General features: G+C 35.3%; 2 protein-coding genes, 1 long non-coding RNA gene and 1 pseudogene across 3 annotated transcripts; all 4 read left to right on the top strand.

Annotated features, from left to right (window-relative positions):
- Nucleotides 1-40,661: 40,661 nt before the first annotated feature.
- Nucleotides 40,662-44,691, top strand: LOC141695173 (uncharacterized). Its single transcript, XR_012564327.1, has 3 exons — nucleotides 40,662-40,810; nucleotides 41,154-41,238; nucleotides 44,628-44,691. It is a non-coding gene; the product is annotated as an uncharacterized LOC141695173 (long non-coding RNA).
- A 1-nt stretch (nucleotide 44,692) lies between these two features.
- On the top strand, nucleotides 44,693-45,126 carry LOC141696094 (SNF1-related protein kinase regulatory subunit beta-3-like). The gene is made up of 2 exons (XM_074500282.1): nucleotides 44,693-44,734; nucleotides 44,809-45,126. The coding sequence occupies exons 1-2, from the start codon at nucleotides 44,693-44,695 to the stop codon at nucleotides 45,124-45,126; spliced, it is 360 nt and encodes a 119-aa protein (XP_074356383.1).
- Nucleotides 45,127-47,024: 1,898 nt separating this feature from the next.
- Nucleotides 47,025-49,027, top strand: LOC141695172 (high affinity nitrate transporter 2.4-like; annotated as a pseudogene).
- Nucleotides 49,028-55,679: 6,652 nt separating this feature from the next.
- LOC141696095 (mRNA export factor GLE1-like) lies at nucleotides 55,680-56,580 on the top strand. The gene is made up of 4 exons (XM_074500283.1): nucleotides 55,680-55,883; nucleotides 56,015-56,137; nucleotides 56,215-56,347; nucleotides 56,549-56,580. The coding sequence occupies exons 1-4, from the start codon at nucleotides 55,680-55,682 to the stop codon at nucleotides 56,578-56,580; spliced, it is 492 nt and encodes a 163-aa protein (XP_074356384.1).
- Nucleotides 56,581-72,089: the final 15,509 nt, after the last annotated feature.

Below are 72,089 nucleotides of genomic sequence, written 5' to 3' on the forward strand. Positions count from 1 at the left end.
ACTGCTCTCAGAACTTGATTTATCAGCATTTGCCATCAATGCATAGTTCTCCTCACTTTCAGAGTCTGAGGTGTCTGTCCAGCTTTTCTGCTTTGTGACAAGAGCTTTGCCTTTGTCACTCTTGGTCTTCTTGCAATCAGGAGATATGTGGCCTTTTTCACCACAATTATAACATTTAACATTAGCGTAATCTCCTCTGTCAGACTTTCCTCCTCTTCCTTCAGATCTTCTGAAATTCTTCTTATCAGAACTTATGCCTTTCCTGGAAAACTTCTTTCCCTTCCTGAACTTCCTGTATGCAATCTTTGTGATTCCTTTCACCATAAGAGCACACAGCTTCATCATCTCCTCATCAGCATCAGTTTCAGGCAAGCTTTCAGAATCTGAGTCATCATCACTCTCAGAACCTGATGACTCAGTATCAGACTTTATGATAAGAGCTTTACCCTTGTCTTTCTTTGAGGAAGGTGGTTTGGGGGATTCCTCTTCAGCCTTGAGAGCAACTGTCCTTGACTTTCCTCCTTTCCTCTTGCTTCTTTGTTCCATCTCAAGTTCATGAGTCTTGAGCATTCCATAGATTTCATCAAGAGTTGTTTCATCAAGATTGTAGTTGTCTCTTATTGTTGTTGCCTTCAAATCCCAACATTCAGGAAGAGCTAACAGGAATTTAAGGTTTGTATCTTCAAGATCATACTCCTTATTTACTAATGACAAGTCATTCAAGAGTTTGACAAATCTATCATATACATCAGTCAATGGCTCATTAGTCCTAGAGTCAAAGTGTTCATACTCTTGAGTGAGTATTGTCTTCCTGTTCTTCTTAACTGTTTCAGTTCCTTGACACCTTGTCTCCAGTGCATCCCATATCTCCTTAGCAGTCTTGCAGTTGATTACCCTGTTTGACATTACATTATCAATGGCACTATGCAATAAGTGTCGTACCTTGGCATCCTTAGCAATAGATGCTATATCTTCAGCAGTGTAATCACTCTTTTCCTTTGGTACGGTCTTTGCTGCTTCACCTGCAACTACAACAGCGAGCTTGGTAGGTTTGTGAGGCCCTTCCTTGATTCTATCAAGGTATTCTGGATCTGTTGCTTCCAGAAACATGGTCATCCTTACCTTCCATATGGGATATTCAGATGGTCTCAATATGGGAACTCTGATAGTCTCATATCGACTCTGAGTTGATGTCTTTGATGATTCCTCAGTTTTGGTAGGCTTAGTTGGAGTTTCTGTGTCAGACATGATTGTGTTTGGATCTTTAACTGTATGTGTGTTAACAGAAGGCTCTGATACCACTTGTTAGGTCACACTTTCACTGTAGAGGGGGTGAATACAGTGTTTATTACAATCAAATCAAACTTCAAGAACTTATGTAACAGAAAACAAACTTTATTGAAACAATAAACTCTGTTACAATCTGGAACTGTTATCTCTCAGTGATGAACAAAATATCACGAGAGCTGCTAGGGTTATAGTAAATAATATTCTCGATAATGATAACACTTATAGTGTAAACCCTATGTCTGTGTTTATATACTACACAGTTACAAGATAATCGCTAATTGATATGGAATATAATTCTGCTTCCTAAAATATATCAATCAGATATCTTCTATTCCAAGTATTCCATTCTTTATGGAATTCCTTCTTCATGCATATCTCTTCTTATATTTATCTTGATCTTCTTAACTTTAATCAGCTACTGTCCTTATCTGATCATCCTTCAACACTTAAGTTCTGATATCTATCTCCTGATGCTTATCTCCTGATAACATAAGTACTGATATCCTTAAGTTCTGACGTCCAGTATAAGTACTGATCAGTTAAGTACTGATTTGTTCTGTTCAAATAAGATCTGAAATCTAAACATAAAACATATTAGCCATGACATTATCAAATATATCTAAAAAAATATATAAAATTAACCTTTGATTCTGCAGTAAAATAGGTTCTGGAATCTGATAGTACTCCTTGAGACCTTTGATTTGGTTACTTCAACTTTTCCAACTGATTTCAATAACACCTTGAAATGGTAGTTTGATTCTCAGAAGGTTTTATGAATTTAGGGGTTTTCTCTGGAAAATTATATAATTAACTGTCTGCAAATGATTTTGATACGAAATAAAATATGGTAAAAGGCTATTTATAATTACGGAAAATTAGTATCTCGTTGGATCATCCCGGATATAGGACGGTACGTTTATTTATAAAAACTGATCCAAACGGTATCGATTTTCGGGATAATTATCCAAATTAGTACAATTTGTACCGCGGTCTTGGTCTCAGCGCCTGGTTACACGTATTACGAGGTGATAATTGTGATAGTTTAATAAAAACTCCTGTTTCTCGAAAATACGAGTTTTATTGATTTACCGAAATAAATATTGTATCGAAAATATTGCGTCGGGACCCGCGCAGGACAAACCGTACGCCGGATCGAAAAAGTCAAAACATAGAAAATGCTCGGAATATTGCAATTAGGTTATGAAGGAGTTCTCGGAAGAGTTTCGGATTCTAAAAATGTAACAGCGGATGACGTCAGTTGGTTCCCGTTTGTATAAAATAGTTTTTAAATACTCAGAATTTTTTTTATAAAATTCATATGATTCCTATAAATTCATAAATCATCATAAAAATAGATAGGAAGATATGACAATTATCTATATTTTATTTTGGACTTATAAAAATTAAAATACTCAATTAATAATATTTTTAAACATCCAAACACATTTAACACCTAACAAATAATTCACAGAATAGATACTGAACACATATAATAATTATTTAATAGCAAAAATAATTACACGATATATCCCGGATATTACAGTAACCCTCTAGCTAAAGTTAGGCCATTTTACATGCAAGGTCAATGAGGTAATTTGGCTAACAAAATGTGAGTTAGTGGGGTTGGAAATGTCTTCTTTGCCCTTTGGTTGAATGGAAGAGTATTTGCATGCAAGGGTAACTATGTAATTTGCTAATTACTAAACAACTAATTTTCAAAGATTTACTTTAATAAAATAAAATAAAAGTTCAAAAATTATAAAATTTATCCCATAAAATAACTTGGATTTTTAGAAATTTTATGAGATCACTTTTGAAATTTGTGAATGAAATAATTTTTAAAAGATAATTTTCCAAGGCATAGAATATTCTTTATAAATAAAAAATAAGGGCAATTAATAAAACTCTTGCTTTGAAAAATTATAATCTACATAAAGCAATTTATAACGCAACAAATTCCATTCACACAAACGTACAATCATTAAGTATATTTATAATCGGCTCTAATATTATACAGAGTTTACAAATAATAGTACACAAAATGTCGGTCGTAACATCCTCTCCCCCTTAAAGGATTCTGTCCCCAAAATCTAAGAGAACAGATGAGGATACCGGGAACGCATATCAGATTCTAACTCCCAGGTTGATACTTCGACCTTGGGGTTCCTCCAAAGTACTTTTACTAACTTTATTGACTTATTTCTAAGACTCTTTACTTGCCAATCGAGTAATTTGACAGGTTTCTCCATAAATGACTGGTCTGCCTAAATTTCTATAGGTTCATATTCTATCACATGGTTGGCATCAGGATTGTACTTCTTAAGCAATGACACATGGAACACATTATGCACATGTTGATACTGAAGTGGTAAGGCTAACTCATAAGCCACCTTCCCCACTTGACTCAAAATTTCAAAAGGACCTATATATCTAGGCGCTAACTTCCCTTTCTTGCCAATTCTAGACAACCCTTTCCTTGGTGACACTTTCAGCAAAATGGCTTCGCCTACTTGGAATCTAACATCCTTACGCGCGGGATCCGCATACTTTCTCTGTCTATCTTGAGCAGCAAGTAACCTTTTCTGAATTAATTTGACTATCTCATGCAACTGTTGTACCAATTCTGGGCCTAGAATATTTCCCTCTCCCACTTCATCCCAACTTTTCGGTGATCTACATTTTCATCCGTATAAAGCTTCGTATGGTGGCATGCCAATACTGGAATGATAACTATTATTATAGGAGAACTCTACCAATGGCAAGTGGTCGTCCCAACTTCCTACAAAATCGATTGCACAACTGCGCAACATGTCTTCGATTGTTTGAATTGTCCTTTCGCTCTGGCCATCAGTCTGCGGATGATACACCGTACTCATGTTCAACTTCGTGCCAAGACTCTCTTGAAATTGCCTCTAGAATCTCGAGTTAAATCGGGGATCTCTGTCTGAAACTATCGATACGGGCACGCCGTGTCTTAGTACGATTTCACGCACATACAGATTAATCAATCTATCCAATGACGACTTCTCATTAATTGGAAGAAAATGCGCCGACTTCGTAAGGCGATCAACTATAACCCATATAGTGTCATGTCCAAATTTCGTTCGCGGTAGTCCCACTATAAAGTCCATAATAATGTTTTCCCATTTCCATTCTGGGATCTTTAGGGGATGAATTAATCCGCTTGGTCTTTGATGTTCTGCCTTTACCTTCTGACAAGTATAAGACTTCGCAACCCATTCTGCCACTTCTCGCTTCATATTTGGCCACCAAAAGTTCTGCTTCAAGTCTCGATACATCTTGGTGCTTCCCGAATGGATTGAAAATCTTGAACTGTGGGCTTCTTGCAAAATCTCATTCTTCAATTCAGGTACATGAGGAATGCAAATTCTTGAGGAGAACCTTAGTATACCTTGCTCATCCCTTTGAGTACCAATCTCTTCTCCAGTTAGCAGATTTTTCTCTTGCTTCATTACTTCTTCCTGACATTTCTTTATCTTTTCTAATAATGTTGGCTGAAAAGTCATTGTATGACAAACCTCTTCAACTGTTCCACAATCACAAAATTCCAATTCAAACCTCTTAATCTCATCAGACAATTCTTTTGGTATTGCTATCATATTCAATCTTTCCTTCCTACTCAAAGCATCGGCTACAACGTTTGCCTTTCCCGGATGATAATTTATCAAGCAATCATAGTCCTTAATCGATTCCAACCATCTCCTTTGCCTCATATTGAGCTCCTTCTGAGTGAAAATATACTTTAAACTCTTGTGATCCGTGTAGATCTCACACTTTTCTCCGTAGAGGTAATGTCTCCAAATCTTAAGTGCGAATATTATGGCTGCTAGTTCCAAGTCATGCGTAGGGTACTTTAATTCATGCGGTTTTAACTATCTTGACGTATACACGATCACTTTATTGTGTTGTATTAGCACACAGCCCAATCCTTTATGTGAAGCATCACTGAAAATCACAAAGTTTCCTTGATCGTCTGGTAGTACTAACACCAGAGCTATAACCAACCTCTGCTTTAACTCTTGAAAGCTATCCTCACATTCTGCATTCCATTCGAACTTTTGATTCTTCCTAGTTAACTTAGTCAATGGCGTGGCGATTTTAAAAAATCCTTGACAAATCTTCTTTAATATCCCGCCAATCCTAGAAAACATCGCACTTCCGTAGGTGTCTTAGGCCTCTCCCAACTCATAATCGCCTCAATATTTTCCGGATCTACTTTAACTCCTTCATCTCCAATAACGTCTCCCAAAAATTGAACATCCTTTAACCAAAACTCACATTTAGAAAACTTGACATACAACTTCTCTTGTCGGAGTATCTCCAATGCTATCCATAGATGCTGCTTATGTTCTTCTTCCGACTTTGAATAAATAAGGATGTCATCAATGAATACCACTACGAACTTGTCCAAATACTTTTTAAATACCCGGTTCATCAGATCCATGAATGCTGCCGGGGCATTAAACAATGCAAAAGGCATTACTAAGAATTCATAATGTCCGTATCTTGTCCTGAATGCTGTCTTTGGGATGTCTTCTTCTTTGATCTTTAATTGATGGTATCCTGATCTTAAGTCAATCTTTGAAAAGCACTTTGCTCCTTTCAGCTGATCAAATAGGTCATCTATCCTTGGTAGCGGGTAACGGTTCTTAATCGTCACCTTATTCAACTCCCGATAATCTATACATAACCGCATACTTCCATCTTTCTTCTTTACGAACAAAACAGGTGTTCCCCATGGCAACGTACTTGGCCGTATCACTCCTTTGTCCAACAATTCTTGTAGCTGGCTTGCCAGCTCTTTCATTTCTGCTGGTGACATCCTATATGGGGCCTTCGAAACTGGTTCCGTGCCCGGAGCAAGGTTGATCTCGAACTCAATTTGTCGATCTGGCGGTAAGCCTGGTAGTTCGTCTGGAAACACATCTGGGAATTCGTTGAATACGGGAATATCTTCTATGCTGAGGTTGTCCCTTTCTGAATCCACTACATAGGCTAGGAATGACTCACAACCTTTCCTAAGCAACTTCTTAGCCTGGATGATTGTAAGAAACAGTTGCTTTTGCCTCTGTCCCTTAAATACTACTTTCTCTCCACTCTCCGTTTTTAAATACACCTTCTTGGAGTTACAATTAATCTGAGCGTTATTCTTCCCTAACCAATCCATGCCTAAAATTATATCGAACTCTCCCAACTTGAAGAGTATCAAGTCGGCTGAAAATTTATACGCCGAAATATCAATCTCACACTTTGGACAGAGTTGACTCACAGGAATCTTCTCTTGATTCGCAATTACCACATTTACTACCTCGTTCATAACCATTTTATCATATTGAAGTTTATCAACAAAAGTTTCTGATATGAAAGATCTCGTCGCTCCAGAATCAATCAATACTTTAGCTTCGACATTATTTAGTAAAAGTGTACCTGCTATCACCTCAGAATTCTGAACAGCGTCCTTCATTTTTAAATCGAATGTCCTTGCTGTTGCTTGCGGAGTTGTTGTAGGTGGTGGAGGTAAGGCCAATACCTCAGCTGGCATGCTTGCACTAGTACTTGCCACGTTCATTAGAGCTTTGACTAGTTCGGTTGACTTGCACTCCCTAGCTATGTGTCCAGTCTTTCCACACTAGTAGCATGTAACTCCCGGCTTTGGTATCTTACACTCATTGGCCAAATGTCCCTTCTGGTTGCACCTATAGCATGTCATGCTCAGCTTGTTACACACTCCGGGGTGCCTTCTTCCACAATACTTGCATTCTGGTCTCTGAAATCTGTTTCCTCCAACTTGTCCTTGGCTTTCCTGGTTGTTCTCCTTTGATTCTTGTCTTTTGCTCAAATTTTCCTTCTTCTGAAAATTTCCGCCTTTGTGGAATCCAATCCTCTTCACATTCCTGTCTTGTGAGTTTTCAGCTTCAAACTTTTCTCCATAGAATGGAACCTTCCTCTTCTTGTTATCCCTTTTCTTCTTGACTGCATCCCATTACTCTCAATCAGAGCAGCTTTCTGCACTACGCCTGCATAAGTATCAAGCTCAAACATAGCCACTCTATCTCTGATCCAAGACTCTAATCCTTGTTGGAATCTCTTTGATTTTTCCTCCTCACTGTTGGTATACTTTGTCACAAACCTTGACAGCTCTGTGAACTTCTTCTCATACTCCAGTACAGACATACTCCATTGCTTCAATTCAATAAATTTAAGCTCCATCTGATTATGCATGTACTTAAGGTAATATATTTCCATAAATAACTTCTTAAATCTTTCCCAAGAAACTTGCTGATTTGCTTCCATAGCTTTCACTGAATCCCACCAATAGATGACTTCGCCCTTCAGGAAGTAAGTAGCATATGGTGTCTTCTGATCGTCCCCTAACTGTACCAATTCAAAAGCCCTTTCCATTTCCTTAATCCATGTGTTAGCTATTACTGGATCAGTGGTATCATAAAATGCAGGTGGATTCACATTCTGAAAAGCTTTGAAAGTAACAACTTGTCGAGGTGGTACTGGTGGATCAGGTGGTTGGTGTGGTTCACGGTTATCTTGGTTTTCAAATTGTTGTTGAAGAGTTAGTTGTTGTTGAGCTATAACATTTATTTGATGTTGTAAGGTTTCCAGTAATCTAAGAATATTAGGATATGTGGTAGATATGGTTGTTGGGTTCTTTTTTTTGGGTGGCATGATCCTGAAATAAAAGTTACGTCAAAACAGGTATGAACAATGAGATAATTCAAGGGTGTCACATGGCATTCTTGTTCACGTATGAGGTCAAGTTTCAATTTAAACGAATAGGGTGATGCATATAAAGGCGTAAAATAAACAATTGAAAGCAAACGGAACGATAGTGCATAATAATTGAAATTTAAAGGTCAAGATACATCAAGATTAGAATAAAGTCTGAATCTAGGAATAACATGCTTATTTAAAAGAAATAACAGGGAATTCTAAAAAGTCCAACAATACAACATCATGAAAGGTAGATAATGGAAAGAACTAAGGCTCCACTCCTTCAGAACGGGGTTTGGTAGTCTTATCTTCTCGAAGCATCTTCACAATACTCTGGAGCTCGTCTGCAACCATCTGGATGATATACTGGCTGGTACGGTCTCGGTGTGATGGCATCTCCTCAAACTTAGTGTTGACGTACTGAACCAAAGTCTCAAGTCTTGCAGTCATCTGCTCCCTCGGCTTTCCTTCATAGTTTCAGATGTCCGGATACACATTCTTCAATCGGTCTAACAGTCTGTCATACTTGCCCTGAAGCATGTCGAACTCACGCCTCAACTCAGCATACACGGAGAAAGCAATAGTGTCATCCGACCCAGAGGATGACGGGGAATGTGCCCTTTGCTGACAAACCATACATAGATATATATAAGAGGAGTATTAATAATAAATTTACTAAACCTACTCTCTCGCATAATATCTATAACTTATACATATATCCTATAACCTATTTGGGCTGTCCAGGGACTCTAAACCGTAGCTCTGATATCAAAACCTGACACGCCCCCAACTTGAAAATACATATTATGCAAATCATTACAATAGTTAACAAAAGAAAGTAAATACAACCGAATCCAAGATCTTACAGTTTAGGGTTTGGAACAGCCCAACACTATTAACTATTATAACCTGATTTTTAATATCGAGTCCTCACACAAAACTATCTCTTATTCTATCTGAGCTCAAATATACGCATCGGCATAACAAGTCTTACGTGCTGTCTACTTGAATCTAACCATAGCTGCTAGCTGTAATATCAGGGTGAAAGCAAGTAGTGAGCCAAATGCTCAACAAGTGCTATACAATATAATACAAGACATAAATCGAGATATAAGAATAACTATGTGAAGGTAGAGTTATTAATAACAAGAGATGAACTTTTGAGTGATGGCATCATTTGTTTAAATCAAAATATTTCCAAAACCATTCCTTAATCAAAAACCATTTTATGACGCTACGGATTACAGCCGGTGATCAGCCGCGAAGTAATCCCGAACCTCGCTGGGTTCTAAAACATTAATGGGATCCCTAGGCAACTTTTAAGCCTATATTTTAAGTGCGGAAATGACTTACATCTCAGTCCATATCCACTATTTAAAGAAAACATTTGTCCCCCTTTGGGACTGAAAATCCAAATTTTTAATCATTTTAAAAACTGATGCCGATTGACAATTAATTTCTTAAATAGTAAACATCTTTATGAAGGGTTATAGATCCAATTTGAAACACTGGGAATATATCCACTAGGGCCATGATCTACTAGACTTTACTTTATCAGGGTAATTGAAAGGTTTCTATTTACAAGGACTTTGACAAGGAGATTTAGTAATGCTATCGGATAATATGAAAGAGTAATGCCAGACTAGGCTTAAAGCAATGGTTTTAGATAAGGTATAGGTATTAAAATTCAAAGAAGGTGAGCATTAATGGTTCCAGGTATGATATTGGTATTAAATACGAAGAAAGTGATCATCAGCTCAAGGTATAATAGGGTATTATGTTTTAGGGTAAGGATAAGGTTATCAAACAATCATTAACAATCTTTAAGGAATGACTGGATTTTAGGCTTCAAGCTGAGGATACTGGGTGTGACTTACACATGGTTCAACATCACAATTACTTGGGCATACTAGCATAATATGACATTTTGATCTACTTGCATAAAAATCTTCAAATAAGGTTAAATTACTTGCAATAGACACTTGAGGGTTCATGGCATTTCTATATAATACGAAGATAGATTTGAAAACCACTTGGTTCATGTATATCAAGGTAAATCAGAATACTCGCATCATATATAGGAACTAGTTATCACACACTTGCAGTGTAAACGAGAAGAAAAGCAGGTTGAATCACTTGCCTTGAAAAAGGCTGGACTGGACTGGCAGGTAGGAGCAACTGGAAGCTTTACTCGACCTTTATGGCAAGTTTACCCTCGTCTCGAGATCCTACACGAATAATAATAACCTCATTATAATTTATTCTCACCAACTCAACCTATTTGCAAACCGAATTTAAACACAATGGCACTTAGGCCTATATACATGCAATTTATAATCACCTTATAAGCATAATAGTACACATAGCCACATATGCTCACATACCATATTTAATTACCAAATAATATCACACACGCCATATTGCGACACTAGGCTTGGATGATCTCGCTCCACATACTTAAGTCACTTGGTCGCTAAACTAGACAAAATCTCCAAATTTTGGCTTCCTAACTCGAAGTGCCTTTACTAAACCGTCCAATTCCTATTGACCCTAACTTGGGCCTTTCACTCTAATGACTTTATGCTATCTTGAAACTATGGTGGTTAACCTAGGCCTCACTCATAAGTGCTCTAAAACTATGTGGTAAGTGAAGGTGCTTATTATGGTAAATTTCAGAATGACATCTAAGGTTTCTTGGGTGCATTTGACACTCTTACACTTCAAGTTTACCTCCAAAACTTCTACACTAGACTCTTCTGATCATAAGGCAACTCCCAAACTTGATGTGGCTCAAGGGCCTAGCTTGGGCCTCCCTAGGCCTAAGCTTAAAGTCCATGATTCCCCTGTTTTTCTGGGCAGAAAAGGTCCTGACTTGAACTAACTTGTGACACAATATTCTAACTCAAATCCTATGAACTATGGCTGGAAAACTCCTCTGACATTCCCTCTAACTAAGGCCCAACAGGGCCTAATGAGGGCCTACCTATGACATGGTCAAAACTTCCCATTTATAAGTTGCAACAAAACTGTCCTCTGGTGGACATATTTGGTGTTTCCACTCGTGCACTTAACCAAACGTCTTACAAACCCCCAACAAACACCTAAAATTTATTTTATACTCCTAGTGATAGCTTCTGGTGGCTTGGGCCTCAAAGTGCACAACAATGACAAGGTCAAATCTCACTCCAAAACTCAGGGTACCAAACTGATTTTCTGCAGAAACTAATATTCTCCTTTCACCAAGGTTCTTAACAAAACCAACCAACAACAACCAAAAACCCAAACCAAAAATTAACTAAGGTGTCCTACTAAACTAACTCCCTTACACTCAATATAAGCTTAGTGGAGATCATCCTTACCTAAGGTGCAACATAGCAAAATAAAAGTTAACACATTACACAAATTACAAATCATCAAGTTTTTGAAAACAACAATTTATACTTTGTTTATAAATATAAATGATTTAACATCACATATTAAGGAGCAAAAATCTTAGTCAATATCTTAAATCAACTGAAATTAAATCTTACTAACAAAAATCAATCCAAATGTTCAAGAACTTCCGAAAATCAAGAGTGGTTTACATGCATGCATGCCTTCGAATCTTACAAGCCAAAACAACATGAATTCCAAATAAATTTGTCATCATAAATCAACATGCAATCCTAACATGGATTATAACTAAATGATCATCTAGCATGCAAAAGGGTTTTATCAAGTTTCTACTACAAAATTCATGTTATCATCACAAAAACACACACAAATAAAACAAGGCAACAAAACACCATCCATTCGGCTCCTATCAAGTCATGGCCGAATGGATTAGGGTGAAAATAACATTTGCATAAGTGTAACACACTCATGTCTAGCCATTTTCAACCCTATGATATTATAACTCATGGTGAAAGCCTTAGATTCACAAGAATCAAGGATGTTCACTTTGAGTTTAACAAAAACACCACCATGCAAGGTCAAAACATAGGTTCTTCACTCTAAACTTCTTGGATTATGAAGGATCAAGATATAGGAAGTAACATTTACTTGAATGGAAGTTAGGTGCTTGAATGAAGAATGAAGAAAAGGGATGGGGGTAGTGCTTCGGCCAAGAGGCCGAGAGGGAGGGAGGAGGAGAAAGGGGAGGGTGAAGTGGTGGAGTGGAAATGGAGTGATCATCACACTTGGGTTTGTTTTTATGTCTTTGATTTGACTAAATGTGAGTGGATTTAGGAAATAACAAGAGTAATCCTCTAGCTGAAGTTATGCCATTTTGCATGCAAGGTCAAGGAGGTAATTTGGCTAACAAAATGTGAGTTAGTGGGGTTGGAAATGTCTTCTTTGCCCTCCGGTTGAATGGAAGAGTATTTGCATGCAAGGGTAACTATGTAATTTCCTACTTACTAAACAACTAATTTTCAAAGATTTACTTTTATAAAATAAAATAAAAGTTCAAAAATTATAAAATTTATACCATAAAATAACTTAGATTCTTAGAAATTTTATGAGATCACTTTTAAAATTTGTGAATGAAATAATTTTTAAAAGATAATTTTCCAAGGCATAGAATATTCTTTATAAATAAAAAATAAGGGCAATTAATAAAACTCTTGCTTTGAAAAATTTATAATCTACATAAAGCAATTTATGACGCAGCAAATTCCATTCACACAAACGTACAATCATTAAGTATATTTATAATCGGCTTTAATATTATACAGAGTTTACAAATAATATTACACAAAATGCCGGTCGTAATAAGAACACTGTGAAGTTGTAAGCAATTCTACAGGCAAAGTGGTTCTGAAAGGTTATAGGCATGGTAACCTTAAGTTCTGAGGACTTAAACTCTGATGACTTAAACTCTGATCCTATAAGTTCTGACGGGTTAAGTTCTGATGTCATTGAAACTGTGGTAACAACTCCAAAGGAAAATGCACTTGTCTAGGGGGAGCAAGCTGAAGATCCTACCACAACTCAAGACTCTCAAGAAGCATTAGAACCTGTCACTAGCTCTTCAAGTTCTGATGAGCCAAATTCTGATAATTCTGGAAACTCTGATTCTTCAAATCCTGAAGGATCTAACTCAAATTCTGAAGTCTCAGAGAGCATAACTACAGGGGGAGCATCAGAAAATACTGATGGAGATAGCATGGATCATGGGGGAGGATCCAGTTCTAGAAATCAACTTCCATCTACAAGGAAGTGGACCAAATCACATACACCTGACTTGATAATTGGAGATGCTGAAGCAGGTGTCAGAACTTGAACTGCAACATCAAATGAATGTCTCCATCATTCTTTTCTATCTCAGACTGAACCAAAGAAAGTGGAAGAAGCTCTTCAAGATGCTGATTGGGCGCAAGCAATGCAGGAAGAGTTAAATGAATTTGAAAGAAATAAAGTCTGGACCCTAGTGCCAAGACCAAAGAACAGATCAGTTGTTGGCACAAAGTGGGTGTTCAAAAACAAAATTGACAGTGATGGCATAATTACAAGGAACAAAAAAGGCTACTCTCAACACGAGGGTATTGATTATGATGAAACATTTGCACCAGTTGCTAAATTGGAAGCCATAAGAATCTTTCTGGCTTATGCAGCTCCCAAAAACTTTAAAGTCTTTCAAATGGATGTGAAAAGTGCTTTTCTCAATGGAGAATTAGAAGAAGAGGTATATGTTGAACAACCTCCAGGCTTTGTAGATTCAAAATTTCTAAATCATGTCTACAGGCTTGACAAAGTACTTTTTGGCCTTAAGCAAGCTCCAAGAGCATGGTATGAGACTTTAGCTCAATTCCTTCTGGAAAGTGGATTTCACAGAGGAACAATTGATAAAACACTATTCTACCTCAATCATGGAAAAGACTTACTTTTGGTACAGATATATGTTGATGATATCATATTTGGTTCTACAAATGCCAAACTCTGTGAAAGGTTTGCAAAGCTAATATAGTCAAGATATCAAATGAGTATGATGGGAGAACTTAGTTATTTTCTGGGACTTCAAGTCAAGCAAAATGAAGAAGGTACTTTTATCTGACAATGCAAGTACACCAGAAATTTACTGAAGAAATTTGGAATGCAAGACTGTTCAACTGCATCCACTCCCATGGCCACTGCAACCAAGTTAGATAAAGATACTGGTTCATCAGTAGATATTACTAACTACAGAGGTATGATTGGCTCTTTACTCTATTTAACTGCAAGTAGACCTGATATCATGTATGCTACTTATCTTTATGCAAGATTTCGGGCTGATCCAAGAGAACCTCATTTAATAGATGTGAAAAGAATTTTCAAGTACCTCAAGGGTACAGCTGATCTAGGATTGTGGTATCCTAGAGAATCAGATTTTAATCTAATAGGTTACTCAGATGCAGATTTTGCAGGATGTAAAATAGACAGGAAAAGCACTAGTGGAAGCTGCCAATTTCTTGGAGGCAGATTAGTTTCCTGGTTTAGCAATAAACAGAAGTCAATTTCCACATCAACTGGAGAAGCATAATATATTGTTGTAGGAAGATGTTGTGCACATATTCTTTGGATGAAGAATCAGTTACTGGATTATGGGTTAGAATTTTCTAAAATACCTATTTACTGTGATAATCAAAGTGTTATTGCTATGATAGGTAATCCAGTTCAACACTCAATGACAAAGCACATCAACATTAGGTACCATTTCATAAGGAAACATGTGATGGAAGGTACAGTGGAATTGCATTTTGTTCCAACAGATCAACAACTAGCAGATATCTTCATAAAACCATTATGTGAAGCTACTTTTACAAGACTGGTAAATGAACTTGGAATGGTTTCGGGTTCTTTCTCTAAATCTGCTTAGTTTTTGTTCTCATGCATCAGACTTTATGATCAGTGTTTACAGATTGAATTATCTTCATGTAATCTGTGCTTAAATTGAAATACATTAAATGTTGATTGTTATCTGATGTGGATCTATATACTCTGATAGTGATTTGAATGTTCTGTGACTATTCAATCCAATGAGGATTACTGTGCTAGATGCTGACCTAGTAGTCTTTAACATACTAGAAATCCCATGTTTGAATTAGTTGTTTATGTGGAAATTCATTAACACAAGCAAATTCTGATTTTGAGCTTAGTCAAATTTACTTTGTGTATCTTATTACTAAGTCACAAACTAGATTCTTGCTTCTTATCTGTCAAATTCTGATGTCAGTAAATCTTAAGGATGAACTAAATACTGATAAGCCTCACTTATCTGAAAAAAATAAAAGAAAAGAAAATTAAAGTCAGGTACTCCTTTGAGATCTAGAGTAAATATGTGGAAGGGAAGACCCAAGTGCATTGCTAGTATTAAGTAATATGTATTAGAAAAGCAAATAAATTTTTCTTGGTGACTTTTCACATTCTCTGATTACTGGAGAAATACTCTGATAATAGCATAAATTCTGATAAGCAGTTGTGACTCATTTACACTGAGGAGACGCTGTGAAAAAGAATTATAAAAGATGCATAAAATGAGCACAAACAGTTGAGGTGGATTCATGCACAAATTTATCCTATAGTAGACTTCATTATTAATGAAAGATTTTAAGCACTTTTCTTAGTTATGCCTTATTTCTAAGATGTACTGAAGTATATCAGACTTTAATCTTTATCTGATATTTTGCTAATGCACACACTCTCACTCCATATGAATAATGAAAATTACTGTGGTGATTAAGTTGTTTTGACAAACAGTTAAGTGTCATTTGCATAAATTCTGAGGACAAGTTCTGATGGAAGTTCTGATGATTAAACTCTGAAGAAACAAGTCAGTATTTGTATGAAGAATCACAGAAACAAGACATTCACCTTTAGAGTACAGAAGCCATGTTCTGATGACTGTTAAAATCTAATAATAGTCAAGTTCTGATATTAAATCCTGATGGAAACTCTGATGCTTACGTGGCATTATTCTTTACTTGACTTATTTTTTGTAAATACTGAAAAGTCATATTTAATCAGAATATAATTAGGTGAGATAAAAACAATCATAATCATTTGGGTTAGTGGTAAACGTGTTTGTCTTGAAAAACTGCATGTGCACGTTAATTATTGCTTATTTCTCGTGCCCACTAACTCTGCTGTAACTATTTACTGGCTGACAGGTGTACAAGTGTCAGTTTTACTTCTAAAAAGGACTGTTGAGTGGAGAGAGTATATATATGGGAGTTAAAAGATTTTCTAATCTTTTACCTACTTTTCTATTCTTAATCTCTCTTATTCTCTCTCTCTCTCTCTAATATTCTCTGAAGATTTTTCATACAGGTGTTTTATCAAACACCTTGTGCATAATATATTTTCTCACTTATTTCTTACTGAAATGGCACCAAAAGATATTATTTTCAATGGAGCGAAGCTTGTCCCCAATATTTACTTGGTTATTCTTAGCAAGAGTGAAGCTCCATCAGATCTTCATTTTGTTCAAGCCTTTCTCGCTAACTTTGAGATAGGTTATGCACTGGCCCAACCAGACACATTCTCTGGAACTCAAGTGCTGGAGTTCTGGAGGTCAGGCGTGTATGATGATGGTGGTGCGAATGGGTCCCCAAGTATTGTCTTTACTACAGGGGAGGATGCCCATGTGGTGACTTTGGCCACAGTTAGACAAACACTTCATCTACTCGAAAACTGCACATATTCAACAGTTGAAGAGCCAGTTCTTCAACAGCTAATGGCCAATCTGGGCTATGAGAAGACTCTAGCGAAGCTGGGACAGTTGAAAAGACCTCACATAAGGAGGGAATGAAGTTTCTTCTTCGACTACATCACCAGGACTTTTACAAACAAGTGGTCCAATTTTGATGCAATCCCAATTCTCAGTCAACAAATCGGGTATGCTCTCATAAATCAAACTCATTTTGATTATGCAAATGCTGTTTTAGGCTTTATTGGGGATAGGATGACAGAAGATAGAAACATTGTATATTTTGCTAGATTCTTTCAGCTTATTTATAGTTCTTGTTGTTCTGATGCACCCCAATTAGCAAGTGAGTTAATTGAACCATTTAAGCTTGCTAAGAGAGCTTTTACTGACTTATTATTTGCTGATAATAAGAAAACTATTTTGAGAACCCTCCAAATTCCACAATCTGTCAAACCGTTTTTGGTAAACTCTGACCCATCCACATAGACTGCTCTATATCTTGATGTCCAACCATCCCAACCTCCATCAGAACCTCCAACCACTTCTCAACCACAACCATAACCTACCATCAGGACATATTTCAAATCAACACAGTCATCTCAACCTCAACCATCAGCACATACCATCAGACCTTCACCTTCCAGGCCAAAGATGACAAAGTCTGTTCCTCAGCCTCCACAAAAGAGAAGGAAAATGATTCTCAGGGATGAATCTGATAGTGAAGAGGAAGCACAGGTTCATGCATCAGAACCTGTGACAGTTGAAGCTGAGAATGTCACTTCTCAGAAAGAAACTGCAGCTCAAGATTCTGATTCCTTGAAAAGAAAGAGAACTGTAAGTTCTGATGCTGCTAAAGCAACTCCTTCATTGGCAAGGAGATTGAAGAAAATGAGGGCAAAGAGGTATAATGCTAAGCCTACATCTGAGGATACAACTGAAGCTGAGGAAGGGGATCAGGAATCTCTGATCTCAAAAGAACCAATTATCATTGAATCTCTGCCACCTCCAACTAAAGACCAAGACACTGATCCTGATATAGTGATTACACCTCCAGTCTCTCCTCTTTATGAAGATGTTACCGTTGAAGATTCAGACTTAAATCCTGAAATTGACATCAATAGGCTGCACATTCCTACTATTCTTTATTTGGAAGCTCCTACAGAAGCTCAGCAATCTCCAACTCATTCTCCAATTTTAAATGCTGATGCTGAGATACCATCTATACCAATTCTGGATCAAGAACCTGAGGATCATAATTCAGATGAAATTAAAATAGAAACTCCTATAGCCTCACACACTGTTATGTTATCAAAGGATAATGAGTCTTCATGAAGCTCTGGAGATAGTGTCTCAGTACATACTCCAGCTCCTGTACTTGAAAAGGAAGCATTGGTTAAGAAATTTGTTGAACATGATGTTCCTGTACCTTGGGATGAAACTCATAGAGGAGTAAAGTGGACCAAGAAGTGGAATGAAACTGATTTCATTCTAAGCTATAAAGTTCTGACAGAGCACATTGCTAAAGCTGATGAGCTTGTGATAAATTCTGATATCAAGACACAGCTCAAGATCACTGCTCTATCTACCAAGAACCTTCAAGGTCTACACTCACAAACTCAAGAAAAGGTTGATAAGCTTCTTGAAAAAGGTGAAAAGCTAGATATGGAGACCAAGCTTGACAAAAAGAGGTTTATCAGACCTATTTCTGAAAAGGTAGAAGTAATTGAGAAATCTCAAGAGAAGCAACAGGCCCAAATCTCTGTGGTTCTGGAAAAAAAAGCTTCTCAACAGGCCTAATTGAATGATATTCAATCTTCAGTGGAACTTCTTCTCTCACTCCTATTATCAGATGATGCCAAAAAGGGGGAGAAGATAGTTAAGTCCAAATGCTCAAATGATCAATTTCTGAAGAAGAAAGATGATGAAGCTGATGACCAGGGAAACCCTAGCAAGGGTAGAGGTCAAGTTCAAGGAAAAGAGCAGAGCAACAAGGTTTCTTCAAGGAAACTAATTACTGATACAAGCAAATCTTCTAATCAAAAGAAGACAAGTTCTGAAGCTGCTCAAACTCAAAATCTGATAGCAAGTACTGAAACTCAAAATCTGATATCAAGTTCTGATAAGCAAAGTCTGATGACAAAGCCTCATGTTCTGATACAAGGTGGAAGTCAAGATTCTCAAAAGTTCATGCAAACTCTGAAGTTTAAGGGAAAGCAGACTACTGTCTACTACAAGGATCCCAAGATTCAGACACTTGATGAGGAAATTGCTAGAAGATTATTTTTGAAGCATAATCCAGGAATGGATTTAGAAAATCTCAAGGAGGAAGAAGCTAAATTTAAAGCTAAAAAGACAAATCTAAAGTCAAAAGCTTCTGTTGCAAAGAAACCTCCAAGGCCTAAGGAAAAAGGCATTGTGATCAAGGAAAAGTCACATACTGAGGCATCAAAGCCCAAGACTAGATCACAGACTGAGATTGATCCCAAAGACAAAGGGAAAGGTAAAGTTGATGAACCGACCAAGCCACTGGAGATGAAAATTCCTCAAATCCTGATAAAGCCAGTGTGCATAATGTTTCAAGTTACTGATGATATTCTTGCTGAAGATAAAGATGTTCAAACTCTGAAAAGAAGGAAGATTTTTGAAGAATCAAAGAAAACTTCTGACAAGGATCAAGTTGTTCAGGGTGAAGAACAACAAGTTACAACAGAAATAACAAGTTTTGATAAAGTCATCAAGTCAACCTCTGACAGTGCTCAAGTTGATTTAGACAAAATGGAAGTAGCTGATAAAAAGAAACTTCTGTGGAAAAATGTCAAACCATCAGATCCAAAGAAAAGCCAATTGCTGTCTACTTTCATGACTATTGGGTTAAATGCCAGAGAATCAAGAGACATGTCTGGACTAGGTTTCGATGAAACTAAGATTAAAACATGAGTTGAAGTTGCTACTAGAGATCCATTTCTATTGACTAACAGACCTCTTGAAGATGTTACACAGAAACATCTTGATAAAGTTATCTCTGTTCAAGTGGTACTGGATGCTCATGACAAGCACAATATCAAGGAAAATCTGATTCCATTTCTTGAAGATGGAAGGACATATCAGATCTCAGAATCAGATGTACTAAACAAAACTCTGAAAGAACTTCAATTCTTTCATTACCTTTTAGAGGTAAAGTCTGATATTACCAGGAGATGGTCAAACTTCATATTGATGACCATCAGAGATAAAGCAAGAATTTCTGGTTCAAGAGTTACAGAATTTATTCCTAGTATTGTTGAAAATGATGGAAGTGAAATTCTATTGAAGAAGAATTCTTCTAAGCTTGAAGAGATACTGAAAGAGAAATGTCTATGCTACAATGAAGATTCTTCTAATTCTAGGGTAATAAGACTAAATGATGGTTTAGAAAAAAAGCCATATCTCTTCTTTAAGGACTGCAATCTACCAGATTGGAAGTCAAGATGAAGAGATGAAGCAAGTCAAGACTATACTCTCTCAAGTCCTGAGGATTAAAGAAGAAAAGCTGATATCAAGCTTTGTCAAGAATCATTATGGATTCAGATTGACTCAGTGAGATTGGTAAAAGCTACAAGGACTGTAAGTTGTAGTTAGTTATCTAGTTAAACTCTAATTTGCATTTGTACTTAAATGTTTTTGACATCATCAAATATATTAACTTGTATATTTTGCATAATTTACAAGTTAGGGGAGATTGTTAGATATATTTGAGATGTCATGTCTAATATGATTCATGTTTAGTTTTCAGAACTTAACAAACTGGACATATCAGGACTTACTGAAATCAGGACTTACTGGAAGTCAGAACTTCATATCAGAACTTAAGGTCATATCAGAACTTAAGTGCGGGAAGACTTTCATATAAGGAAGGAAGCTAATTTACAGTAGAAGATCGAGAATAAAACAAATGAAGATATGCATGGAAAGAGTTAGAAGACTGGAAGACTTGTAGAAGATATCTGATTGATATACTTTAGGAGACAGAATTATATTCCATATCAATTAGAAGTTATCTTGTAACTGTGTACTACATAAACACAGATTTAGGTTTACACTATATATGTTATCATTATCGAGAAGATTATACATTGTAACCTAGCAGCTCTTAGTGATATTTGTTCATCACTGAGAGAGAACAGTTCTGTTAGTCCCTTAACAATATAACAAGAATTACAGAAGGGGGGTTGAATGGAATTCTTGAAACTTTTTCTTGAATAAAAATGTTCTAACTCAAATATATATATAAGTGTGAATTGATTAGCAGAATGCGGAATAGTTACTTCAAATGAATCAAAACACAAGTAATTAAAAACAAGAGTCTTTAAAATCTTTATGGTGGATTTGAATGATTCAACCAGAGATATATAATATATATCGAGAGAACTCCGTGTGCAAAAAGCTCACAGCTGCTTACAAAATGATAACAACTAAGAACGAGAGAAATGCTAAGAAAATAGCTTACAAATGTTTCTCTCTTGGTTGCTTAGTTCCCTTAGTTACTATTCTATTGCTGCTTCTTGGTTTATACATCACCAAGATTATAAAGTAATAAGACAGGATAATAAAACAAAAACTATCAAGTCTAATACAATGCTACTTCATTACTCTATTCCAGCATCTTTTAATATCTTGATAATAGCATGGAAATGGCAATGCTTCTTTGTTCTCGAAAACCCAGTTGAATAGGCTACCACATTCCATTTGCATACACTCGATGCATGTGACTGTGTTGTCACTATCAACATATATTTGAATTCTTTATCCGTCGGGTTTATGATCATCCGTCGAGTTATTGATCATCCGTCGGGTTGTTGATCATCCATCGAATTCATTGTTGTTTATCCGTCGGGTAGCAATCAGGCACTTGACTCCATTTCATTTATGCAGAATTACAAGACATTATCTATGTACAATTAATCAACCTATTTTGCATATCTAGTTGAAGTCAACATGACTTAAGTACTACTATAGATTCTAAACAATGTGTATGCATAAATGTGCTACAGACTTATTGTTACATAAGCTACTCACTTGATGGATAATAAGTCATCATCCGTCGGGACCAAAAATGAGTTATCCGTCGGGACTATAATCCTTATCCGTCGAGTGCTACATTTTTACTAAGTAAAATCTACCAAGGTGTTTTGTTCATGAAATCATCAAGTACACATCATATACACAACAATCTCCCCCAATTTATGTCTACTGGAATTATAGCCATAAATTAAGATATACTTGATGATAACAAAACACCCTAAAAATACAACTTTAAAAGACAGTAGATAATACTGAAAAGTGCTTCAATTAACAAACTGTACAAAGTTTTGCTCACAGTCATTTTCAAGATGCTCCTCTAGCCTGAGCAGATTTATCTAGTTTCTTGAAGGTCTGGATTTCTTTCCAAGCTTTCTGTTGTTTTCTTCAATCTGAGTTTGGAGCTGCCTGTGGAATTCCAGTTCATCAGATTCTGAGAGATTTAGCTTTTCTTGCATTTCCAAGAGAGTCTCATTGCTAGAGATGCTCAATTGGTCTTCTAATCTGAAAAATTTTCTCACTCCTTTGTCATCCATGAACCTCATCAGCCAGTAGGGCCTTAGATGCACTCTTCTCCCTGTGTAAGGGATGATTAAAGTCTTTGGGATTGCATCTTTAGCTCTAACACTCCTTAGTTCTTTAATATTCTTCAGTACCAATCTCCTTGAAGTAACATTGAACCCAAAGTTCTTCTTGAAAGATGAATAAACCTTAATCAGTACATCTTGGCTTTCTTGAAGGATCCTGTGAAGTGGCCACTGAATTTCCTTTCCTCCCTTGTACTTGAACACTAACCTTTCAGGTAGGTTTCTGTATGCATCGATTCCTCTCACTTCTTCTAGTTCATCTAGATAGAGATTTAGATCAGAAAACTCCTTGATGTCACACAAGTACATATGATCTCCTTTGTTGACTTTAGATTGAGCTTTAACTAGAGATTTGGATTTGAGAGGTGACAGCTTCACTTTCTTGACTGCTCTTGACTTTGTTCTTTTTGGCTTGCTGAGGATTGGTAAATTGAAGTCAGGAATTGGTATGTTTTCCCATTCTATTGACTCATCCTTAGGCACAATAGGTTCACCATGAATGTTCCTGTAAGGATCCACCACCTTGATATCTTCAAATACCACAGAGGATTTTGATGCTTGAGTTGTAGTTGAAGTGGACTCCTTGGGAAACTGATTCTCCAATTCCTTATCAATAATGTCCAGTTTCCTTTTGGTTCTTTTAGCCAATTCCTTGATTCTTGGAGACTTCTTCTGTTGTTCAACTTGCTTCTTTGGATCTTGAGATTCAATGATTTCAGATGGTTGAGCAGGAATTTGTTGTGATGAATTTACAGCATGTAGCTTGGCCAAGATAACAATTTGCTCTTTCTTTTATTTAGCCTTTTTAGCATCTAGAGCAGCTTGCTTCTTTTCCTACTTCAATCTAGCCTTTTCTTCTCTCTTTGCTTGAGCAAATTGAGGATGACCAGCCACCACACAAATTTCTTTCCCATTCTTGAAAATTTTAGCAATTCTCTTTTTGGAAGCTAAATCAGCTGGATCTTTGTAGAAAGAAATTGACCTTGACATAAGCTTCTTTTCATCAGGCTTAGGTGTCTCATACACAGTATCCAAAGGGTTCTTCAATGATAATTTTGGATAATTTACCCTTGGTTTCAGAATTATTTGAGCCTTTGGAGATTTGATGCAGGATAACTGTCCCCTTTCCAGATAGTCCATGCTCATCTCATTCACAGAAATTTGCTTAACTTGAGAGTGATGGATGGCTGACTTTACTGGCTCCTTGATTAGTCCAAACTTCTTTTGTATATCCTCATCAATCTTCTCCCAGTTGATTGGTGTCAACTGCTTCATTTCAGCTGCTCTAATGTTGGCTGCTGCTTCATTTATCAGATCTATACTGTTTGTAACTGGTGGCTTTGAGATAGTAATTGAAAGCACAATCACTTTACTGATTTGAATTTGAAGCTTCTCCCCCTCACTTGGTCATTTCTCCCCCTTTTTGTTATCATCAAGTTGAGCAGAGGAGGGGGTTTGAGCAGCCACCAGTTTTTGAAGTAAATCTGTCTGTTGGGCTTGATGAAGATGAATGACTATTAAAGAAGCTTCCATGGCGGACATTCTTGTATCCAATGCATCTATCTTGGTTGCAAGATTAGAATTTTTCCTTAATTGCCTCTTGATGTCAAGCATTGTAGCTTCTGGAAGCTTATAGTCCATTTTGTCTAAAATGGCCTTCTTCATCTCCTCAATATCACCCTTGATGGTGTTTACATCCCTAGCATGTTGGAAGCCTTGAATTTATTGAAGTTGCAGAGAGGCTAGATGTGCCTGAAGGAGCTTCTTGGTGCTGGCATTTGAAGTGGTTTGAAGAGCAGTATTTGTCTGATTGATTAGTTGGATCAGGGTTGTCTTGAAGTAGTGCTCATCACAGTGCTCTGAAAATGCCCATGATGGCATACCTGATCTTGAACTGGAACCTACTTCTCCCCCTATGTCCATTGCTTCATCTTCACTATCCCCACTTTCATCACCAAAGAAATCAGCTGAGCCACCAGTCTCATAATCTACATCACCAGCTGTAGAGGGAAAAGCTGTGATGGCATCCTTAGCTCTTATCATAGACTGTGTGGTATGCACCAGATTGAGCATCCTTTCTGCATTGTCATTGTCCTGTTCAGCTAGAAGTTGATAAGCTGGAACATGGTGAGTAAATGCCTCAGCATCAAGGGAGGTGGAATCTGTAACAGCTTTAGGTTGCTGAGATAGTCCCTTCCTGTCTGCATCCTGGACATTCATTAACTCACTAGCAATAACCTCCATCCTTATAGCTCCAGTACCTGCATTTCTCTCGTTTTCTCTCATTTGTTGCATCAGGGTCTCACCCTGGCTCCCCACCCTCACACCCTCACCTTCACCTTCTAAGGTGGGACTCCTCTCACTTTCTTTTGCCAATCCTGAAGAAATAGATTGTATAATTTCACTCATTTCCTCTCCTTTTTCCTCGGAGCAACCTAGACTCTCACTCAAAACACTCTTCTCTCTCAATCCTAATAGTGACTATACCACCACTAAATCTTCTGCACTTGAAATAAATGAAGTTTGAAGCTGTGCAGAGATACTCGACGGATGAGTGATATCCATCGGGTGAATGGTTTTGCTATCCGACGGATAACTGCTGTTAAGCTTATCCGTCGGGATACAATCACTACTCGACGGATGAGCAATATCCATCGAGAGAGTAGAAATGAATGAACTAGGAGTGGAAACTATTGTGGACTGGAAACTATTGTGGACTCTGTGCTGATTGAAGATATTTTGGGCACAGATGATTCAACAGTTCCTGAAAGAATGGGCAAGTGAGCCAACAAATCATCTAAAAGATGATGCTTACTTGCACTAGATTTTGGCTTCCCCAACAAAGTTAAAGAAGGGGAATCAGGAATTGATGTGTTTAGCATATCCACATCTAGTGAGTTTATGGGTGAGTTTGGTGTTTGAGGTGCTTCTATTACTAGAGATTTTGGCTGTGACTCCACATTTATTGGGTCACATCAAGCTGAATTTGTGAAGGTACAGTGACTGTTTCTTTAGCACCAGTTTGCACAGTGTGTGTACCCTGTGCATCCCCAAGGGTTTTAGATTTCTTATTTCTGGCATAAGTTTGGGGTGAGCTTGTGTCCCTAACCCTCTTGGCCTGTGCTCTTGGTTGAGAGCTTTATTTAATAACTACATCCTTTTGGGAGGATGCAGCTAGAAATGAGCTTTTATCCTTTTTAAGCACTGCAGTTTGTTGGGAAACTGCTGTGTGGCTAGGCTGGGAACCACTCAACTTACCATCCTTATCCTTAGGGTTTCTTTTAAGTTCACCCCTTCCCTCACCTGTCTTACCCACCTGCACACTCCCCTATTTGGTTTTGGTGGATTTTGCAACTGGCATCTTTTGAGAGATACCAGAGGGGGCTTTCTTTGATTTGGATTTTGAAATATTTGCAGGTTTGGTACTTGGGTAGGAAACTGTTGGGTCATTGACACAGTTGCAATAGCCACACTAGAACTCAAATAAATTAGTGAGGTTGGAATAGTTGTATGAATAGATGAACTTACCTCACTTACCTGAGGTGCTTCCATTATAGGGAAATAGAACAGTGGCACCTCCTTGTGATGATTGGCCCTGTTCAAATCTGTAATGAGCCTTCTCTCTTGAACCCAACAATCTAATTTATTGTTAGGGTTCTCAAGCACAATACCCTCAGAGAGATGGTTAGCTAACATCATAAAGAATCTAGCATAATACACATTCTCACCTCTCTTATTTAACTCTCCTAGTTTAAAACCTAACTCAAACAAAACAAGGTCACTGAAATTATATAATTTATCTGTAACTAGCATGTAGAGTATGTTAAGCATGGAGATATTGACTGAATCAAAATTACCGACTTTACCTGAAAAGACCTTTGTCACTATATCACACATAAAACTCCATTCTTTCCTAAGGCCCAGTCTCCTAATGTCACTTAACTTAGAAGTAGAGCATAGTTCATGGAATTAAGCATATTGATTATATCAATGTCAGTGTGTGGTGAGGTCACAGTGTTATCAGGAATCTTGAAACATGCTTTTATAACATCACTATTGATACATAATTCTTTACCTTTAATGGTGAGTGTGATTGTCTTATCTGTTGAGTTGTATGTAGCAGTGGTCCACATCTCTTCAACAACTTCACAAAAGATTGTGGGTGACTCCAGCATGGCATAACTAAGCTTGCAATTCTTCACAAAGTCCATCATCTTGTGATAGTCACCAGATTGCTGAATACCCTTGTTTACTAATGCAGTGAAATTGTTCTTCTCATAAATAAACCCAGTTTGAGACATAATCTTGACAACGGGCGCCATTGTTAGAGAATGTGAGCTTGAAGAGAAATAGTAAGTGCTTTGAAAGAGAAAGAAATTTGAGCAGTTGATTTGAGAATGATAAAAAAAAGCAATTGAAATGAAATAGGCTTTTATACTATCTCAAAGAATAACTGCTAAAAATAATAAAGTAAAATAAAGTAACCCATGAAAATTGCCTAAAATAGCCGTTTTAAAATAAACTGTAAAAATTCCACCCATTATCCGTCGTGTTATGCTTACAAACTATAAGTATACTCGATGGATAATGTTCAGGGAATTAACGGCTGAGATTAAGATAATTCGACAGATAAGGATAGACTGTTATCCGTCGAGTCATAAAATATTCGAGAAAAATAATTGATTTTTGTTAGCAAATAGTATACCGACGGATGATCAAACTTGATGGATAAGGATCATCCATCGAGATGTAAATTTTGACTTAGCCAAAATTTCATCCAAGACTGAAAAATCAATTAAATTTCTGGCTGCATATCAACTTGCAAATTATCTCATAATGATTTAAGAATAATTAAGCATACCTAACTCACTTACCAACCTTGAAAATGTGGATTCATTCAGTGGCTTGGTAAAGATATCTGCAAGCTGCTTCTCACTTGGAACAAAATGTAGTTCCACAGTACCATTCATTACATGTTCCCTTATGAAGTGGTACTTGATATCTATGTGCTTTGTCCTTGAATGTTGTACTGGATTTTCAGTGATGGCAATTGCACTTGTGTCATCACAGAAAATAGGAATCCTCTCAACTTTCAAACCATAGTCTAACAATTGATTTTTCATCCATAAAATCTTTGCACAGCAACTACCAGCAGCAATATATTTAGCTTCAGCTGTAGAAGTAGAAACTGAATTTTGCTTTTTACTGAACCAGGACACAAGCTTGTTTCCTAGAAATTGACAGGTTCCTGTTGTACTTTTCCTATCAATTCTACAACCTGCATAATCTGCATCTGAATAACCAGTTAGATCAAAACCAGATTCTCTAGGGTACCAAATGCCAAGTTTTGGTGTTCCCTTGAGATATCTGAAAATTCTATTAATAGCTATTAAGTGAGATTCTCTAGGATCAGCCTGAAATCTAGCACATAAACATGTAGCAAACATTATATCTGGCCTACTAGCTATTCAGTACAGAAGTGAGCCAACCATGCCCCTATAACTTGAAATATCCACAGACTTTTTAGTAGTGTTTAATTCAAGCTTAGTTGCAGTAGTCATGGGAGTTTTTGCAGATGTGCAATCCATTAAATCAAACTTCTTTAAAAGATCAAAAATGTATTTAGTTTGACTAATGAATATTCCATCACTAACTTGCTTAACTTGCAAACCAAGAAAGTAAGTTAGTTCTCCCATCATACTCATTTCATACTTACTTTGCATCAATTTGGCAAACTTTTTGCAAAGTTTCTCATCTGTAGAGCCAAAAATAATATCATCTACATAAATTTGAACAAGTATACTAGAGCCATTAACATTTCTAAAGAATAAAGTTTTATCTACAGTACCTCTTGTGAAATGATTTTCCAAAAGGAACTTTGATAAAGTGTCATACCAGGCTCTAGGTGCTTGCTTCAATCCATAAAGTGCTTTCAAAAGATAATAGACATGTTCTCGAAAATTTGGATCTTCAAAACCAGGAGGTTGAATGACATAGACATCCTCCTCAAAATCTCCATTCAGAAAGGCACTTTTGACATCCATTTGATAGACCTTGAAATTGGCATGGGCTGCATAGGCTAAGAAGATTCTGATGGCTTCAAGTCTTGCAACAGGAGCAAATGTTTCATCAAAATCTATTCCTTCTTGTTGACAATAGCCCTTAGCAACCAATCTAGCTTTGTTCCTAACTACTATGCCATTTTCATCCATCTTGTTTCTGAATACCAATTTGGTGTCTATTGGATTCTTTCCTTTAGGCTTGGGCATCAGCTTCCATACATTATTCCTTTCGAATTGGTTTAGCTCCTCCTGCATAGCTAAAATCCAATCAGGATCCAACAAAGCTTCTTCTACCTTCTTTGTTTCTTCCTTGGAAAGAAAGCTGCTATATAGACATTCTTCTTGGGTTGCTCTCCTGGTTTGAACTCTAGAAGAAACATCACCAATTATAAGCTCAAAGGGGTGATCTTTTGTCCATTTTCTTTGTTGAGGTAGATTAGCTCTAGATGAAGAGACCTCATTGTTGTCTTGATGTGTGATTGAGTTTTGATTGTTAGAAACTCCCCCTGAGTTTGTGGATATTTGATTTGAGAAAGGGGAACTTTCTGTAGGTGATCTATCCTGACTTCCTGCTCCTTTTGATAACCCGACGGATGGTGAATTTTGAGTCCGACGGATGAAGCTGGTTGTCTCCCGACGGATAACGCAGATTGCCTCCCGACGGATGAAGCATTATACAACTCGACAGATGTTGAGTTTTGTGCTTCATTGGTAGTAGATTTTTCTGCATTATCCTTTGATACTGTTTCTTGATCACTCTCATCACCACTGTCATCACTAACCATCTCCACATTGTCGAATTTGAGGCTCTCATGGTAATCTCCATCTTGAAGTCCTTCAATCTTTTTATCATCAAACACAACATGTATTGATTCCATAACAATGTTGGTTCTTAGATTGTAGACTCTATATGCTTTACCAACAGCATATCCAACAAAAATTCCTTCATCTGCTTTAGCATCAAACTTCCCATTTTGATCAGTTTGATTTCTCAAAATATAGCATTTACAGCCAAAGACATGAAGAAAATTTAGAGTTGGCTTCTTGTTCTTGAACAATTGATAGGGAGTCATGCATCTTGCTTGATTAACCAGGGAAATATTCTGAGTGTAGCATGCAGTATTTACAACAGAAATATGTTGGCAGTTTAGATTCTTCAAGCATTGTCCTTGCAGCTTCAATAAGTGATCTATTCTTCCTTTCCACTACTCCATTCTGTTGTGGAGTTCTTGCTGCTGAAAACTCATACAGAATCCCATTTTCCTCACAGAATGCTCTCATGATAGAATTCTTGAACTCGGTTCCATTGTCACTCCTGATTCTTCTAACCTTGAAATCAGGATGATTATTGACTTGCCTTATGTGATTGATAATGATTTCACTAGCCTCATCTTTAGACTTTAGGAAATATGTCCAAGAGAACTTTGAGAAATCATCTACAATTACTAGGAAAAATCTTTTTCTTGAGATAGACAACACATTGACTGGTCCAAACAAATCTATGTGTAGCAGTTGCAAAGGTTCTTCAATTGTTGAATCAAGTCTCACCCTGAATGATGCTTTAATCTGCTTCCCTTTTTGACAGGCATCACACAGTCCATCCTTAGAAATCTCCACTAGAGGAATGCCTCTAACTAGTTCTTTCTTTACTAGCTCATTCATGGTCTTGAAGTTTAAATGGGATAGCTTCTTGTGCCATAGCCAACTTTCATCCTGACTTGCTTTACTAAGAAGACAAGTAGCAGATTCTGCATTAGATGAGTTGAAATCAGCTAGGTACATATTTCCTTTTCTCACACCAGTGAGAACCACTTTGTTGCTTCTTTTGTTAGTCACAACACAGGCTTATGAGTTGAAGGTTACTGAGTTGCCTTTATCACAAAGCTGGCTGATACTCAACAAGTTGTGTTTGAGACCATCCACTAAGGCAACTTCCTCAATGATGACATTGTCCTTTGAAATCAAGCCATATCCCACAGTATAACCCTTGATGTCATCTCCAAAAGTAATACTTGGGCCAGCTCTCTCTTTGAACTCTGTGAGCAGGGTAGAATCACCAGTCATGTGTCTTGAACAACCACTATCCAAGTACCAAAGATTCTTTCTGTTTCTCTGTACACATCAAAATCAAATCAAGTTGATTTTGGTACCCAAGTTTCCTTGGGTCCTGCCTTGTTAGCTTTCTTTTTCTGTTTCTTAGGCTTTATCTCATTTGACTTGGGGATATCAGATTCATCCTTGGTCATTTGAGTTGGGCCTTTGAAACCATTCATTGAAACAAAATTATCATGCATATTATAATCAACAGGGAATGGCATGCTATTAGTGAACATGTTATTCTAATAAGGCATGCTAAATGGCATTTGTGGCATACTAAATACAGCATAATAGGGATTAGGTGCAAATGACATATTAGCAAACCGTGGATTCAAATTCTGTGTAGCCATAACATTCATAGGCATGGGAGGCATGGCATTCATGTTAGGAAAGTGAGGTGGCACAGACATGGAAGTAGGCATGGCAGATTTGCAATTAACAGACAAATGATTTACACTACCACACTTGACACAGATTTTTCTAGGAGCATATTTATCAGGTGTGTAGTTATTGTGTTTGTTAATCCCTACTTTACCATTTCTATTATTTTTCTTTTTAACCTCTATTTTCACCTCAATCTTTTCAAGTTTGTCACTTAACTGTTTGACAGTCATGTAACCAACATTAGCCTTTTTCCCTTTCTTAACTTGACTCGATTCTCCTGAAACAAAGTTCTTGGAAACAGATCCATACTTTTCATTCAGCTTAACAAGTTTGGCTTTACTAATAGGCTTGCTTACAGCCGACGGATGAGGATTTTCATCATTCGACGGATAACCCTTTTTGTTATCCGACGGATGATCCTCATCATCCGTCGAGTCTACATCTGTTAGCACTCCATCCACCAAATTTGGTTCTAGTTTCTCTTTGTTCTTTTTCCAGGCTGCATCACTGAAGGACTCGATTCCTTGACCTTTGGTAATTTGAGCATGGACATCTCTAGATGTTTTCCATGCCTTAATCACCTCCTGTTCAAGCTCGAGCTGTTTCTTCAAAAAATTTTCTTTCTTCAAGGACTCAGTTAATTCCTCCTTGGCAATCTTACACTCAATTCTTAATTTTTCAAAATCAATGAACTGAGACTCTAGCACATTATTTCTCTCACTCAAAAATAAATTGTTTTCTTTGATTTTAACATTTTCTTTAGTAAGAGACTTAAGTGTAACACACAAATGATATAACTCTGTAGACATGTCATTTATAGCATCATTACACTCAGCTTTAGATAAATGTGTAAGGTTTGTAGTAATTACCTAATTATTTGAAGAACTTGTTTCTGTTTCATCAGACTTGGCCATTAGGGCTAGATTGACATAGCTGACATCTTCATCTTCATCCAGACCATCTGCTGCCCAGTCGTTTTCTTGTGTAATAAAAGCCCTTTCCTTTTATTTGAGCAGCTCAAAGTATTTTTGCTTATAATCCACAGGCTCAAACCTTTTCTTACTGGAATCTGACTTTCTACACTCACTGGCAAAGTGCCCTGCCAAGCCACATTTGAAACACATGAATTTTGATTTATCCATCATGTTTCTATTTTGGCTTGGCTTCTCCAAAGTTCTTTTTGAACTTGAGCTTGACAAATCTTCTGGAAAGAAATGCTAAATTTTCATCAATGTCTTCCATGTCATCTTGGCTCAAAGAATCTTCACTTTCTATTGCAAGCCCCTTGCCCTTGCTTTCACAGACCCTTGAAGTTGACTCAACAGCTTCCATCTTCATCTCTTTCTCTTTCTCTAACTAAGCAACTAGTGCAATGGACCCTCCTTTCTTCTTTCCTCTCTCCATCCTCTCATCTTGCTCTATCTCAAGCTCATAAGTCTTCAGGATGCCATACAGTCTCTCCAAAGTAAACTCCTTATAATCTTGTGAGTTTCTCAATGAGACTGTCATTGGTTTCCATTCCTTTGGAAGAGATCTAAGGAATTTAAGATTGGAGTCTTTTGTCTGATAGACCCTTCCATGCAACTTTAGAGCATTTAGCAGTTTTTGAAACCTACTAAAAATGTCAGTGAGAGACTCACTTTCTTCATTATAAAAATGCTCATATTGCTGAATCAGTAGCTGTATCTTGTTTTCTTTAACTTGCTCAGTGCCATCACAGATGATCTGTATTGTATCCCAAACATCCTTCGCAGTTTTGCAGTTGATAATGTTGTCAAACATATCACCATCAACTCCATTAAACAGGATATTCATGGCCTTTTTATCCTTCCTGACTTGTTCAATGTCAGGATCAGACCATTCATGCCTTGGCTTGGGAACAGATGGCTCATTTCCAGTTGCAGCTCTCATTGGAACATGAGGGCCTCTTTCTATGTAGTCCACATAGGCCTCATCTTGAGAAAGCAAATGAAGATGCATCTTTACCTTCCAATGATGGTAATTATCTTTATCCATAAAAGGAATCTTGACTCCAACATCCTTCTTGTTCATCTTGATGTGTTGTTTTGATCTTTAAACTCTTTGTTCTTCAAGAGCTTGCTCTGATAGCAATTGTTAGTCCCTTAAAATATAACAAGAATTACAGAAGGGGGGTTGAATGGAATTCTTGAAACTTTTTCTTGAATAAAAATGTTCTAACTCAAATATATATATAAGTGTGAATTGATTAGAAGAATGCGGAATAGTTACTTCAAATGAATCAAAACACAAGTAATTAAAAACAAGAGTCTTTAAAAACTTTCTGGTGGATTTGAATGATTCCACCAGAGATATATAATATATATCGAGAGAACTCTGTGTGCAAAAAGCTCATAGATGCTTACAAATGATAACAACTAAAAACGAGAGAAATGCTAAGAATACAGCTTACAAATGTTTCTCTCTTGGTTGCTTAATTCCCTTAGTTACTATTCTATTGTTGCTTCTTGGTTTATATATCACCAAGATTACAAAGTAATAAGACAGGATAATAAAACAAAAACTATCAAGTCTAATACAATGCTACTTCATTACTCTATTCCAGCATCTTTGAATAAACTTCATAATAGCATGGAAATGTCAATGCTTCTTTGTTCTCGAAAAGCCATTTGAATAGGCTACCACATTCCATTTGCATACACTCGATGCATGTGATTGTGTTGTCACTGTCAATAGATATTTGAATTCTTTATCCGTCGGGTTTATGATCATCCGTCGAGTTATTGATCATCCATCGGGTTGTTGATCATCCGTCGAATTCATTTTTGTTTATCCGTCGGGTAGCAATCAGGCACTTGACTCCATTTCATTTATGCAGAATTACAAGACATCATCTATGTACAACTAATCAACCTATTCTGCATATCTAGTTAAAGTCAACATGACTTAAGTACTACTACAGATTCTAAACAATGTGTATGCAGAAATGTGCTACAGACTTATTGTTACATAAACTACTCACTCGATGGATAATAAGTCATCATCCGTCGAGACCAAAAATGAGTTATTCGTCGGGACTATAATCCTTATCCGTCTAGTGCTACATTTTCACTAAGTAAAATCTACCAAGGTGTTTTGTTCATGAAATCATCAAGTACACAACATATACACAACAAGTTCCGTTAACAGAGTTTATCTTATTGAATATATCTGTTTACTGTTACTTGTGTTTGAAATCGATTTAATTGTATTAAACACTGTATTCAACCCCCTTCTACAGTGTTGTGTGACCTAACAATAATTGATTATTTTTTTTATTTATTTTAAGAAGATAATAATATTAGTGTAGTGATTTACAATATATTATATTGATAATTGAACGCTTTATAAAACTTAACAAGTCATTAGTGGATTTATTTACAATATTTGTATACTTTTGAATTTCTTCATTTTTCATAAATAAATATTAAAAACAATATTTATTTAAATAAAAGATAAATTAATTATTTAAATTTCAACAAAAATGGCTGGACTTTATTTTGATTAAAACTTGCGCCAAGAGATGAAATTGGGGGGCGGGAGCTGGAAATTATTATTACCTATTAATTTGTAAAATATTTGATAAGGTCAAATTAAAAATAATCAAATTTATGAAAAACTATTATTTCTAATATCAAATTGTATATTTTAAAAAATAATGAAAAATGCAGACACCAAAAATTTTCAGAAGTGGGAAAGTTGTCGTTTTGTTTTTTGACCTGACTTTAAATTTTCAGAAGTAGGAAAAAACACACAGCGCCGCTTACATTTTGTTTCCTTTGAAAAAAGCCTCACATCTCTCTCTCAAACACCTTCGATGGTTCTTCAAGATTTAGGGGTTTTCCAAAATTATATTCTTCAAGCCACTTACAGTTCAGAATTGGTGTTTCAAGGTTTGCGAGCTTCTTTAATTAGGGTTTGATTGGGGGATTCATTTAACTAGACCTTAGAATCAAATCAACCAAATAACTTGAATCAATCCTTTTTGAATCCATGAACCATTTGGCTTTTTCACAAGTTACAAACAAGAAATCAAATTTTTATAAGCACAACCTTAATTTGTTACATGCAACACCACAAATTGACATGCAAGTACAAGTATCATCTATAAACTTTAGTTCAAGTCAAAATTCATCCTTTTAAACCAAAATCCTTTGTAAACTTAAATCAAAATCGAAACCTCTTTTTTTAAATAGTAAGAATTCGAACTAAAACCATTTAATCAAATCAAAAGATTCTTTAAATACTTAAACCATAATCAACCTAAGCAAATAATCATTCTTCTCCTTTTAATTCATAAAAATTCGAACCCAACATAGCACAAAGCCATCCAAAATCACATGCAACTAGTCTAATGCTATCATTTATACTAAAAATTATTTAAACCGAGTACTTTATTCATAAAATTAAGTAATCATTTTGATTATAAATAATAACTAAAAACAACTAGCATGCAAGCCATAAAAATCAATTTATCCCCCTTTTAAATACAAAACCCATTCGGGTTTTTGAAATACACACACATGCACACAACATTTTTGACATGCAACCTTTAACTAACATATTTATCTTGCCAAAATTCATTATTTAATCATTTTACTCAAGATCAAACCAAGTTACAATTTGGATTCACAAAATCTTATATGCATGCAAAGAGTTTTCTTAAAAATAAGATTTTATAGTCCATACCAAACTCAATAGTAAATATAAGCAAGTAAATCATGGATCATAAATCAAAACTCATTTGGAAATCAAAACCCCATTTTATTTTTCCAAAAATTCGAACTACACCAAGTCAAAACCAAAGAAAACACAACATATAGCACACTACACTTCTCCCATGATCATACACTAAGAAATTGAGGTTTTCTTAGATATAATCAAGAGAAGTTGATTTTGAAACTAGCTTAAATACTTACATGCAAATGGAATATGAGTAGAAGATCGAAAATGATGACTATAGGTAGCAAGATCTTTGAATTTGGACTAAATTTTGATGTTGCATGCAAGAGAGAGAAATGGAGAGAATGAGAGAGCCGAGAGAGAGAAGAGAGAAAGAGAGAAAAGAGAGAGAAGGAAAAGAGGAAAGAAAGAAAGAAAAAGAGGGAGGGGTGGGTTTTTATAGCTAAAATGGCAGGGGCTTTTTGGTCTTTTGCCAACCCACTCTAGAATCTTCTTTTTATTTAACTCAAAACAAATTTAATTAATACACCACCCTCTCAGAAAAGACTGGGAATGAAATGAATAATAATTTTAGAACTATAGATCTCGAAATTAGCTTTCTAGTCATATTTTTAAAATAATTTTTGAGCATACGGTTTATTTTCTATGAATTTTACAAGATTGCGCTCAAAATAGAATTATAACTCGATAAAATCATTTTAAAATACACCGAGCACCAAATAATTCCATCTATCATTTTTCGGAAAGTCCCTAGAACTATTTTGAAGAGAACAAAATAATTTCACACCTTAACCATACTCGGATAATTTTATAAAAATATATAAAGGTTTAATAAACCTTATTTTAAATGAAATAAATCCCTTAAAATTATTTAAAAATAACCAAAGCACATAGTCAAGCACATTCTCAAGCAATAACACGTATTCACATTTCACGACTCATATCGTAACACATTCGATCATAAGAATTCTCCTTTTTAATTAATATTCACTTTTCGTGTAACGGGTCGCGTCCTGCCTAACGGCCCGACACTGATGCGTTTTCAACTACGCTTCTCAATCATTCTATTTATACCATCTGACATATGAAACTGGAATATAATACTCACTTAAACATTCCTATTTCACACAATAACACATAGTTCATATTTAAACACCTTAATCTCTTTTTAAGACGGGTTCCGTTCAACCTGACGGCCCGACAACACAGCTTATCCCCATATAAGCTGACTCATCAAACTGGAACGGGTCATTTTACGTTCCCAGTTAATAATATACAATAAAGACAATTAACCAACAAAATTATTTAACCCTTTATTTAATCACATAATTTATAATTACACCATAAAATTATACTTTATTCACTTAATCACGTCGCAAAATTCTAAGTCGCTACATCTACCATATATAAGAATGCATAACATAAAACTGCAAGATAACAAACCAAGTTTACTTGTTATGATGAGCAAACATATGATAAATAAACAATATAAAAAATCAAAATAATTATAAAAATCCCCAAAATCAAAACCCCTAAAATTTAAAAATTCAGGGTTTCAACCAACAGATTAAATACAAGTATATAATTTAGCTTACCCACTTCCCAAGAAATGCTATGAGATGAATAATCGAACAAGATAAACAATCGAACTACTGGAACTCAGAGGAGAAGACCACAACAAAAACGGAGGTGAAGATGCGAGCACCGCGAACTCCAATTAAAAAAATTAGGATTTAAGCTTACCCGATTCAAGCTTTGACCTCTACTTTAAACTCCGATTTCTTCATACTCCGACTCCGAACTTTTCAATCTTCGACCTTATATTTTTGAACTTGTATTTGACCTTGAAACCTTGGTATTTGAACTCGAAACTTGTGGAAAGCATAGTTGGAGAAGATGAGCTTGTAGAGAGGCTCTGTTAGATGTTCACCTCGAGAGCTATTTCTTACAGGTGTTCTTCAATCGAGTTTGTGTTCTTCAGATGAGAGAGTCCAGTGCTGTTAGAATGATTTTTGATTTAGTGAATTATGTTTTAGGATATGTATATTTTTTATTTTATAATTTTAATATATGGATGTGTATGTGTTTTGGGGGTAAAGTTAAAAAGAGGGGGATAGTTGAACAAATTCTAATCCAAAAAAGGGGGATTTTTAAGAGGGAACGAATAATTTGGTTAAGGGGGAAAACAAGGGGAACCGCGAGCTAAGTCTTTTTTAAAACATACTTATAACATCAATTGTGCAAAAACCCGATGTCTAACAGATTAAAAGACATCGGTTATGTCCATACCGGTGTAATAAACATTTTTTACATCAGGAGAAAACTCCAACCGATGTCTAAGTGGTGATGTCTATTTAACTTTTTGTAGTATTGACTATCTGCTTTAACGTATTGTATTTATAAAATATATAATGGTATATATTGGTGTTAAGCTGTGTTCTTAAATGTCCATAACGTGAAAGAATGAAATCGACTAAAAAGGATAATCTTGGTAATGTTTTTGTTTTAAGTGCAACTAGGAAACGCCTAACATGTCCAGAAATGTGTATTTATTAACATTGAACGAAGGAAAGAGAAGGTCAAGAATAAAAATTTAAAAAACTTAAATTCAAATAACAATTATAAAATAAAATTAGATCTAGAAAAAATACTATATTTCGGACGAGCTCAAACAAACAAAAATATTTATATAGCAACCCTCAAAGATCATCCCTCAGCAGTGGATATCAAGAAATACCAATATAGATGTTGTCAAATATTGAAGAACATCTCATTAACCAATGCCACCACAACCCAAAAATTACTCCTTATATATACAAAAAAAATACATCATCCATCTAGTGGGAGATAAGATAGATATATATTCAACAACTAAAGCTAAAATAATAATATTTTGTGTAAATTAGAGTATTCTCGTGCATTGCATGTATTATAGAGCTAGTTTATATTATATATGTACACCAAGCTATTTATACATATTAAAAAAATGGATTTATGTAGTATTCTGAGTCGTATATATAAAAATTAAGATGGTCTATTTGACATGCTTTCACTTGTAAGCCTACGAAACTTAGTACTACCTCTATCCCATTTTATATGAGTCCCTTTCTTTTTTTGGATATCCCAAAAAAATGAACCTCTCATTTATAATATGCATTTAAAATTGTCATAACCACACATTTATATAATACACTTATTTTAACATCCACTATTCCTCTTTTTCGGACTAAGATTATAGTCTACCATTATTTCTTAAAATTCGTGGTAGTCAAAATAGCTCAAACAAAGTGGGACGGAAAGAGTAGTTTACTAAAAAAAACCATGTATTGTGAAAGGAATTTTCCAAAATAATGTAAAAATTATATAAGTGTTAATTAGAGTAGTATGATTAACTAAACAAAATTTAAAGTTATCATATTTAAAAATATTATTTGTGTTAAATTTTTCAAAACAAGTTAAAAATTATATTATCTTCTGTGGTCTATTTCTTCGATTCACTGTACATTAGCCTTCTTATCTCGCGCAACCCTCAGATTCCTCTTATCTCCTCTTTCACGGGTATTTCCTGGTATTTCCTGTGAAGTTGTTTGATATATATGCATGTCTCTCTTTCTCGCGGGAAACACGAGAGAACAAGAAATCACCATTTTTTTTAAATTTTAGATAAAAATAAATTCGTTGGATTTTCACATACAGAATGCGAGTGGACAAATGTGTACCAATCCATGTCCTGAAGGATCAGATTGCGACACTTACTTACTGGTATATTATCTATATTAATTGAACAACAATGCATGTAATTCGGGTTTACGATACAGTTAAGTTACCTAGTTAAGTTGCTTGATAATTGTGAGAGATGATATATTGCGAGAGATGATATACAATACATAATCGCCCTCGTGGATGAACGGTTGTCGTAAATACAATCATAAATCATGGTTTCAGGTTGGTGTCACGCACTTTTCTTATTTTTTTTAAGTTTATATCGTGCACTTTTCTTATTTCATTACTTCCTTATTTATTGTTGTTTTAGTAATTTATATTTTTATCATACACTATTTTTGTCGTGAATTAAGTCAGGATATTCATAGAATCAACATCCATACTCTTCGGAATAAGAGCTTAGTCTGAGTACATCTTACCCGTCCCAAATATTGATATAAGAGGTATATACTGAGTATGTTTGATTTAGTTTAGTTTACAATTAAAAATATTAATTAATAGTTACCAATTTTTAGTGAATTTTCTTTCAAAAGATTAACGGTGAATATATATTTGGTTTTCATCTACCAATAGTTTTAAAATAATACTCCTGAAACTTATCATTTAACTATTATTTTTTATATACTTTTAAAACCAATGTTAAGAAAACCATTAAAGCCTAAAACAAGTATGATAATTAGATCTGATAATACTGATATTCAAATCGGATCCCCTTTCAGATTATGATATATTTGGATCCACTTTTAGAATATGATATATTTGGAGACTATTCATATCGAATTAGATTTGGTTCATGATTGATTCGAATTAAATTTTGACAAAATTCGGTTTAGACTTTTTTCGGATAATAACTTATTCAAATTTTCAATTTGTGAGATTTAAAAAATATCTTATTGAATGTAATATTTTTAATATAATATAATGTACTTATTAAAAAATTATGATAAATAACTATATTTTTTAAACATAAATTATTTTAAATATGAATTTTGCTTATAAACAAAGAATTTTGTATAATAGTTAATAATAAGCTAATTTAAATTCAATCATCTTTTCTAGTTCGGATTTATATAGGATCGATTACTTCAGACCATATTTGTTTCAGATAATTTATTATCCAATTTTAATCGATTACAAATTATAATTGGATCTAATATTTCAGATTATTTTCAGTATGGGTAATTTTATAATTGGATTGAATTCATTTTCGGATCATTTTCAGTACGGGTAATATAATATGGGTACAAAATCGGATTTCTGTTCAATGAATTTTGGTTCATTTTGACCCAATTTTCCAGGTCCAATGACAATTGACAATAGTTGAACTCAACCAAGTCCAAAATGGGATTCAACTAGAGTAGATATTTTGTGAGCCCAAAAGCCCAACACTCTATCAACAATATTAGTGTGTATATAAAATGTACTATTTGGTCCTGGAAATAAAAATATAGCAAGCTTGAAGCTTGCCCCGTCTTCCCGTTGTGTTCTTCTGATAGGTAATCATTCTTCAAAATGAACTCCTCCTTTTCACTCAAGTATTAATTTTAATAGTAAATATGATACTTACTCACACATGCATACATATATAAAACAAGAACATATGATTGAAAGTAGTTTCTATGAGGGGATGATACTAGATAGACTGTTCTCTGTTTCTCTTTTTAAGTTTCGTGTAAATTTTTAATCTCGTGTGTGTGTTTATTTCATTTTTACCTAAATGTTATGTCAAGAATTGTATTGTGAGTTCTGTGAGAGAGTTTCAATAAAAAAATTCTTCTCTTGCAATTTTTTTAACTGTGAGTTGAAGCCACTTTGTTTGAGTTTGCATTATTTTTGCAGTTGTTGATCAATTAAAGATTGGAGTCCACAATTTTGTTCAAGCTGCTTACAAATTATTAAAGAGCCAGAATTGCAGTAAAATCAGGTTTGTTCTACAGTATTTCTACAATTTTATTTAGTTAATGATGCTTCATCGTATGATCATTTTTAAGCCCGGCGTCTTTGCGGAAATACGCTGAGTATGTTTGGTTTTTATTTGAATTGAACATACTATTGCATAGTTGCATGTAGAATATATTTCGTTAAAATTCGGAAGTTTATATGAACTGAGGAGATGCAATTTTATTTATTAATGTTTATATTATTTGGAACTTTGTTAATTTCTAGTAATGTTTTATTGTAGATTTTTACTCATTCAATTCTGGTTTTAGTGTTAACATCTAGATGTAATACTTCTTCTATAAATATTTAGGTGTTTGCAATAAGTTTCATTGTTTAGGACATATGGGAAATCACTTTGATAGCATAATTGGTTAGTGGAGTCATGTAATTAAATGTTTTTTCCGCTAATTATGTAATTGAATGTTAATTCATGTTGTCGATGCACTAAAGCATAACTTATGAAACTCATAGTGAGCTTGCGGTTATGTGGAAGTAGCTCTATGTTAGTAAAGATAATGTAAATGTTAGTTCCGCATGTTTACTACGTGTAAGCATTAGCGTGAAGCGTTTATTTCTCATCAAACTCTTTTTTTCTACGGATGACATCTCAGATAGTTAGACTCCATAGATGCAATTAAATCAGTAGAACTTTTTTTTTGATTTTTTTATCCCAAGGTAACGCAAAGTGGCTATTTTTAGGCACTAACGTCACAGAGTAGTTGGCGGATTTGGGGTTTCCTTATATGCATAAAAAGTGCATTGATTGTTATTGATAATTTTCGTGTGAGTTATAGAGATAAAACCAACCGTCTACAATGACAAGGAAACTTCGCATTTTGTCAAATAATGTAGCACACAGGATTCTCCGCTTAGAGATTAATCAAAATTGACATTTAGTGTTATCATTCACACAATCACACATACGGTGATGGATGAAGCATTTGTTTTCATTGCCAATTGATAATAAATTGTTTGCGGCCTACATATGACTCAATTTTAAAAAATGCTAGAACACGTTTCAAAGACAAAAATTAGTTTACTTATTTACTTATGTAAAGTAAGATAAAAATTTAGGGTGTTCTCGAAGATTGAATAGACTGCTATTTAGGAATTAGAGGTGAAAGTCATTATTCCCAACTAATATATGCCGCTAAATTAGACATACACAAAATATATTTGATGAATGCTTGAAAATATTAATGTACCTCACACGTTCTACAAATTCTTCTTACGGTAGATACATGAATACTAGGTGATCATTAGCTGCATTTCTCATGTAGAAAGTGTGAGGGCGTCTGACTTGGAGAGTCAAGGTTTCAAAGACTTAGTCCAGGATTAAGTGGTATAAGAGAGGGACTTGAAGTTAGATTTCACAAATTTTTTTCTTTGAAAATTGAATGACTACATGCCTATATGCACTCACACAATGGTTTTGATCCTCTAAGTTCTGAGTACAATTTCAACTAAATTACATATGTTTCTACATTATTCTAGGATGTGTTGTCTATGTAAGACTCTTGATTCTTACCTTCCTACAAATCTCATGGTCTCATTTTGATGCGAATCAAGACGATGCTTATCATGAGGAAGGATATTTAGTACTCCACCCAATCTCTATCTTAGAGCGCAAAAGACAAATTACCTTCTTGACATAATCCCATTTTCACAACTAGCAATGGTTACATGGCACATCATTTATTCCTCCCACAATTTGAAACATTATTTTCAAAGCCTCTGTTAGACTGTCTAGCGACTTGTGGAAACCTCAATTTCCATTTAGATCTGAAGTCTCATTCCTGTAATTCCCTGGTCAATGAGCTAGCTTGTCCAGTACGCCCAGTTAAACCCTTTAGGCCAGTGCCACTCACACTTTAATAGTCCTCATCATATCATCCACATGTAATTTTATCAATTTCAAGTCTGGAAAATTCCAAGCCAATATTATGAAATCAAGGAAGCATCTCTCTCTCTCTCTCTCTCTCTGTAGAAAGTAATCACTGTTTATTTGTACTCAACACTGTGTTTCAGTAACTGTAGTTTGCGTCAAAATCTTCTCTTTCCTTTATTTTGGCCTATTATGGTGCCACACAGTCTTCTCTTTCGTAATGTCATAATCTACCATCTGCTATCCGATAACTTATATTTTCATTTCAGGGATTTAGATAAATAGTCTTGGCACTTTAATTTGATATGAGGGCAAGTAGGACGAAATTTCACATATGGGCATCAACCTTTAACTAAACATCAAGCTGGACCATACTCACCAGTCACCACCTGTGTGTATTTCACCAGTTCAATAAAAAAGAGAAGTTGTTCATCCTGGGCCAGTTCCTTCCTCTGGTCTGTATCTAGACTCTAGTATTTCATGTTAACATCAATTACTCAACTGTTAACATCAATTACTCAACTAAAAACCATCAATATATCTACTGTCAATACTCTTCGGCTTTCTGCTAGACCCCGCACAAAGCCATGCCACACTCGTGCATTGCTATCAGCAACGAACTTTTTAACTATTGCATTTCTTTCTTTGATTAAGTTGCATGAAAAAATCTGTCAACATACATCCCATTATTAACTATTTTGCCTATCATAATTTCCGGTTCCATGGCAGCTCCTAATAGAGGAAAACTTTAGGTTCTAGCAATTTAGCCTCTGGATTTTAAAGATATTTGCAACAATTTTATGCATGTGCCTTCTGAATACCATCAATGCAAGGCGACGATTTTTCTCACAAGAGTATTGCTGAAACCAACTTTTCTAATTCATTACACATCTGCATTTATGCAGTAAAAGCCGAAAAAAGTCCTCGGCACGTTAGATGCAAGTATCACTATTATAGGTTCAAACTTGTAACCGATAAATTCTCCCCTCTGATGCTTTCATGCATAACTAATGTATTTTCTAATTAATTATTTTTTCATTGTGTTGGTAACTTTAATAACTTACGAACCAGAAGTTCATAAAATGATTAGTACTGCACGATCAGCACAGGAATGATATCTGCCTTGTGAAAAGCTTATTGTTACATACATCAATTCTTGTTGCACCAACCAATAACAATTTCCTATCATTATTAAAATTTATCATCTCAGTTCAGTTTATTATATGTAGTAAATGAATTCTCAACAAGTGGGTGTATCATTACATATTAGGCATTGTTGTTCTCGCTGCTGCAAGTATGTTTTATTGGAGATGCATCAGTTATGGATGGTATCAGTAGTTAGAATTTGAATAAATACATGACAGGCTGACTCCAAAATGATTCCTTTCAATGTCTATGTAGTTGTGTACCATCAATTATCAAACATGTATATGTGTACAATATATACAACTACACTATAATTTTTTAACGAGTTTCTCTCTTTCCAGTTCATTTGACTGTTTGATCTTACTTTTGATGATTTTGCACCCTAAGCTACTCCTTGCTTTCAAAAATGGAGATACCACATAGGAACATTCAGTATGGTCAAAATCAAGTAAGCTGCATCCCCTTACTGATTAGCTTTTATTAATAAAGTAAGTGGATACTAAAGATGAAACTATTACACAGAATGAATCAATTGTAGCGGGATTTGAAGTTCCAGATTCTCCAGATTCAAGTTATGACAATGTCTACACCTACCCTGTAAACGATGAAAAAGATGCACCGCCAATAGTCCCACAGCACCTGCATAACACATTGCTCAACTCCCCTGCTGATGGAAACCTTCCTGAATCTCTTCCACCGCCACAGATCCTCAACCATCTTTACCGCGAGAACAAAAAAACTGAAGGACCAGTAGTGGCAGTTGGACTCACTCATCGCTTCCGTGCAAAGTATGTTACTGTGGTTCTATACAAACCAGCCAATGGAAATGGAAGTACTTAGACAATGTATGGTGCAAGTTAATTGTGTACTATTGTGTGCGCTAGCTTGTTTGTCTTAATTATTATCATTATGAGAAGACTTGTATGACTGTGTTTGTCTGTCGACAATATCACAGAGATATTATCAACTTAAATAAATTATTAACTGTCTATACTCTAAGTATTTGCTTCTGATCAGTGCTCTAAACTAAATTAACAAAATTTGAGGAGAAGATATGTGCATGTGGTTATATAATTTGGCAAATAAGAATCTTGTGTTTTTAAATCCGAGTTTTATAAAATTTTGACTTCAGTATATAATTTATATATAATTGTAACTTGTAAGCCAGATCATTGTCAATAATTAAACAAATTGTAGACTCAATTGAACTCCCTGACATTGTGAAAGGTTAAGTTTGACTTGTATCAACCTGACAATTAAAGATACAAAACCTTTTGACATACAATATTTCTGACTTTTGGCTAATAGATGATAGATCATTCTAAGTTGTGCTAAATTATTCCAATTGACACGTCAAATATTGGAAATCATTTTATGCCACTTGTGTTTTATTATGCAAGAATCAAAATTAGACTATGGTCAAATTTAATCCCACAATATGACAGTTAATAACTTAACAAACACAGACATGCATATGACCTTAAAACAATATAACAACTGAATACTGATAATGATGATAGGGAGAAATGAATATACCGTAGTCCGTAGATTTTTATCCTTTCAGATACATGATGAGGCTACTACTTTTCATATTTTGACTTGGAAAACAGATTATTATTCTTACTATAGTTATCACTTAAGCTAAATGTTTCATAATGCAACCATTGATTATATATTTTAGCCTTTCACGGTAGTTTGGCAGTTGGGTATTTTATATACGGAATATTTCACTGACAATTGGATATCTCATATAAAGTAATAACTCCACTGTGGGTATCCCAATTTAGTTATTTCAACTCATAAATAAAATGTCTTACTAATTTTATCTTATTGTTGGTGTATTATATATATATATAAGGCTTTATTTCGTGGAAAATCATCTTATACGAAGAATCGTGGAGAATCATGCAGAATCATTGATTTTATTATAAAATCTCATCACAAATTGTAAAATTTTATTTCAAAAAATATAAAATTCGATGCTAATCTCGAATAATAATTATATTTGAATATAATAAAAAATTTAACAATTAAAATTAGATAAAATTGCTTAATTTTAAATTTGATTTTACATTGGAATAATTTTTCTACACAGATTATATTATATATATCATTAAATTCTATATATTATTTGTTGGCACACTTTTCAATACTCTTTTAAAACATGATTCCTATAATATTTTTTCAAAATCTTTTTTTCTGAATAAAAGTTTTATGTTTAAATTTTTATTAAAAAAAATTTAAAAAAAATATTATAAAAATCTCGAAATGTGTATAAAGTACATTGATAAATATTTGTTGCTTCAATCGAACTTTTAGGCTCCCATGAAAGGCTAAGATTGACTTATCTCAAATGATTTTTGTCTTCATCAACTTGACCATATTAGGAACAACTTATTTACACAAAAATCAAAATATCTGCAAATTTTGAATGAACATTAATCATAATCACATGCATGGATTAAAAACTATATAATGGTAATCATAATACAAAAAATATACTATATCTACTATACTGAACATTCCTATCCTTTGGGAATGCTTGATGAGGCTACTACTTTTCATAATTTGACTTGGCAAACTAGGTTATTTTATGATATTATTATATTAGAGATGTTGCATAATGCAACCATTGGTAAGCTTCACTGGCTTATACAGGGTTTATCAGAAACTTAAAATGTCAACCATGAAGGCCTATATAAAGCAAGACATCTCAAGAAATATCCAGAACATCCTTTCAAACAATACTTGAGAGTAATGCACTAACTTTCTCAAGCTTTATATCACATCAAGCACTGGTAATTAAAGAAAAATGGGTGATATTGAAGGATCACCAGGGAGCTCAATGCATGGAGTCACTGGACGAGAGCCTGTTCTGGCTTTCGCAGTGGCTTCACCGATGGTACCAACTGATACAACAGCAAAATTTGATTTACCAGTTGATTCAGAACACAAGGCTAAAGCGTTCAAGCTATTTTCCTTTGCCAATCCTCACATGAGGACTTTTCATCTTTCTTGGATTTCTTTTTTACCTGTTTTGTGTCCACATTTGCTGCTGCTCCACTAGTCCCAATCATTCGCGATAATCTCAACCTTACAAAAGGGGATGTTGGAAATGCTGGAGTGGCTTCGGTGTCTGGCAGCATTTTCTCTAGGCTTGTAATGGGAGCAGTTTGTGATCTTTTGGGACCGCGATATGGCTGTGCATTTGTCATCATGCTTACAGCCCCAACTGTGTTTTGTATGTCATTTGTGGCGGATGCCAGCGGTTATATAGCTGTCAGGTTCATGATTGGCTTCTCCCTCGCGACATTTGTTACGTGTCAGTATTGGATGAGCACCATGTTCAATGGTAAGATTATAGGCACCGTGAATGGTACTGCAGCCGGATGGGGAAACATGGGCGGAGGAGCAACTCAATTGCTCATGCCTCTTCTCTACGACATGATCCAACGTGCAGGAGCTACTCCATTCACTGCCTGGAGGATCGCCTTTTTCATCCCTGGTTGGCTTCATGTGATCATGGGGATCTTGGTGTTGACACTTGGTCAAGACTTGCCTGATGGGAATTTAGGTACTTTACAAAAGAAGGGTGATGTTTCGAAAGATAAATTCTCCAAGGTTAGTTTGGATAACACCTTATTCCTTGGTAACATTTTTAATACGAGTTCTGAATTCAGAACCTGTTCAAATTGTTCGTTTCTGAATAATTGACTTGTGTTCTTTTCAATGTTCAGGTGTTCTGGTATGCTATCACCAATTACAGAACATGGATATTTGTCCTTTTGTATGGATACTCTATGGGTGTGGAATTGTCGACTGACAATGTCATTGCTGAATACTTTTTTGACAGGTACTGTTCTTTTTTATATTGTATTAATATTTAGAATAATAATATTTTTTTATCATTTAAAGTAACCTTGTGAAATGTCCAACACTGTGACAGATTTGATCTAAAACTCCAAACTGCTGGCATTATTGCTGCTACATTTGGTATGGCTAACCTTCTGGCTCGCCCCTTTGGTGGATACGCTTCGGATGTGGCTGCGCGAAGGTTTGGAATGAGGGGAAGGCTGTGGACTCTCTGGATACTACAAACATTAGGAGGACTGTTCTGTATCTTCCTTGGCCTCTCTAATTCCCTTCCAATTGCTATAACAATGATGATTATCTTTTCTGTCGGAGTTCAAGCTGCATGCGGCGCCACTTTTGGCATCATTCCTTTCATTTCACGTCGATCCTTAGGAATTATATCCGGTATGACCGGTGCAGGAGGGAATTTTGGGTCAGGATTGACACAGCTTCTGTTCTTTACGAGCTCACAGTTATCGACAGCAATGGGCTTAACATACATGGGAATTATGATAGTAGCTTGCACCGTGCCTGTGGCATTTGTTCACTTTCCTCAGTGGGGTAGTATGTTTCTTCCACCATCAAGAGATGTCGTTAAAGGTAGTGAAGAACATTACTATGTTTCTGAGTGGACTGAAGATGAGAAGCAGAAGGGTATGCATCAGGGAAGTGTTAAATTTGCAGAAAACAGCAGGTCAGAGCGCGGCCGTCGTGTGGCTTCTGCGCCAACTCCTCCTTATGCTACCCCGGATCATGCTTGATGGCTATAACAAGGCCAAGCAACGAAATGAAATGCAAGTGAACTGTGATTTGAAATTAAAGAGTTTGATAGTTAAATGGAGAAATGGTGGGCTTTTAATGATTTGTGCAGCTGAATATTTAGATCATAAATGTGTATTTTACTTAGGTTTTATATCTACTGTGACTTACGGCAAGTCCAACCGCACCTTTAAACATGCTCTTAACTCCAAATATAAGAAATGTGACAATAAAATGCACTCCAACAGTGTCTTAGTGGTTCCTTATATCACTAAGACAACTCTCTCATACCTTATCTTTAAGAAATCACAAGTCATCCCTTATTTCATTTTTTTCAATAAAAAATTGATTTCTCTTTATTTTTTTAAGTTCTTTTCTCTCTTTTCCTTTCATATTTCATTCAAATTTATTATTATTATAATAATAAGGAATGAAAATAAGGATCATTGTATGAGTTCAAATTCAAAATCATGTCTTAAATCACTAATAATTAATATTTTATAATATTTATAAGAAACTTGTTAAGATACTGTTGGACTTGTTCTTATGTTAGTTTCACGTTGTTGTGATGATGATTCTACTTCCTAAATCTCAGCATTGTTTTTGTACATTTAGGATGATAAGGGTCCGAGCCTTTTGAGCTAAAATCTTGACTTCATCAAGCCACTACAAGAAAAATGCAATCAGACAACACCGATTAGACAACACTCGACCAAAAAAGTGTTGCCCGAATTTTTCATACAATGGTTTTTTTGCAACCAAAAAATTGGCGTTGTCTGACGTTGATTACTACAAGCGATAAAAAAATGTTGTCTAGTAAAACAAATCAGACAAGTGTTTTCAAAATTAAGATGTTGTGTGAATGGGAAGACTTTAGTATTACTACAACGCTTTAAAATCCATTGTCTAGTTGATGGAGACAGACAACCCTTTCTAAAGTGATGTTGTGCAAATGAGTAAAATCGTACTACGATTTTTAAATACATTGTCTGAAAATGATTGAGATAACGTCTTGTTTAACGGTTGTGGAAATGAGACAAGTGTTTTTTCTACTAGTTATTTAAGCTCGAATCACACAATGTACAAATTAGGTGTTGTCTAAATGATACTTGATAGACAAGTGTTTTACATATATTGTATGTCACCAATATCAGACAATAGTCTAATTCTTAAAACCGTTGTCTTTCTTACTAAATTTAAAAACGTGTTGCACAACAAAATATTCAAATAAATTGTTGTCTAGTTTATTACAATAAAAATAGTAATAATTTCAAAAAAAGTAATTTCCAGACAATTCATTTTAAATTTTTTAAAAACAACAAACTCTAATTAAATCCACTTTCATCTAGATTAAATATTTAAATTTTATATTTCAAAATAGTTTAATTATCTACTTTATAATTAATAAAAAAAAATAATCACAAGTGCTTCAAGTTTACATTGTTAATTGTTCAATCCAAACAAGTTTTTTTCGACAAAGCACGTTATATTAATCTACCTTATACAAGTATTTTTAAAATAAAACACTTGTAACAGTTAGACAACCGTTATCGATATTTATAATCTGTAGTAAAATATGTAATACTACAACAGTCTTAAAGAAAAAACTGTTGTAGAATTCCAACAACGACATTTCCTGAAAAACACTTATGTAAAGTAACTTACCACAACATGATTTTAGAAAAAACCGTTGTCTATATTTTTACTAGTTTTAAAATTTTTTCGGAAAATTTATATGCCACCGTTAATTAATTTATATGAGTAACCAATAACTTACACTAAATTAATTTGTGTGTATTAAGATTTGAAATAATCTTTTTCATAGATTTTTGAATTCTTTTACCTATTAGTACTAGACGTTACACGAATATTAATAGCATCAACAGATAATCACATTTATGAGGATATAACGTGTATATTATAAATGTTCACTTGGATTGTTAAGTTGGTATAATAAGAGTCGTTGATTAAAAGTAGATTTAATATCAGCCGTAAGATTTAAAAAAGTTGATCATCTAAGACAACGGTTTTTTTCAAAAAAACTGTTGTCACAATTTATTTCAGACAAGACTTTTTCATAAAAAACCGTTGGGTGTTGCCTCGTACTAGATTTTTTTCATACCTGATGAAAAAGATAAATTTTTTAAATAATTTTTTAGAGGATCCAACCGTACGGATGTTAAGAAATACTCATTTTAGTCACATGAAAAAAGTATTAAAAAATTTCAAATTTATCTCGAATGTCAGGATTAGAAAAATATGGTAAAAGCGCTACTTCCCAACACGAGATTCGTTCCCGATTTACAGGATTAATTTTTAAAATGATTTTTTCGACGATCCAACCGTACGAATGTTAAGATATATCAATTTTATTCATATGAAAAAATTATTAAAAATTTTGAAATTCATCTTGCATGTCAGGATTAGAAAAATTAAATCTGGTAAAAGTACCCCTTCCGACAACAAGACTCGTTCCCGATTTACAGGATTAATTTTTAAAATAATTTTTTCGACGATCCAACCGTACGGATCTTAAGATATATCAATTTTAGTCATAAAAAAAAATTATTAAAAAATTTGAAATTTATCTTGCATGTCAGGATTAGAAAAATCTGTTAAAAGTACCCCACCAGACAAGAAGACTCGTTCCCGATTTACAGGATTAATTTTTTAAAATGATTTTTCGACGATCCAACCGTACGGATGTTAAGATATATCGATTTTAGTCATAAGAAAAAATTATTAAAAAATTTGAAATTCATTTTGCATGTCAGGATCAGAAAAATTTGGTAAAAGTACCCCTCCCGACAACGAGACTCGTTCGCGATTTACAGGATTAATTTTTTTAAAATGATTTTTCGACGATTCAACCGTACGGATGTTAAGATATATCGATCTTAGTCATAAGAAAAAATTATTAAAAAATTTGAAATTTATTTTGCATGCCAGGATTAGAAAAATCTGGTAAAAGTACCCTTCCGACAACGAGACTCATTCCCGATTTACAGGATTAATTTTTTAAAATGATTTTTTGACGATCCAACCGTACGGATGTTAAGATATATCGATTTTAGTCATAAGAAAAAATTATTAAAAAATTTGAAATTCATTTTGCATGTCAGGATTAGAAAAATCTGGTAAAAGCACCCCTCCCCACAACGAGACTCGTTCACGATTTACAGGATTAATTTTGTAAAATGATTTTTCGAAGATCCAACCGTACGGATGTTAAGATATATCGATTTTAGTCATAAGAAAAAATTATTAAAAATTTTGAAATTCATTTTGCATGCCAGGATTAGAAAAATCTGGTAAAAGTACCCCTCCCGACAGCGAGACTCGTTCCCGATTTACGGGATTAATTTTTTAAAATTATTTTTCGACGATCCAACCGTACGGATGTTAAGTTATATCGATTTTAGTCATAAGAAAAAATTATTAAAAAATTTGAAATTCATTTTGCATGTCAGGATCAGAAAAATTTGGTAAAAGTACCCCTCCCGACAACGAGACTCGTTCACGATTTACAGGATTAATTTTTTAAAATGATTTTTCGACGATTCAACCGTATGGATGATAAGATATATCGATCTTAGTCATAAGAAAAAATTATTAAAAAATTTGAAATTCATTTTGCATGCCAGAATTAGAAAAATCTGGTAAAAGTACCCTCCCGACAACGAGACTCGTTCCCGATTTACAGGATTAATTTTTTAAAATGATTTTTCGACGATCCAACCGTACGGATGTTAAGATATATTGATTTTAGTCATAAGAAAAAATTATTAAAAAATTTGAAATTCATTTTGCATGTCAGGATTAGAAAAATCTGGTAAAAGCACCCCTACCCACAACGAGACTCGTTCACGATTTACAGGATTAATTTTTTAAAATGATTTTTTGACGAGCCAACCGTACGGATGTTAAGATATATCAATTTTAGTCATAAGAAAAAATTATTAAAAAATTTGAAATTCATTTTGCATGCCAGGATTAGAAAAATCTGGTAAAAGTACCCCTCCCGACAACGAGACTCGTTCCCGATTTACAGGATTAATTTTTTAAAATTATTTTTCGACGATCCAACCGTACGGATGTTAAGATATATCGATTTTAGTCATAAGAAAAAATTATTAAAAAATTTGAAATTCATTTTGCATGTCAGGATTAGAAAAATCTGGTAAAAGTACCCCTCCCAACAACGGGACTCGTTCACGATTTACAGGATTAATTTTTTAAAATGATTTTTTGACGATCCAACCGTACGGATGTTAAGATATATCGATTTTAGTCATAAGAAAAAATTATTAAAAAATTTGAAATTCATTTTGCATGTCAGGATTAGAAAAATCTGGTAAAAGTATCCCTCCCGACAACGAGACTCGTTCCCGATTTACAGGATTAATTTTTTAAAATGATTTTTCGACGATCCAACCGTACGGATGTTAAGATATATCGATTTTAGTCATAAGAAAAAATTATTAAAAAATTTGAAATTCATTTTGTATGTCAGGATTAGAAAAATCTTGTAAAAGTATCCCTCCCGACAACGAGACTCGTTCCCGATTTACAGGATTAATTTCTTAAAATGATTTTTCGACGATCCAACCGTACGGATGTTAAGATATATCGATTTTAGTCATAAGAACAAATTATTAAAAAATTTGAAATTCATTTTGCATGTCAGGATTAGAAAAATCTGGTAAAAGACAACGAGACTCGTTCCCGATTTACAGGATTAATTTTTTAAAATGATTTTTAGACGATCCAACCGTACGGTTGTTAAGATATATCGATTTTAGTCATAAGAAAAAATTATTAAAAAATTTGAAATTCATTTTGCATGTCAGGATTAGAAAAATCTGGTAAAAGTACTCCTCCCGACAACGAGACTCGTTCCCCTTACAAGATTAATTTTTAAAATGATTTTTCGACGATCCAACCGTACGGATGTTAAAAATATATCAATTTTAGTCATATGAAAAAATTATTAAAAAATTTGAAATTCATCTTGCATGTCAGGATTAGAAAAATCTGGTAAAAGTAGTCCTCCCGACAACGAGACTCGTTCCTGATTTACAAGATTAATTTTTAAAATGATTTTTTTGATGATCCAACCGTAAGGATGTTAGGATATATCAGTTTTAGTCATATGAAAAAATTATTAAAAAATTTGAAATTCATTTTACATGTCAGGATTAGAAAAATCCGGTAAAAGTACCCCTCTCGACAACGAATATAAAAATATATTAGCTTTTGTCATATTAAAATATTAAAAACATTCAAATTTATTTTATATTATTTTATAAAAATAATTTCTTAAATCTATTTATAAAAAATTTATAAGTATACAATATTTATTTATCGAGTTTTCTTGTTATAATTGGTTTCCCTCCTTCAACTTTTCATTTCCCCCTTCTTTTCTTTTCATTACCCGCTTCCCCCTCCAAATTTTAAAAATTAATCTTGTAAATCAGGAACGAGTCATGTTGTCGGGAGGACTACTTTTACCAGATTTTTCTAATCCTGACATGCAGGATGAATTTCAAATTTTTTAATAATTTTTTCATATGACGATCCAACCGTACGGATGTTAGGATATATCAGTTTTAGTCATATGAAAAAATTATTAAAAAATTTGAAATTCATTTTGCATGTCAGGATTAGAAAAATCCGGTAAAAGTACCCCTCTCGACAACGAATTTTGGGTTTCATGATTTTTCGTATGACAGAATTGAGTTAGGTTTCATGATTTTTCATATGACAGAATTGAGTTAGGTTTCATGATTTTTCGTGTTTTCACTTTTTTGAATTTTGGGTTTTAGATGTGTTTGTAAAATCTTTCTGTTATTTTGGGGATTTTTATGTGTGGTGTGAATGTTGGTATTCCAAAGAAGATTGTGGTCCTATTGAGTTTTGATTTAGGTTGTGGTCTCTCACCTTCCCTCTCTCCCTCTCTTTCTCCCCCTCTACTCTCCTTGTTATGAAAAATCTATACATACATAAATATTTGCTTTGATTTGAGCCTCCTTTGATTGATTTGTATGTTTCTTTAATGGAGTATGGTTCCGTTTAGGGTTTTAATTCGACTTTAATTTGGGGTTTTAGTTCGTGTTCAAAACTAAGGCTTTAGGGCTTATTTGTGGATTCAATGGAAGGTGCTTGTCTTTAATTTTGAGGTATCACTCTCTCTCTCTCTCTCTCTCTCTCTCTCTGTCTAACTCTCTCTCTCATTTTAGTTCTTATTTTGTGCTGATTTTAGTTCTTATTTTGCGTGTACAAGTAAGTAAAGGGGATGTGGAGGGGAAAATTGAAGCTCAAGAAGAAAATTGAGTGTTTTGATGATTTGTGTAGGTTTGTTTCTGTGTGATTTAAGATGTAAGTGATTTTTTCTTCTCCCAGTAGGAGTTTTGTGGGTTTGTCTGTTATGACTTGCTTGAATGCTATATGATAGTTTCCGGAACATCTCTATATAAGGTATTATCCATCTGGACTGTGTAATGATTTTATGATTCCCACCACTCTACATGAAATGCAAATATGTGATCAGCTAAGAACTGACACAGTTACATTTTTTGGTTGAATAACATCAACTGCTATAGAAATTAGGTCAGTGATGCTTGACATGCTCAATCGTGGATGTCATTGCACAAGATGAGATATCTAGTTTTTATGTGTTTCGTCTTCTACTGTCCTTGTTCCTATCAGTGAAATAAATGTGGTGCTTAGATTATTAATGTTAAAAGTCTTACATGTTTACATGTTTCTAGGTTCCACAAACCATGGAAATTCTTCTTGTTGAATTAAACAGGGTCTGCATATACAGTGTTCCAAAGTATATGAGTTACTCTGAGTCAGTATTTAAAACAAAAGAAGCTTACAACAAAGCCATTGGATATCAAGAAGAAGATGGAAAGCTTGGAAACAGTGATACATATGTAGAACGAGTGAGGTCATGTATGAAGCTATATGGAGCACTTGTTCAGGTGCGTCTCTTTGATCTAGCACTAATGTCTGCAGAATATTTGAGTCATTGTGCTTGCTCATTTTTAGTTTCAAGTTGCTCATTTCTAGTTTTAAGTATCACAGAAACTATGTGAGTCGTGTTGGTTTTTAGACAAAAGCTGAAGGAGTTAAGAACCCATATGGAATTGAAGGAGGCTGGGCATGGATGGCCAGATTTTTGAATGCTCTTCCAGCCAATTTATACACTGCTGTTTCATTGCAGACCTTTATTGAAGTATGATCAAGAAATTCTTATCATTATATACAATTGCTAAAGTAGTATCAAATTTAATGTTATGTTTCCTTGCCCAGATAGCAGGCTTTGCTCTATACAGAAGATACAGATCCCAGTTCAAAAAGATTCTCAATATCATTTCCCGAAACTTTGTCAGTGCACTTGAACAACGACCAGATCTAGCCAATGTAGTCATGAACACTTCTTCCTGTATGCCTGCCTTCCTTCTGTCCACACAAAATTGCAAATATGAGTTCAATTTTCAGCACAAATATTATGTTTTCACTTGAGAAACTATCCTTAACATGCTAAACTAGGTATGTTTCTAAGCTTACACAAGATAAAATTTGTTCTAGTTAACTAGGTTGAATATCTTTGATTAAAAAGTGTGTTGATAGTCATATAATGCAGGTGAGAGGGGAAGGGATAAATTCAGCAGGTGATCTGTTGATAGTCCTGACCAGCAGAGTTGCTACCATCCACATGTACAGAAAAAACCCGTGCCAAGTTCTATTTTTCTTAAAACTTATAGATTTTAAATCTCTCTCAAATTACTATTTCTTATTTAAAAAAATCTAGTGTACATCCCTTTATGATATCTAACAGTATCTAGTGTACATTTAGGTCAATCACATCCAAAAGTTTGTCACAAGGATAAATGATTTTCTATGTAATTATGTTGTATGTAATTATGTTGTAATTATGTAATTATGTAATTATGTTGTCGATTTATTTTGAAGATTGTTTTCTCCAGATTGGGAAATTACCTATCACATGCTGTAATGATATTGCAAGGACAACATAGCTCTTGCGGAAGACGTGAAGAGAAGCTGAAAATCCTTGTAGACTCTATATTTTCTTTAATTTGTAGTAGAAATCTTAGACTCATGAAGGCAGTGATATCAATATGCTTTTAGCTTTTGTATAACTATGTTGCTGTGATTTTCGATCATGGATTTGCAAAGTTAATTTCATTTGATTACTTGTTATATTCTGTGTAAGACAACGCTTTTAACAACCAAGCTTCATTAAAATATCATGTCTTTAATACTAAAATAATGCTTTCGAACACAAAACTTTGGTGCAAAATTAACTCTCACAACACTAGTAAACCATTGTCTATATAATATTAAGATATTGTATCAAAGGTATTCATGCAATACGTTTGGACAAATAAACAGTTGTATGTATCTGATCATGCCATACATTAAAATCCAAAACTGTTGTGTGTAGAAATTTATTACAAGAGTTCTACGAGCTCAATTTCATTTTTGTTGTCTATCTGAATACACAACAACGTTTATACAACAATAAGTGTTGTAGGATTGGTTTTAATGTTATGCTTTACACAACGGTTTTCTGAGTTTGTGAGAACCCTTGAGTAATGTTGCTTGTTACGACGAAAACAAGCAAAAAACGTTGTCTTTTCTGGATGTAATACAACGGGCTTAATCCATAATCATTGTCTGTATAATCTCAGACAATGTTTTTTAGCCGTTGTCTGATCCAACTAACAGACGGCGGCTCAATAGTCAACGGAAAAATAGGGTATCAGACAACGGACATAAACCGTTGTTGAAGCTTGTTTTCCTTGTAGTGAGCACTTTGTTGTTAGTTATTACAATTTACCAAGGGTGGCATTCCGCTCGTAATTTCAGAAAGAACTTTTGTTATAATGACAATAGACCATATTGCATGTCGACATCCTTAAATTTCTCTGCAAATTAGCTGCCCTCACGACTCAGATATGTGAGTTTCATCAAACACGACTTTGGCTGCATCACTTTTCCTATTTAACCAATGCCCACATATCCAAGCATGCCTACATCATTTAGTTCCCCATTAAGAAGCAAAACTATTTCCTCAACGCGTGAATCAAGATCACGAGGTTCCCAAAACTTGCAAATACTGAATTCAAAAAGTTTACACCTGACTAAGTGAACTAATATAAACTTGCAATTAAATAACTGAACTATTAAAAAGTTGCAATTAAATTATTGAACTGATGGTCAATTGACAATTCGATAATCAAAGTCAAAAAATTATAAAATAACACATATTTTCATTTATATATATTTATTTACTCAATTAAATTAATAATTTAGTTTTTAATATTAAAAATAACAATTAAAATCAAATTTGTATTTATCGAAAATCATAAAAATGAAAATCGTGTTTTAATATTATATTATAGTATTCACGGTTAGATTTAGGTCATGTTTCGAAGTTAGCTTTTGAGATAAAATTAGCTTATTGTATTAAATTAGATGTTTGACTAAATGAAAAAGATAATATTGGTGCTTGGTAGTTAACGGATTGAAATGGCTTTTTGGTCCCAATAAGTAGGCTGTCAAAAAAATTCGAAAAATCCGATATTCGTCCGAAAAATCCGTATTCGTATCCGGAATAAAGCGGATATTATCCGTATCCGAAACAAAACGGATATTATCCATATTCGAATACGACGATTGCAGATACAGATACGGATATAGGCATATTCGTATCCGATAATATCCGAATCCGAATAAATATATTTTATATTTAAATATTTAAATAATTTTAAAATATATTATAATAAATTTATGTTTATGTGTATATATACTGTTAGGACGGAAACACGCGCTAATAATACACGCAAGTATACGCGTTTGCAAGTAATATAGAATACTTTCTAGTTCATTCCCACCGAGACTCAGACTAATTATTGTTCAATTAAACTCACTCACCAATGTATGATTACTTCTCAATGTTAAGATACTAACACTTAGAATTGTTGACTAAATTTTAACTACAATTAACTACTTAAGTAACTACTTAATTAACACTTCGAATTAACAATATTAAAACACTCATGAGATCACAACTTTATTACTACTTCCTTCAATAGTTATTGTTATTACCCTTAGCATGTAACAGTGATGATATTAATCGAATAACACGAAACTGATAAAAGCCAACTTTCATTGTACTATTACCATTCTACCAAACATCCACAATTAAGATAGAAGTTGAATAGTCATCAATTATGTTGAGTCCCTATATGTCTACAGAAATTGACAACATAATGATTTAAGTACAAGTTATTCCTTTTGATTACACAGGGCGAATAAAACGGTTAGAGTTACCCACTAATCATGCACATCATACATGAACCTATGCTAGCATGGCAAGTTCTAAATCTCGAGATCCACCGTCGCTTCACAAGAGATTACACCCTATCTTATATGTTCGCAACACACATAAGACGAATACGCACAACCAATACTAGATATCATACAATCATCACACACTAAGGTATTAAAAAACTAACTAAAGAATTCCATAGTAAATCCGTTACGACCCCATGATCACTATTAGCCCATGATAGCACTTATCGTCATCATGGGTTCATATGAAAACATGATAAACAAACACAAGAGAATAATAACTAAACTAATTATATTAAACCAGAGTACGTCACAAGAGTAATTAGGTTCAAAGCAAAGAAAACTAGCATCCAACGTTACAACGAAATAAAGAATCACAAGAAAATATGCTTCCTCTTCGTTGCGGTGTGCTAAAACGGTCTTCTTCTTTGTCTCCTTCTCTCCTTGCTTAATGCCACGATCCAACCTCGTGAAAACATCTCTAAATCTACTTATATAATAGTCCCATAAAACTCAGATTACATAGAAGTTGGAAGCCAAACAGAAGTAGAAGTCTAAAACAAATTATTATTTTTCCCGACCCTGCGCGGGCGCTCAGGACCCTACTGAAAAATTCCTGAGTTTGCTCCGTTTCTTCGCTGTAATCTGCCCCTTTATTTCCTCTCGCAAAGCTGAACACATGCCAAGGCTTATTCTTGATGATTACTCCTCCGAAATGCAACTAAAACCCTGAAATACACAAACACTAGAAAAACGCATCAAATACACAAAATACTTGATTTCAAGACACCAATTTAAGCTATTTTAAGACGTTCTAAGTGGTATAAAATGCCACTTATCACACCCCCAAACTTAAATCGATGCTTGTCCTCAAGCGTCACAGACTCAAAAATAAATAAAAACATGCATGAATGCAATCTATATGAAATGCAGCGATCCCCCTTACTACGACCAATCCAACCAACTTACAACATCTCAACAAATGCAGTTAGGCAGCCAAAGATCAATCAAATCATGCAAACGAACATACAGCCAGAAACGTGGTCAGTGCAGATGCTTAACAGATATGCTTCGGAACTAGACCAATTATTATGACTCAACTATCATCAAGGCAATCACATGATTATACAAAGAATAAAAATTCTAGGCACAAAGTGACTTATAACACTATGAGAATCATGGAGCTTATTACGGAATCATGCTTTTTATTCATAATAATAATGCTTATTTGACCGTGCAATGAGTGAGGTCCACAAAAGACTTATACAATGGTATCCATGTAGCGAGCGTTATGTTAGCGGATCCCAGACTCTAAAAGCCTTAGGTCACTAGGCACAAAGTCCCCTAAGAACTTAATAACTCGAATACCAAAGAACCCACTCGTGATCAATTATGCATAAACACATACTTCCTTTTTTTTCTTTTTTCTTTTTTCTCTTTCTTTTTTTTTTTCTTTTTCTTCTTTTTTTTTCAAAATTTTTGAGCAAGTGCGTTTCGCTCCATCTTGCTCAACCCTAGACTACTCGCAGAAACCTACGAGCCGGCTACTAGCCATTTGACGCCTAGCCACAATTAGCAACAAATTCCATTTTTTACTCCATTTTTTCTTTTTCATGCCTTTATCACTAAGAACCTATTATCAAATTCTAAGCATAATAAATAGATTAACCTCGAAAATAATCAGATCATAACAACAATCTAGTCCTTATGCATTATCTAAGACTTAGTGAAAATACAAATGCTTCTAGCATGCATATCAACCTACATGACTCAACATCACTTTAATGCCATCACTACACTCGCATCAACATCACAAATCAGTCGGTAAATCATCGCAAAAAGGATCATGGCATATGCATGAGCTACATGACATGATAAACAAATAAAGCTATAAATAAATAAAAACTATATGGCAAAAATTATGCAACTATATGAACTAATTATCATGAGTATGCAGCTATATGACACACACACAAAATATTCCTTAACTACCACCCCCAAACTTAAAATCTTCACTGTCCTCAGTGAAGGTAGTAGAAAGGAACACAGGGTATACCTACTCGGAGTCATCATCATCATCACCCTCAGTGGGTGGAGTATCAGGCGGCGGGTATGCAGAGTCCTCACCAAAAATTGGCCACTGGATGTCAGCTCCAAGGCCCCGAAAAGCAGTCCCTAACGCAAGGGTGAGCTCCTGAGCAAACCTGCTCTTCGTCTCGTACATGGCATCCATCCGCCATGACAGCCTCCTATACTGGGCATCAGCCATCCTAGCACCCTCCTGAGCTCTCGAAGAACCAGCCTCATCACGCCTAGGCCTAGCCATAGTAGCACCTCACGCTGGACGCCCTCCTGGAAGATGATAACCCAGCCCATGCTCCTCCAGCTCACCACCGGTCCACTCATGCATCCCATTCAGAGTCCCAAAATCAATCAGAGCGGCCGACAACTGCAACTGCTCATGAGACGGCCAGTTCACTCCCACTGCTCGGCAAAGCTTCGTGACCGTGGATGCGTAAAGGATGTTCATGTGCTTAGCTCCCCTCAAAAACTTCAGAATTCCTTGGTAGATAAACTCACCAAGGTCCGCATAGTACTCCTCATTCAAAATTCCCCACAACAACTGTGCTCTCTCAACTGTGACCTCATGTGCATGCGAAGAAGGCAGAATATTAGCACAAATAAACGCATTCCATGCACGGGCATACCTGTTCATAGCGATCTCCGGAAAGTGACGATACTCATTCGTTCCTGTCTTGAAGGTCCAAACTGTGCCCGGCCTATAGAGAGTAGCACAAATCAAATCTAAGTCGAAATCCTCAGCAGTCTTCTCATTTCAGTTCTCCTCCTCGGGCTTCCTCTCTCGCTGCCCAATCACACGGTGAATCGCCGCTGGGTGATAATCAACCGTCAGCCCTCGGACCACAGAAAACCCATTCTTCTCGGCCTTCGCGTTCGCATAGAACTCGTGAACCACGCTCATCGGTACTGCTTCAGGAGACTCACAGAAAGCTATCCACCCCTTCTCAGCAATCATCGGTAGCAACTCACCATCCCTCCCCGATGGTGAAAACCCCCTCTCCTTCAGAATCGGCTTCCCCAAAAGCCTAGTGTACTCCTCCTCCGCAGCTCTGTCATTCAACCGAGGCCTCGCAGCAGTAACCCTCGATGAATCAGCAGTAGGGACTGTGCTGCTGCTATCAATAGTCGTTGCTCTCTTGGGTGCCATTGAATCTGAATAAAAATGCTTGAGACTAGTGTTTTTGTGTTTGGGAGATAGTTTGAGTGTAGAAAGTGTGTGGGAGATGTATGGGATAGGTGTATGTATATATAGGATATAGATTAGGTTAAAATTAGATTAGGAGTGGGTTTGAGGGATAAAATTATGGGGTAATGGGAAAAGAAATCGTGGGTAATGGGGCTGTAATTTATTTTTCTGATTTTCTGATTTTTTTGAATTTTTTTATGAACTTAAAAAAAAATTCTCACAATCGACCCCGGAGCGGTCGCTCAGCAGAGCTGAGCGGGCGCTCGGGGGGTCTCTGGAAAAAAAAATTTCGAGCCCGGTTTTTCTGATTTTTTTGTGGTTTTGGATAGGTTATTAACTTCTAAGGGTTCCTGTAACAACAAATCATGGGTTGCCTCCCACGCAGCGCTTCTTTTTCGTCATTAGCTTGACGTTGCGTACCGACCTCAAGTTGACAATAAAACGAAACTAACCACTTCTCGGTTTGCCATGTCCCCATAGTAGTGCTTCAAACGCTGACCATTAACCTTGAATGCTTGGTCCGGATCATTCTCAAAAATCTCCACCGCTCCATGTGGAAACACAGTTTTGACAATAAAAGGTCCAGACCACCTTGATTTCAACTTCCCAGGAAAAAGTCGGAGACGAGAGTTGAATAAGAGAACTTGTTGCCCCGGCACGAATAACTTAGGATGTAGCTTCCTATCGTGCCACCTCTTCACCTTTTCCTTGTACATTTTGTTATTCTCGTACGCTTGAAGTTGAAATTCATCAAGTTCATTAAGCTTAAGCATTCTCTTCTTACCATCTGCATCTAAATCCAGGTTCAACTTTTTCAACGCCCAATAGGCCTTATGCTCAAGCTCCGCAGGTAAATGACATCCCTTACCATACACCTGTTGAAACGGGGACATACCAAGTGGAGTTTTGTATGCTGTTCTGTAAGCCCAAACAGCTTCATCAAGCTTTAAAGACCAATCTTTCCTTGACGGACAAACAACCTTCTCTAGAATGCGCTTGATCTCTCTATTAGACACTTCCGCTTGACCATTTGTTTGTGGATGATAGGCAGTAGCAACTCGATGATTCACATTATAACGCTGCATCATAGAAGTGAACTTAAGGTTGCAGAAATGCGACCCTTCATCACTTATGATTACCCGAGGCGTTCCAAACCTTGTGAAAATCGGCTTATGAAGAAAATTCAACACTGCCTTTGCATCATTTGTCGGTAGAGCTTTGACTTCTACCCATTTTGAGATATAATCGACTGCCAGCAAGATGTACTGATTATTGCAGGATGAGACAAAAGGCCCCATGAAATCGATTCCCCAAACATCAAAGACCTCGACTTCAAGCATCACATTTAACGGCATCTCATCATTTCTCGTCAAATTTCCCACTCTTTGGCAACGATCACATCTTAAAACAAACTGATGAGCATCCTTAAACAAAGTAGGCCAGAAAAAACCTGCTTGCAGAATACGAGCTGCCGTCTTCTCACCACCATAATGCCCACCATAAACTGTGGAGTGGCAGTCTCGTAATATCCCCTCCGTCTCACAGAACGGGATACATCTCCTGATGATATGGTCAGCTCCCTATCTAAACAAATATGGTTCATCCCACATATACCACTTCACCTCATACAGAAACTTCTTCTTTTGAGCTGAGGTCAAATTAGGAGGCATTATATTGCTGACAAGATAGTTTACAATATCTGCAAACCATGGCTCTTCCTCCTCAACTGCGAACAACTGCTCATCCGGAAAAGATTCGTTGATCAATGTCTTATCCTGTGAAGTAGACTCGGGATTCTCCAATCTAGAGAGATGGTCAGCGACTTGATTCTCTGTAACACCCCCAAATCCGGGGTCGGGGATTCGGGTTGTCACGAGTTCCATTTCCTTTATCAATACTTAATCTTAACAGTCAACCAACTACTGAGTACTGTGACCCCTCAATACACACACACACACACACCACAAGTTATAGTCTCAGAGAAGAATATCAAAAATAACATAAGTCATTTTATTCCATATTTATAAACCGTTACACCTTAAAAGGGTTTTTGAATAAATTTACATTTCTTTGCCATTATTACAATTCATAAATATACATAAGTCTGGTACATCAAAAGTTGAAAGCTTAGCCTATTGGTAGTTCCTACCTCAGCTACAGGGACATCAACGCCTATAGGAAACCGCAAAACGTTTCCTATCCGCTCGCAAATTGGGAGCTTGGTCATGTTCATCTTGTCTGTCTGTTGTTGTGTGATGAAAGAAGAATGCAAGGGCGAGCAACAAGCCCACCGAAATAATATGTATTATAATTAACAATATATGAGCATTCTCATAGTACTCATGAAAGTCTTGGTCAAGAAGAAATGAACCAAGTTGATATCTTAACGTGACCAAGTCGCAAAATATTCAGTATATATATACCTATATACTTTTCACAATCTTTGAAATCCTCTAACATGTATAATATACACAGAGTTCCAGTTTATAAATGTATAAAAATATCGTTGCAAGGTGATCTCATATATCTAACCTTGTCTCAACGTTTTTATGAAAATCTTTGACATGTACAAGATAATCATTTACTATATATAAGTTTAAAAGATGAAGTTACAAGATACTCCAATATACTTATATCTTTTCCGAATACTACTTGAACTACCACCGTTCAATGTATAAATAGTTCATCCCATAGATTAAGCTACAAGACAAAACTTGTATAGAATCAATCTTTGAAATATCATCAAAATGAAATGAAGTTACGAGATACTTCATTTGATGAAAACATCATTTTAAAAACTCGACCCTGCCAACACTCAACAATCGCCCAGCCGTAGCCTTTCTATCGAAGTACTCTGGGTAGTGTTGCAGAAATATCCAATTGGATGATGAACTCATTACGGGAGTTTGCCGCGCCAGGAAGACCACTCACGATGATCAGTCACAGTAGTGAAACCCCACCATTTTCTACATGTAGAGGAGAACCTGTCGAATTTACTTGTCAACCGAACACTAGACTCCTAAGGAATGGACCGTCTTAACGGAACTTCCAGGCCATTTGGGCCAATATAATAAGGCTGGGCCGGCGCCACTCGACCACTTACGCCACTCCTAGTTCAGATGAAATCCATGACTCTGAAACGTAAAGCTTGTCCCCCCTTTCCCCAAGTAGAAACTTGTTGATACGGCTCCACCAAGAAGTCGTATCTAGTTGGAAAGGAAAACTCACCGATATTTCCCAGGCAGTGCCTGTTAATGGATTAACTTGTTCCAAGAATTTTACTTCCCGAGTGTTGGGTAAGTAATCAAAAACTCTTTTATCAAAACAACAACCTTGCTGCGAATATAAAATACACCACAGAGCCGGATCCCTCAGGTTTTGAGCGAGTATTTAAATCCCCTTCGAAAGGAAGATCTTAAATATAAAAAAATGAGTTTTGGGATCCGCCCTAACCTTTAAAAATCATTTTGAAGACTCGAAAACATTTTTAAGAATATTTGGAGTAATGCTGATTTAGTAAAATAAATCAGTCCCGATATATTAGAAAATATCTGAATATTATTATTTAAATAATATTTCCATAAGGGTGATCCTTATAAAAATAATCGAGGTAGGAGTTTTAAAACTCATAATTGAAATGAATATTAAATAACCAAAGATATACTTATACGAAAGTAGGATCTTTATTTGAATAATCAAAAGTGAGTTTGATTATCGACACATTATTCTTTAATAAAATAAAGAATAATAATTAGTAAATAATCGGAGTCATAAGTCCTCGAATGAATATTCAAATAATAATATTCATTAAATAAAATAAACGGAGTCATATGTCCTCGAATGAATATTCAAAATAATATTCATTAATAAAATAGACGGAGTCATAAGCCCTTGAATGAATATTCAAAATAATTTTCATTAATAAAATAAAGTTATCGAATAAACCTTATTCGATTCATAGTTTTGAAAACTATATCTATATATATATAAATATATATATAATATACTCGGGAACATCGACTCCCGGTTTTAGAAAATGTTCACCTTTGGGTCCTCTATACTAAGGGTATACGCAACTACTGCTTATCTCTAGTATAGGTATTATGCAACTTATAAGCAATTGAATCAACAATATATATCAAGATTACGAAATAGACATGCATATATACCATATCACATGCTCCAATATATCACAAGATTTGCTAATTAACCACCATGCATCTATCACAAGATAATGCATATACATATGTATACATCACAACAACAGTATAACGGGTAGAAAACTTGTCTGAGTGTTCCCGGATAGACTTAAGCTTAGAGTGGGTCCGATAACCTATGTTCAACAACATAAGTCGAAATTAAACCCCGGTCGCTTAAGAAACTAGACTTTAACCAATTGAACCCTAACGTTCGCTTATGGTCACTCCTACGCTTAACGAATCACATAAGTCATTCAAGTACCCTCGGCTCCACCATTTTTAATAAATTAACCATTAAGAATTTTAAGGCGATTCTTTCGCGAGTACTCTACCAACTGCCTAATCCACTTTACATAATTATTTCATACTCCAATTAGTCATTTAAGGGCCTTAACCAAGGTCTCAAAGTAAAGTGAGGGGTAAAGGTGCGTTCGTGAAACGCCGTTACTTAAAACGGTCGTTTCTCCTAAACCGTAAATCGGATCTAAGCGAACCACATACCAAAACGAAGCTTACGACATGATCTAGCTAAACATGGCAAATTTAAAGATTGGTCAGTGAGTTATCTGGTCCGAGATTCATGTACAAAAGTCTAAGGAAAACGGGCATTACGACAGCTATATTTACGAGTTTTCCATGTTTCTCACTACACCAAAACCTCACCAAACAACCCACAATTATTAACACATCAAAACCTCAACTACATAGTACTATACCAGTCCTTATTCTCCAGATTCTTCATCTCAACCAACCACAATCAAGTTCTATTAACTATAACAAGATTTATTCACCAAATCACTCCAATTTCAAATCAAACTACTAATAATCAAAGATCATGCTTCTCATTTTGAAAACCAACCATCAAACTCACTAATAGTAAAAGTAAAGGCTATGGTTTGAAGTTTATACCTTCCTTGGTAGGTGTTAAGTTGCTAGGAAGCCTTAGGGAGCCTCCTACAAGCTTGATCTTTCCAAAGAAGTCAAGAACACAAAGTTAGGGTTTGAAATTTTTAAAAGTACGATTGAAAGAACTGTAAAAATGAGGGTCTTACCATGCTTATTTGGACAATACTTGTGAACAAGAGTTGTAGGCCATCTCAATACCTTTCCAACGAGCTATAGAACACAACATTTGAGTGAGTATTGAAGGAGATAGGACAATTTCAAGTTGCTGGGTTTGTTTTGGCCGAGAGCTTCTCTTCATGGGAGCAAAGTCAAATTTTTAATTTTTGTGTTATGATATTTTGCTTGGTTGATTTCCTTTTTGGCTTGGCAAATTTTGATCTTTTACCATGGTAACTTTTGCATGGCCAAGAATCAACCAATAACACACTTCTTTTTGTCATGCTTATGTCACCATGCTTGTGTCACCTTTTTAACACATGTCCTTTCCTTATGGTTTGATGATGTCACAATCCTTGGCTTCTTGTACAAGCTTGTCTCTTGGTCGCTTATTTGTTTTATGGTTCGCTTAACTTTCGTTCTCGTTCGTCGTTTGAGGGATCATATCTGGGATCTTATTACTTGGGTTCCCCTAAACCTTTCTCAATATTTTATATTCCTTTTATGATCCTCTCTTATAATCCTTGAATTTAAATCCTTTTAATCATGTTACCTTATACTCATTTCTTTCGGTATCTGGTGGATTTTCGGGAAAAATCAAAGTGTCCGGATTCGAATTCTAACGACCTTTACACACACTCATTTACTTTATGAAATACTAATACGATCTTAGAATTTCCATAAAAGTACTCATATATAGCGTGGTCTGATAATTTTCCTTAATCAGCATCATCAGCAAAAGTTACTATTTATCCGTGTTTCAAAAATTCCAAAAATTGGGGTTATTACAGTCTCCCCTCCTTAAAAGGATTCTGTCCCGGAATCAGATAGAAAATAAATAGGGATACTTTCTTAGCATTGCACTTTCTAACTCTCAAGTCAATTTTCCCACATTGTAGTTCTATCATCAAACTCTGACTAGTTTGATAACCCTTCTCCTAAACACTTGTTCCTTTTCAATCTATAACCTTTCCCGGTTGCTCCATATAGGTTACGTCTGGTTGCATGTCTATGCGCTCATATGCCCCTATTTGTCTGGCATCCGGATTACACTTCCTTAACATTGATACGTGGAACACGTTATGAACTTGCTACAGGTTCGGGGGTAGGGCTAGCTCATATGCTAAATTCCCAATACGTCTTAATATCTCCAAGGGTCCAACAATTCGTGGGCTTAGCTTTCCTTTCTTTCCGAACCTCATCCATCCTTTCCAAGGGAATACCTATAACAGCACTAGGTCCCCTACTTCCTATTCTTTGTCCTTTTGTGTCAAATCAACATACTTCTTATGTCCATCTTGGGCTACTACCAGCCATCCTCTGATTAGATCTATTATATCCCTGGTCCTTTGCACCACTACTGGTCCGAGCATCTTGCGCTCTGCAACTTCATCCTAGCATAAGGGAGATCGACATTGTGTTCCCTCAAGGATCTCATAAGGCGACATCTCGATACTAACATACGATCTATTTTCGTAAGAAAACTCAATCCGTGTTAAGTGATCATTCCAAATTCTTTCAAGTCTATCACACAGACTCTCATCATAGCTTCTTGCGCTATAGGTTTTGCTTCTCAATACCCACTCTTTTCCAGTTCGTAATCGTTACTATCTTTCGTACCTAATATTATACTGGTTACACTTTTGCTCGTTAGCGTTCTATAACCTTTTAATAATTGCGTCAACCTTAGTATCACGAACGCGTTAGATTCGGAATACCACCGCACCGATACTACTTCCTTTCTAGCTGCTTCCATCTTCGAAAGCTTGATCCATCGTATAGAAGTAAAAGATTTTATTGAGAGATCACTATGATCATGAACACTTGTTACATCGCTTAGTTAGTACAAAAGGTGGCCGGCCTTTAGTACTTGACAAGCAATTAAACAATAGATGGTATCCTACTAGGCTTCTATCACACAGATAGATAGTCATTCGGCAATACCTCCCCTTCTGGAAGGGTTGTTTTTCTCAGCTTATACAAAATGAAAAGGAGAGAAAAAACGAATTGAAGAAAATTGTATATGAAAAAGTACTGCCACAATATCTGGCTTGGAATCTACCTCTGAACTATAGAGGTTTGTCATAAGAGAACAAGATATTTATATATATCAATATCAAGTATTATAGCATCGTATTTTGCATGCCTAAATATTTTGCTATTCCGTCCATCAATCTACGGACCCATGCTCTTGCTTGAGCTCATAAACAATCACCTTTAAAACTCCCTCGACATCGAAAATCGAATCTGGGATTTCATTCTAGACATCATCATTACTAGAATTTTATGCTTGCACCACAACCTTCCTCGTATAGTAATACGACTCTCTATTGATAAGAAGGAATAAATATTCAATAGGTAGACAATCGACTTAATTAGTCTATCAATGATGACTTATATATCACCACGACCCGATTAGCGGTACTCAATCTCAACATCCATTCCAATACAACTCTCACGCTTGTAATCGGCTCATTACTCGCAGAATCATTCCTGTATTACTATGGTCCACCACTGACCTACTATAGTCATTCATTTTCTATGAAATCTAAATAGCTAACCATACGGAGTCCATACATGTCGTATCGAATTCTTCTAAGGAGGCAACATAATCACCATTCCATGATTCATGAAGAACACTCCTGAACTTGGCGTACATATGACATGAAGCAGATAAAATTGTAGAAGAGTTTCAATAAAAACAACGATAGCAGGTTAATACCATTATAACCATATGTCTTTATTAGGAGACATGAAGCTCAAAGGTTCATTTAGTCCTTTCGTAACATGGTCCTGGCTTATCTCAAGATATAACCTTATAAGATAGATAGTCCGCTCACGGCGATTTCATAAATTAAATCTTTACCAAACTACTATCACGGTTGAGTATCGCACAATCATATGAAGGAATGTCAATCTTTCAAACCATAATACAATCTTCATGGCTTTAACCATTATCACTGTATTCCTCTGGCATGAGCGCCGATAATTGTCTTCTTACACTTAAAGTGTCGGCCACTTCTTTGGCCTTTCCTGATAGTAATATTTCCTTACAATCAATGTCATTTTAACCACCTTCACTAAATTTTTCTACCTCATTTCAAATCACTGCTTATGTGAAAATGCTTTTCTTAAGTCCTTATGATAAAAAAATCACCATTTTTCCATAAGTCACTGCCTTAGTCTTTAAATGTAAACATTATCATGGCTGACTCTCGATCATACTTAGGACGTCTTTTATCTTGGGCCTTTCTTTCTTTAACAATTCTGACCTTCATTGGTTCAATCTATACTTCTTATGGTTTAACACATGCCCACCTGGCATTATTATAATTACGCCATTTTTCCTTTATCAAATTTCTATTCTTGAGAACTTCGAATATTACCTTTCTTCTTATAAAACCTCTAAGGTTATCCTTAAATCGTTCCTCCTGTATTCCCTAGATACAGGCATATCAAAATATCATTTACTAATACTAGAACCATTGTTTATACACTTCTGAAAAATTTCTCCATTGATCCTTAAAGGTTGTTGTTACCTTAATCCTTTCTAATTCATACTGTCAAAACTCATACTGTCCCTATTAAGGGCGAAATGCCAACCTTTATGCATTCCTCTAGGGTTCATCTTAAGTTATCGAAGTTATATCCTTAATTCCACCTTTAAAAAGGTACTTGCATCCTTCCATGGATAAATCAAGTCATATCTCTTTGATAGATTATCTTATTCAATCATTCCCACCTCGATAGTCTATACCAATTTCACAATAGCATCCTTATTCAAACTGAGGTCAACCCTTATGGCCTTCAAAAGATAATAATGGTTACCCGCTTTTCCTTCCTAATTTGGTAATGATAACATGGATGTTCTGGAAGATATTGGTCATGTTCAACGTGAACTTCTTCTTAATAATTCCTCATTTACTTTTGTTATTTATCTCAACAGTCATCTCAATATTGGGATATCTTTCATACCTGGTGTCTCCCTTTCTGGGTATCATGCCCCCGGTCTTACACTTCACATTCTTGAAGGTCACTTCCTTCATTCAATTTTACTAATTTCTTACTTTCTTGTCTCCTCAGTCTATCCGCGTCTCATTATTTATCCTTCAAACTATCTCAAGGTTTCCTCGACTCCTCCCAACTTACAGGGGATAAACTATATGTATCTCTTATGCCTTCAACCATCAACTTTAACTCATGGTGAATCACCCTCATCCTGATGATTACATACTTTTCTATTTCTATTGCTACGAGTCTTTAGGGTTTCCTCATAC

This window comes from Apium graveolens, chromosome 11 (genome assembly GCF_009905375.1).
Source record: "Apium graveolens cultivar Ventura chromosome 11, ASM990537v1, whole genome shotgun sequence".
NCBI classification, from domain to species: Eukaryota; Viridiplantae; Streptophyta; class Magnoliopsida; order Apiales; family Apiaceae; genus Apium; species Apium graveolens.

Coding starts and splice junctions, on each gene's coding strand:
- LOC141696095 (XM_074500283.1), top strand. CDS start 55,680: ATGGAAATTCTTCTTGTTGAATTAAACAGGGTCTGCATATACAGTGTT. Junction 55,884..56,014: donor TATATGGAGCACTTGTTCAG/GTGCGTCTCTTT, acceptor GTTGGTTTTTAG/ACAAAAGCTGAAGGAGTTAA. Junction 56,138..56,214: donor CATTGCAGACCTTTATTGAA/GTATGATCAAGA, acceptor TTCCTTGCCCAG/ATAGCAGGCTTTGCTCTATA.
- LOC141696094 (XM_074500282.1), top strand. CDS start 44,693: ATGGAGATACCACATAGGAACATTCAGTATGGTCAAAATCAA. Junction 44,735..44,808: donor TTCAGTATGGTCAAAATCAA/GTAAGCTGCATC, acceptor ACTATTACACAG/AATGAATCAATTGTAGCGGG.